At 43.7% G+C, this 70,509-nt stretch overlaps 5 protein-coding genes across 6 annotated transcripts; 2 read left to right on the top strand and 3 right to left on the bottom strand.

Annotated features, from left to right (window-relative positions):
* The first annotated feature begins 20,750 nt into the window (after positions 1-20,750).
* LOC109781219 (N-terminal acetyltransferase B complex catalytic subunit NAA20) lies at positions 20,751-23,374 on the top strand. Its single transcript, XM_020339818.4, has 6 exons — positions 20,751-21,014; positions 21,121-21,211; positions 21,721-21,853; positions 22,602-22,671; positions 22,902-22,962; positions 23,059-23,374. The coding sequence occupies exons 1-6, from the start codon at positions 20,937-20,939 to the stop codon at positions 23,148-23,150; spliced, it is 525 nt and encodes a 174-aa protein (XP_020195407.1). The 5' UTR covers positions 20,751-20,936; the 3' UTR covers positions 23,151-23,374.
* A 1,834-nt stretch (positions 23,375-25,208) lies between these two features.
* Positions 25,209-27,723, bottom strand: LOC109781220 (adenylosuccinate synthetase 2, chloroplastic). The gene is made up of 4 exons (XM_020339819.2): positions 27,473-27,723; positions 26,074-26,766; positions 25,675-25,986; positions 25,209-25,565 (listed from the first exon to the last, which is right to left on the bottom strand). The coding sequence occupies exons 1-4, from the start codon at positions 27,716-27,718 to the stop codon at positions 25,395-25,397; spliced, it is 1,422 nt and encodes a 473-aa protein (XP_020195408.1). The 5' UTR covers positions 27,719-27,723; the 3' UTR covers positions 25,209-25,394.
* Positions 27,724-32,540: 4,817 nt separating this feature from the next.
* LOC109781227 (adenylosuccinate synthetase 2, chloroplastic) lies at positions 32,541-34,935 on the bottom strand. Its single transcript, XM_020339827.4, has 4 exons — positions 34,550-34,935; positions 33,253-33,945; positions 32,852-33,163; positions 32,541-32,765 (listed from the first exon to the last, which is right to left on the bottom strand). Exons 1-4 carry the CDS (start codon positions 34,838-34,840, stop codon positions 32,595-32,597), a joined length of 1,467 nt encoding a protein of 488 aa, XP_020195416.1. The 5' UTR covers positions 34,841-34,935; the 3' UTR covers positions 32,541-32,594.
* Positions 34,936-35,936: 1,001 nt separating this feature from the next.
* On the bottom strand, positions 35,937-41,552 carry LOC109781226 (pescadillo homolog). The gene is made up of 14 exons (XM_020339826.4): positions 41,399-41,552; positions 41,213-41,298; positions 40,852-40,980; positions 39,936-40,055; positions 39,725-39,850; positions 39,263-39,347; positions 39,064-39,174; positions 38,842-38,935; positions 38,405-38,685; positions 38,194-38,301; positions 37,917-38,038; positions 37,286-37,487; positions 36,960-37,175; positions 35,937-36,219 (listed from the first exon to the last, which is right to left on the bottom strand). The coding sequence occupies exons 1-14, from the start codon at positions 41,420-41,422 to the stop codon at positions 36,124-36,126; spliced, it is 1,800 nt and encodes a 599-aa protein (XP_020195415.1). The 5' UTR covers positions 41,423-41,552; the 3' UTR covers positions 35,937-36,123.
* A 9,015-nt stretch (positions 41,553-50,567) lies between these two features.
* On the top strand, positions 50,568-54,231 carry LOC109781221 (uncharacterized). Of its 2 annotated transcripts, none has more exons than XM_020339821.4 (16): positions 50,568-50,874; positions 50,960-51,068; positions 51,176-51,240; positions 51,349-51,387; positions 51,496-51,592; positions 51,688-51,784; positions 51,895-51,961; positions 52,041-52,117; positions 52,314-52,392; positions 52,475-52,554; positions 52,647-52,731; positions 52,828-52,896; positions 52,984-53,051; positions 53,136-53,184; positions 53,360-53,818; positions 53,910-54,231. In XM_020339821.4, exons 1-15 carry the CDS (start codon positions 50,674-50,676, stop codon positions 53,741-53,743), a joined length of 1,566 nt encoding a protein of 521 aa, XP_020195410.1. In that variant the 5' UTR covers positions 50,568-50,673; the 3' UTR covers positions 53,744-53,818; positions 53,910-54,231. The 2 variants fall into 2 exon arrangements, with proteins under 2 accessions (XP_020195410.1, XP_020195409.1); XM_020339820.4 differs by having other exon boundaries at positions 50,569-50,874; positions 52,472-52,554.
* The last annotated feature ends 16,278 nt before the right edge of the window (positions 54,232-70,509 follow it).

Raw genomic sequence — 70,509 nt, 5'->3', positions numbered from 1 at the left:
GTCTTCAAACGATTTTCCTCGAGGGCTTCAACCAACTTCGGTGTGAAAATCAAGCACATCAGAAGTGACAATGGAACTGAGTTCAAGAATTCTGGTCTTGATGACTATCTTGATGAACTTGGTATTACTCATGAGTTATCTGCTCCTTACACTCCTCAGCAGAATGGCGTCGTGGAGCGCAAGAACAGAAATCTTGTTGAGATGGATCGCACTATGCTTGATGAGTACAAGACGCCTCGTCACTTTTGGATGTGAAAAGTGCATTCCTCAATGGTAAGCTTGAGGAAAAAGTATATGTTGCTCAACCCCCAGGTTTTGAAGATCCAAAGCATCCTGACAAAGTCTTTAGACTCAATAAGGCCCCTCGGGCATGGTATGATACTTTGAAGGAATTCCTCGTGAAGAAAGGCTTCAAACCCGGTTCACTTGACCCTACTCTTTTCACTAAATCTTATGATGGTGAATTGTTTGTGTGCCAAATATATGGTCTGACCGCAGGACCATGCCTCCTCCAGCTGCTCCTGTTGCTGGTACATAGCTACCATCAACATTCAATTTTGTCCAGCCGGCTGGAGGTAACACCCACCCCACTTCGGCCTTCTGTTGTACATGTTGTGGTGGCGCCAAAGCATCAACCTGAACCACCATCTTCCCTTTCTCCATGTTACCTTGGGGCCATTGGTGGATGCATAACAAGGAATTGATGTAGCCTTGTAAAAATCTACGTGATGCTTCCGTTGCGGGTGGGGACTTGCCATGCGTTATTTCATTCCGCACATACCACACACGCCACATGGTCATGAGGACAATCATACGTGTAGTATCAGATAGCGGCTCCAAAAGTGAGAACAACCATTCTGGGCCGGTGTGCGTGACGTCCTCCACCTTGGGTATTGGACAGTCACGCGCCATAGCACGCCACAACTCTTTCGCTAGGGGGCACCTGTGTTGGAAATACTGTAATATGTCATGTAACGTACGTGGTGGCCTTGAGCTTCACGTATAGGATTAGGAGAGTAGTTAGAGGATTCTTTTATCTTTCTATCCTTTCTTCTCTCTCTCTCTCTCTCTCTCGTGTAATCCTCCTCCACGGTTGGAGATCTCAACCGCACCATGTACTCCTATGAGACTAATCCTCTCGTCACAATCAATATATACCTCGCGGGCTCTCTGTATGAGAGTTGAGATGCTTTACCAATTCTAACATGGTATTCAGAGCCATCTTCTTCCTCCACATCTAGCTCTCCACCAGATCAAATCTAGCCAGCTCTCCACCAGATCAAACCTAGCCGCCATCAAAAAAACTTCCTCCAGATCAGAACCTAACACCATGTCTTCTTCCTCCAGTTCGGCTTCTTTCTCTGGCCTGAACAACACAATCTCTAAACCTCTTAGCCGCACCAACTACATCCTATGGCGTGCCCAGGCTCGCTCTCAGATTATGGGATCCGGTCTCTATGGGTATCTTGACCAAACAATTCCCGAACCTACCAAAACAATATCGTCCAAAAACTCTGAAGGAAAGGAACAGATCGTTCCAAATCCCGCCTACACCCCTTGGTTAATCCAAGACCAGCAGATCGTTGCCTACCTGCTGAGAAATCTCTCCAAAGAAATTCTAGTTCAGGTTGCCTCGATGGAGACATCGCATGCGATCTGGACATCCCTGGCAAACATGTTCGCAGCCCAATCTGCATCCCGTGTGAATAACCTCAGAATCTCTCTGACCAATGCCCACAAAGGTTCTCAATCTGCTGCTGCTTATTTTGGTCATATGAGATCTCTTTCGGATGAACTTGTAGCTGCAGGAAGGCCTATCGGAGAACCGGAGCTACTGTCCTTCATCGTCGCGGGGCTGGATATGGATTACCAGTCCATCATCTTAGCCCTGGATGCCCGCGTCGAGCCCGTGTCTGTTGATGAGATGTTCGCAATGGTGGCGAACTTTGACCAGTGGGTCGAACTTTTCCATGGCTCAGGTGCGGGCGGCTTCAAATCCTCGGCCAACATGGCTGCGAGGAATCGCGGCGGCGGCGGCAAAAACAACTACCGTGGCTCGCCCAAACCCACCAATGGTGGTGGTGGCGGGTATCGCGGTGGTGGTGGAGGCAACAACGGCGGCGGCGGCTACAACAACAACCCCAACTACAATAAAGGCGGCAATGGTGGTGGTCCTGTCTACCACAACAATGGTGGCCGCGGTCACCACTACAACAACAACGATCAAGAGCGCCCCTTCTACAACAACAACCAGGGGCGCCAAGGTGGCTACCGTGGTGGCTATGCCGGCGGCAACAACTTCCAAGGATATGATGAGTATGAGGGCAAATGTCAAATTTGTAAAAAGAGTAACCACATAGCAAAAGATTGTCTTTGGCGCTATGAAGAAAATTCGCAGAAGAAGAAAGTTGCAGCCGCCGCAGATGTGTCCTATGGTGTGGATACGAATTGGTATGCCGATACCGGCACCACTGAACACCTCACCCCCGACATGGACAGGTTGACCATGCAAGAGAAGTACCACGACCATGATCAAATCAACACCGCAGCAAACGGTCAAGGTATGATGATAACCCACGTTGGTCAATCTACTATTAAAACCCCTCATAGCAATATTCATCTCAATGATGTCCTACTTGTTCCACATGCATCAAAAAGTCTTGCTTATGTTCGTAAAATCACTCTTGATAATGGGGTCTTCATAGAGTTTCATCCGTTTTTCTTTTTGATCAAGGATCAGGCAACGCGGAAGGTTCTTTATCGCGGTAGATGCGTGGATGGTCTCTACCCATTGATTCCTACACTTTGCAAGTTCAATAAACAAGCCTTTGGAGCCATTAGAGTTTCTTTAGAAAGGTGGCATAATCGCTTAGGCCACCCGTCTTTTTCCATTGTTTATCAAATTCTTAGCAAGAATAAACTCCCATTTGTTGGTGAGCAAAATTGTGAAACTATTTGTGATTCATGCCAGCGTGCAAAACGTCATCAATTACCATATTCTATTTCTACTAGTGTGTCTGTTAAACCCTTGCAATTGATCTTTTCTGATGTGTGGGGTCCAGCACCCTCTTCCGTTGGTAGACACACTTATTATGTGAGCTTTATTGATGACTATAGTAAATACACGTGGATTTATCTCCTTAAGAAACGTTCCGATGTCTTTCAAGTTTTCCATAACTTTCAAGCTCTCGTCGAGAGAAAATTTGATTGTAAAATTATTGCCATGCAATCAGACTGGGGTGGTGAGTACGAGAAACTCAACTCGTTTTTACAAAAGATAGGCATCTCTCACCACATCTCTTGTCCACATGCTCACCAACAAAACGGTAGTGCTGAACGCAAGCATCGCCATATTGTTGAAGTAGGTCTTGCACTACTTGCTGCTCCCTCCATGCCACTAAAGTTTTGGGATGAAGCCTTCTTGACTGCTGTTCACCTCATTAATATCTTGCCCAGTCGTGTCATTAACAATGAAACACCTACAGAACGTCTTCTTCATCTCAAACCGGACTACGCTCCTCTTCGTGTCTTTGGTTGTGCGTGTTGGCCAAATCTCCGTCCATACAACAATCGGAAACTTATGTCTCGCTCCAAGCAATGTGTTTTTATTGGCTATAGCGCTCAACATAAAGGAGTTAAGTATCTCGATGTAGCTATTGGCCGAGTCTACATCTCTAGAGATGTTGTTTTCGATGAGACTCTATTCCCTTTTGAGAAACTTCACCCCAATGCCGGTGCCCTTCTTCGTCAAGAAATCCTTCTCTTGCCACCATCTCTTTCTGGCCTTGATGAGGGTGATAATAGTAGTTCTGACCTATTTGTGACTAATCATCATACCATGGCTAAGCCTACTGCTGCAGGAACAATTATTCCCGGTGAAAACAGAGTACAAATGCTGAAACAGGTGGTCATTTTATGTGCCCCCCTCCAGGAGACAACGCAACCCAAGGAGGATCCGCCTCGGGATCAACTCCGCTGCAGACGGCAGCGCACCTAGTCTTGGGATCCGCCTCTGGCGCTGATTCTGCCGGGCCCGCCTCTCGTGCCCCTGGTGCTGATTCAACTGGGCGCACGCCTCCACTTGACGACAGCGACGTCGTCTCACCGCGCCAATCCCCGGGTGACACGGGGCGCGCCTGCCACGGGCGGACGCGGTCGCCTGCCTCGCCTGGGCCCGCCTCTGCCACGGTCTCCCTGCGCGTTCTCCTGGTTGGGTCGCCCCGCCCGCCTCTGCCTCGGGATTAGGTGCGGCTGATCCTGGTGCCGAAGCTGTTGGAGGATCGGCATCAGCTGATGTGGCTGATCCTGCTGGATCTTCTGCACCAGGATCCCTCCATGGTTATTCCTGCAGAACCGCGCACACGTCTACAAAAGGGAGTTTCTGCCCGCATTAATTACAAAAACTTCTCCAAATATGGATTATCTTGCATGGCAGGTGAACCAAAAATCTAATGGATGCACTTGGTGATGATAGGTGGAAAACAGCCATGAATGATGAATTTGTGGCTTTACAGAGGAATAAAACTTGGCACTTGGTTCCTCCTCAACAAGGCAGAAACCTTATTGACTGCAAATGGGTATATCGCATTAAAAAAAGTCAGATGACACCATAGATCGTTACAAGGCCAGACTTGTGGCAGAAGGTTTCAAGCAAAGGTATGGGCTAGATTATGAGGACACCTTTAGTCCTGTCATTAAAGCTGCAACCATCCGTCTTGTGCTGTCAATTGCTATTTCTAGGGGGTGGAGCCTTAGACAGCTAGATGTGCAGAACGCGTTTCTGCATGGCGTTCTGGAAGAAGATGTGTATATGAAACAGCCTCATGGGTTTGAGGACAAAAACAAGCCGTTCCATATATGCAAACTTGATAAAGCGTTGTATGGTCTGAAGCAAGCCCCGAGAGCATGGTACTCAAGACTCAGTATGAAGCTTCAGGCACTTGGGTTTGCTCCTTCAAAATCTGACACCTCGCTATTTATCTTTACTAAGCCACAAGTATCCATGTTTGTTCTCATATACGTTGATGACATAATTGTTACTAGTTCCTCCAATGATGCAGTGACAAAGTCGCTTAAGAGTTTGGGTTCTGAGTTTGCTCTCAAGGATTTGGGAGATTTGCATTTCTTTTTGGGTATTGAGGTTCAGAAGAATGGTGATAGTCTTCATCTATCTCAAGCTAAATATGCAACTGAGTTGTTGAGCAGAATTGGCATGCAAAACTGTAAACCATCACCAACACCTTTATCCAGTTCGGAACCTTTATCTTTGACAACAGGAGAACTTCTAGACAGGGAGGATATCACTAGTTACAGAAGCATTGTTGGTGGTCTTCAGTACTTGACTCTCACATGACCTGATATTTCCTTTGCAGTTAACAAAGTTTGTCAATTTCTTCATGCACCAACCACCGTACATTGGACATCGGCTAAGAGAATTTTGAGGTATGTGAAGAATACAATGACTGTTGGTCTCACATTTAGAAAATCATCATCTACTCTTATAAGTGCATTTTCCGATGCGGATTGGGCTAGTTGCTTGGATGATAGGAGATCCACTGGTGGGTTTGCTATCTTCTATGGGCCTAATTTAATTTCTTGGTGTGCAAAGAAACAAGCAACTGTGTCTAGGTCAAGTACTGAAGCAGAGTATAAAGCATTAGCCAATGCCACAGCAGAATTCATTTGGGTTCAGTCTATGTTGAAGGAACTTGGCATTTCAGAAGTTCATCCTCCATGTATGTGGTGTGATAACCTTGGTGCAACATATTTATCTGCTAATCCAGTTTTCCATGCCAGGACTAAGCATATTGAGATAGATTTTCACTTTGTCAGAGAACGAGTTGCAAATAAACAGTTAGAGGTCAGATTTATTCCCTCCAAGGATCGGCTTGCAGATGGTTTTACAAAGGCGTTACCCACAAAAGGTTTTGAAGAATTTCGACGTAATCTCAACTTAGTGTCGTTGTGATTAAGGGGGGGTGTTGGAAATACTGTAATATGTCATGTAACGTACGTGGTAGCCTTGAGCTTCACGTATAGGATTAGGAGAGTAGTTAGAGGATTATTTTATCTTTCTATCCTTTCTTCTCTCTCTCTCTCGTGTAATCCTCCTCCACGGTTGGAGATCTCAACCGCACCATGTACTCCTACGAGACTAATCCTCTCGTCACAATCAATATATACCTCGCGGGCTCTCTGTATGAGAGTTGAGACGCTTTACCAATTCTAACAACATGCACATAGCATGGAAACCATCCTCTCATTCCATACCACAAAGGGGACACACATCAGAGAGTTCGAGGTGTCGAGAGAATTTATTTGCCCAAGTAGCGAGCGAGTTGGAAACCAGCCTCCATGCAAAGATCGTACCTTTGGGGGAGCAGGGCACCCCCATATTTTGTTTTTACTTAGTAGTTGGTTAGCGGTCTTGGGTGAAGTATTAGCTACAGATGCAGTTGCACAACGGTTTATAGATGTTTGGTTGTGATGCTCATATGTTAATTATGCCATGGATAGTCATAGTCATAAAAACCGCAATTTCATCAATACCCACCTCTAATTTGTTCACCACACCGTGCTATCTTTTAGAAAGAGACCACCAGTGAATCTATGGATCCCGGTCCATTATTCTTCTGTTTCTTTCATCCTCGATCAAACACTCTCTTTTACAATTATTTGCTTTTACTTTTCCGTTGCAATCAAATCTTTTATACACACTTGCATTTAATTATTGTAACTGGCATATCTAGTCAGACTAGCAGCCTGGCTAGTTTCATTTGGGACCAACAGATCAATCAATGATGGCACTATACTTGCCACTTAGCCTCTTCACGGTATCTTGTTCCCATCGAGAGATCCGTAAAATCGACTCTAGTATCCAAGCAGTTTGTAATTTATGTGTGTAGATACTGAGTTGATTGTATCGCAAATTTCTATTGGTTCGATAAATCTTAGGGTCATCCACTTGAAGAAAATTGTTGCTTACTACAAACCCTTACACTTGGGGCCCAGCACCTTCTTAGTTCAGAGGAAGCAGATGAATCCTATCATCACAACTGCACAAGCCACGTCACCTGTGTTTCTTTGCATTTCCCCCTTTAAAACATGTACAACAATTCACAAATATAACCTACAAGCAGTAATATGGATGATCATGCAATTTATATGCATACGTAAATATTATATTTTGGTCATAATTCATTGTGAGATCCACAGGACAACAAAATCACCATATGCAATATATCTATGAAAATCCTATCATGTACACGAATGTTTCTCCTGTTTCTCCACGTCACTAAAATTAATTCGTATGTGTGGCACCCCTTGCAATCGTTAAAAAAGACACAATTGCAACAACAACTATAGCAGATTCGACCGGGGGGGCTCCATAATAACTGCCAATATAAAGGCTAGAGTTGGGAAAACAATATCGTAAGCGCCCCAAACTCCAAAAATGAATGGAGTGCACTTCAAAAATTGGATCATGGCCCCCATATTTGGAGGTAGGGGTCAATTTTGGAGTGTGTCCTAAACCCAACTAATGTGGCACGAGTGACATTTCAGCCCTTTTGTCCTCCCCGCTTAATGATGATGTCGCATGTGCTAGTCCCACAAGCATCGGGGAACATGACCATTGACAGTGTATGTTGTATTTTCACCTTCCGGCACTTGTTCATGCCCCATTTTCTTGCCGCACGCCTATAAAAGGGAGTTGTTGATGCCCCACTCCCCCCTCTCAACATGTCCTCTTCTACTCCTAGATCGACCCACACACATTATTTTCTTGGACGCCATGCACCTCGCAGCCCCCTCGGGAGGAGGGCCACCACATGGCTCCATCGGCCTCCAACAGAGAACGAGCAGCGGGAGATGAATGAGCAGCGGGAGATGACCATCATCAAAGCCCTAGCCACAACAGCCACCATCAAGGTGTTGGGGAACGTAGTAATTCAAAAAAAAATCCTACGATCACGCAAGATCTACCTAGGAGAAACAAGCAACGAGCGGGGAGAGTGTGTCCACGTACCCTCGTAGACCGAAAGCGGAAGCGTTTAGTAACGCGGTTGATGTAGTCGAACGTCTTCACGATCCAACCGATCCAAGTACCGAACGTACGGCACCTCCGTGTTCAGCACACTTTCAGCACGATGACGTCCCTCGAGCTCTTGATCCAGTTGAGGACGAGGGAGAGTTTCGTCGGTACGACGGCGTGGCGAAGGTGATGATGACGTTACCGGGCAGGGCTTTGCCTAAGCACTACGACGATATGACCGAGGTGTTAAACTGTGGAGGGTGGCACCGCACACGGCTAAGAGATTGTCTGTTGTGCTTTGGGGTGCCCCCCCTCCCCGCCTCCGTATATAAAGGAGGGAGGGAGAGAGGCTGGCCCCCTAGGGGGGCGCCAAGTGTGGGGAGTCCTACTAGGACCCCCAAGTCCTAGTAGGATTCCCCTTTCCTGAGTAGGAGAGAGGGAAAGAGGGAAAGAGAGAGGGAGTAGGAAAGGGCAAGTGTGGGGCTAGCGCACGGTGGTTTCGAGTTCTTAAAGGGCAGCTTCGAAGGGCTCAAGGGATACGCAGTGGGCCGGATGACCAAGAGTCGTCCCGGCAAGCTCTACATCGACGACGCGGGCTGGGGCCCCGAGGCCGGCTCAATTGAGTACGGGTACCGGGTCCCCTTCGGCGGAATCCACGTCTTCATCGGCAAGATCGGCGAACCGGGCCCTGAGCTGGACAACTGCACCGACATCATCGAGACGGCTCAGCGTGCAAGACCCGCCCGAGTTCAACCTGCTGTGAAGCACGCCTTTGTTGGATGTATCCACGGGGCTGAGTGGGAAGGCTCTGTTTCTGGCCACGGCCGAGCCCGGCTACGTCTATCACTGCCACGTACGTACTCTATTAATCACCTACAACGTACAACTCGGAAAACAAAACTTGCCAAGACGTACACGTTGACGTTTTGTTGCTTTTACTCGTAGATTTTGGATCATGAGGACAATGCCATGATTCGCCCGCTAAAGCTGATCAGATAATTATCGCCTCGGTTTTGCTATTTTTCTAAGACAAATGAGAAATAGCCGCTTCTGCAGCAAAAGCGTAGTACAAATCTGACTTTAAGACACATACAGTAAACAGCCATCTTCAAGAGGGAGTTGTGTATGACAGATGAGCTCAACCTTGCAAAAATCTATTGCGGTGACAAAAAGTGGGAAAAAATCTTTTATTGCGTTATTTCCACTAGAGATAAAAAGATGATTATGTAGTTGTCTTTTTAAACCTAAGGGTGAAAACAAAAAATTCACAAGGGCACGCATCTGCAAAGCCCTCCCCGGCCACCTGATTGCATCGCGATCCACAAAGTAGTTGGATCCCGCACGAGGAAATATTAAGTTTTAATTGTTTGTTGTTGAAACTTACGATTTTGCATCTGGAACTTGTGATTTTCTCGCTCGCTCATACCAAGTTTCAGAGTTGAAAAAATAATCTTTTTCTTTGTTCAAAAATTGTGATTTTGTCGATTTCTCATAATAAGTTTCAAAGGTTGAAACTTAACGGAATTTTTTAAAACTTCTAAAGATGTATTTAAAATGAATCTTATTTGAAATTCCTCGTCAAAAGAAACACGCACATGAAAGCATAATGTAAATTGGACATTTCATTCAGAAATTATGAAAGATTGAAAATCAGAAGCCAAAAAGAAAAGGCACATGCGAGGGACTCGGTGCCCCCGCACGTCCATAGCATAAATCCACATCTAGATGAAGACAATATATCATCTGCTTCATGTCATCATACTTGATGCAATATTCTATTTTTACTTAATACTTTAAGATGCATGTTGGTTAGTGGTCTTGGGTGAAGTATTAGCTATACATGTAGTTGAATAATGGTTTATAGATGTTTGGTTGTGAGTTCTCATATGTTAATTATGCCACGAACAGTCATAAAAACCGCAATTTCATCGATAACCACCTCAAATTTGTTCACCACGCCATGCTATCTTTTAGAGAGAAACTAATGGTGAACCCATGGATCCCATTCCATTCTACTTCCTATTCCTTTCAACCTTGAACAAACGCTCTTTTACAATTCCTTGCTTTCACTTTTCTCTTGCAATCAAATCTTTTATACACACCTGCATTTAATTCTTGTAACTGGCAAATCTAGTGAGACTGACAACCTGACTAGTTTTGGGGGGCAACAGGTCAATCAATGATGGCACTATACTCACCACTCGGCCTCTTCACAATATCAAGTTCCCATTGAGATCCGTAAAATCAAATCGAGTATCCAAGCAGTTTTGTAATTGATGTGTGCAGATAATGATCATTGATTGTATCACAAATTCCTACTAGTTCGATAAATCTTAAGGTCATCCACTTGACGAAAATTGCTACTTACTACACCCTTGCACTTGGGGGGGCACCTTCTCATATCAGAGGAAGCAGACGACTCATATGATCACAATTGCACAAGCCACAACATCAGCCTATCTTTGCGTTCCCCCCTTAAAACATGTACAAATATACAAATATAACCTACAAGCAGTAATATGGATGATCATGCAATTTATAGGCATACGTAAATATTATATTTTGGTCATAATTCATTGTGAGATCCACAAGACAACAAAATCACCATCTACAAGATATCTATGAAAATCCTACCGTGTACACGAATGTTTCTCTCCTTTCCCCACGTCACTAAAATTACTTCGTATGTGTGCCACCCCTTGCATGTTGTAACAGCAACTCTAGCAGATTCGACGGGGGGGAGGGGAGGACTCTATAATAACTGTCAATATGAAGGCTAGAGTTGGGAGAAAAGTCTATCATAATCGCCCGAACCTCCGAAAATGAATGGAGTGCACTTCAAAAATTGGATCGTAGCCTCCATATTTGGAGGTAGGGGTCTGTTTTGGAGTGTGTCCTAAACCCAACTAATGTGGCATGAGTGACATTTCAGTCCTTTTTTCCTCCTCGCTCAATGATGATGTCGCATGCATGTACCAGTCCCACAAGCATCGGGGAAAATGTCCATTGACATCGTCTGTCGTATTTTCACCTTCCCGCACTTGTTCATTCCCCAATTTCCTGTTGCACGCCGATAAAAGGCGGCTGTTGATGCCCCACTCCTCCCCCTCGACCTCTCCTCTTCTATTCCTAGACCGATCCACACACATTATTTTCAAGGACACTGCTACCTCTTGAGCACTGCGTTGGTTTTCCCTTGAAGAGGAAAGGGTGATGCAGTAAAGTAGCATAAGTATTTCCCTCAGTTTTTGAGAACCAAGGTATCAATCCAGTAGGAGGCCACGCACGAGTCCCTCGCACCTACACAAACAAATAAAAACCTCGCAACCAACGCAATAAAGGGGTTGTCAATCCCTTCACCGTCACTTACGAAAAGTGAGATCTGATAGATATGATAAGATAATATTTTTGGTGTTTTTACAATAAAGATGCAAAGTAAAATAAAAGGCAATAAAAATAGCTAAGTGTTGGAAGATTAATATGATAGAAAATAGACCCGGGGGCCATAGGTTTCACTAGTGGCTTCTCTCAAGAGCATAAGTATTACGGTGGGTGAACAAATTACTGTTGAGCAATTGATAGAATTGAGCATAGTTATGAGAATATCTAGGTATGATCATGTATATAGGCATCACGTCCGCGACAAGTAGACCGACTCCTGCCTGCATCTACTACTATTACTCCACACATCGACCGCTATCCAGCATGCATCTAGAGTATTAAGTTCAAAAGAACAGAGTAACGCTTTAAGTAAGATGACATGATGTAGACAATACGTGCCTTGCTGCCCCTACTGTCACCGGGAAAGGACACCGCAAGATTGAACCCAAAGCTAAGCACTTCTTCCATTACAAGAAAGATCAATCTAGTAGGCCAAACCAAAATAATAATTCGAAGAGACTTGCAAAGATAACCAATCATACATAAAAGAATTCAGAGAAGATTCAAATATTGTTCATAGATAAACTTGATCATAAACCCACAATTCATCGGTCTCAACAAACACACCGCAAAAGAAGATTACATCGAATAGATCTCCATGAGAATCGTGGAGAACTTTGTATTGAGATCCAAAGAGAGAGAAGAAGCCATCTAGCTAATAACTATGGAACCGAAGGTCTGAGGTAAACTACTCACACATCATCGGAGAGGCTATGGTGTTGATGTAGAAGCCCTCCGTGACCAATGCCCCCTCCGGCAAGGCGCCGGAAAAGGCCCCAAGATGGGATGTCACGGGTACAGAAGGTTGCGGCGGTGGAATTAGGTTTTCTTGGATGCTTCTGTTGGTTTGGGGGTACGTAGGTATATATAGGAGGAAGAAGTACGTCGGTGGAGCAACATGGGCCCCACGAGGGTGGAGGGCGCGCCCAGGGGGGTAGCCACGCCCCCTACCTCGTGCCCTCCTGGTTGATGTCTTGACGTAGGGTCCAAGTCCTCTGGATCACGTTTGTTCCGAAAATCACGTTCCCGAAGGTTTCATTCCGTTGGACTCCGTTTGATATTCTTTTTCTGTGAAACTCTGAAATAGGCAAAAAAACAGCAATTTGGGCTGGGCCTTCGGTTAATAGGTTAGTCCCAAAAATAATATAAAAGTGTATAACAAAGCCCATTAATCATCCAAAACAGAATATAATATAGCATGAAGCAATCAAAAATTATAGATACGTTGGAGACGTATCAAGCATCCCCAAGCTTAATTCCTGCTCGTCCTCGAGTAGGTAAATGATAAAAACAGAATTTTTGATGTGGAATGCTACTTGGCATAATTTTTAATGTAACCCTCTTAATTGTGGTATGAATATTCAGATCCGAAAGATTCAAGATAAAAGTTTAATATTGACATAAATAATACTTCAAGCATACTAACTAAGCAATTGTGTCTTCTCAAAATAACATGGCCAAAGAAAGTTCATCCCTACAAAATCATATAGTTTAGTCATGTTCCATTTTCGTCACACAAGAATGCTTTCATCATGCACAACCCCGATGACAAGCCAAGCAATTGTTTCATACTTTAGTAATCTCAAACTTTTTCAACCTTCACGCAATACATGAGCGTGAACCACGGATATAGCACTATGGGTGGAATAGAATATAATGATGGGGGTTATGTGGAGAAGACAAAAAAGGAGAAAGTCTCACATCAACACGGCTAATCAACGGGCTATGGAGATGCCCATTGATGTTAATGCAAGGAGTAGGGATTGCCATGCAACGGATGCACTAGAGCTATAAATGCATGAAAGCTCAACAAAAGAAACTAAGTGGGTGTGCATCCAACTTGCTTGCTCACGAAGACCTAGGGCATTTGAGGAGGCCCATTGTTGGAATATACAAGCCAAGTTCTATAATGAAAAATTCCCACTAGTATATGAAAGTGACAAAACAAGAGACTCTCTATCATGAAAATCATGGTGCTACTTTGAAGCACAAGTGTGGAAAAAAGGATAGTAGCATTGTCCCTTTTTATTTTCTTTTTTTTGGGCTTTCCTTTTTTTGGCCTTTTTTTGGGACAATGCTCTAGAAAATGATGATCATCACACTTCTATTTATTTACAACTCAATGATTACAACTCGATACTAGAACAAAGTATGACTCTATATGAATGCCTCCGGCGGTATACCGGGATAGCAATGAATCAAGAGTGACATGTATGAAAAATTATGAACGGTGGCTTTGCCACAAATATGATGTCAACTACATGATCATGCAAAGCAATATGACAATGATGAATGTGTCATGATAAACGGAACGGTGGAAAGTTGCATGGCAATATATCTCGGAATGGCTATGGAAATGCCATAATAGGTAGGTATGGTGGCTGTTTTGAGGAAGATATAAGGAGGTTTATGTGTGAAAGAGCGTATCATATCACGGGGTTTGGATGCACCGGTGAAGTTTGCACCAACTCTCAATGTGAGAAAGGGCAATGCACGGTACCCAAGAGGCTAGCAATGATGGAAGGGTAAGAGTGCGTATAATCCATGGACTCAACATTAGTCATAAAGAACTCACATACTTATTGCAAAAATCTACAAGTCATCAAAAATCAAGCACTACGCGCATGCTCCTAGGGGGATAGATTGGTAGGAAAAGACCATCGCTCATCCCCGACCTCCACGCATAAGGAAGACAATCAAAGAACACCTCATGTTTCAAATTTGTTACATAACGTTTACCATACGTGCATGCTACGGGACTTGCAAACTTCAACACAAGTATTTCTCAATTCCACAACTATTCAACTAGCACAACTTTAATATCACTACCTCCATATCTCAAAACAATCATCAAGCATCAAACTTCTCTTAGTATTCAGCACACTCATAAGAAAGTTTTTACTAGTCTTGAATACTTAGCATATTAGGATTAATTTTCCTACTTAAGCAAATTACCATGCTGTTTAAGACTCTCAAAATAATATAAGTGAAGCATGAGAGAATAATAGTTTCTATAAAACAAAACCGCCGCCGTGCTCTAAAAGATATAAGTGAAGCACTAGAGCAAAACTATATAGCTCAAAAGATATAAGCGAAGCGCATAGAGTATTCTAATAAATTCCGAATCATATGTGTCTCTCTCAAAAGGTGTGTACAGCAAAGATGATTGTGGCAAACTAACAAATAAAGACTCAAATTATACAAGACGCTCCAAGCAAAGCGCATATCATGTGGTGAATAAAAATATAGCTCCAAGTAAAGTTACCGATGGAAGTAGACGAAAGAGGGGATGCCTTCCGGGGCATCCCCAAGCTTTGGCTTTTTGGTGTCCTTAGATTATCTTGGGGTGCCATGGGAATCCCCAAGATTAGGCTCTTGCCACTCCTTGTTCCATAATCCATCAATCTTTTACCCAAAACTTGAAAACTTCACAACACAAAACTTAACAGAAAATCTCGTGAGCTCCCTTAGCGAAAGAAAACAAAACACCACATCAAGGTACTGTAATGAACTCATTTTTTATTTATATTGGTGTTAAACCTACTGTATTCCAACTTCTCTATGGTTTATAAACTATTTTACTAGCCATAGATTCATCAAAATAAGCAAACAACACACGAAAAACAGAATCTGTCAAAAACAGAACAGTCTGTAGTAATCTGTAACTAACGCAAACTTCTGGAACTCCAAAAATTCAGCCAAAATAGGAAGAACTAGAAAATTTGTTTATTGATCAGCAGCAATTGGAATCAATATTTTATCACGTTCTGGTGATTTTTAACAATTGTTTTCGTCAACAGAAAGTTTCTGGAATTTTCAGCAAGATCAAATAACTATCATCCAAGAAGATCCTATAGGTTTAAACTTGGCACAAACACTAATTAAAACATAAAAACAAATCTAACCAGAGGCTAGATCAAAGATTTATTCTTAAACAGAAGCAAAAAGCAAAAAACTAAAAATAAAATTGGGTTGCCTCCCAACAAGCGCTATCGTTTAACGCCCCTAGCTAGGCATAAAAGCAAGGATAGATCTAGGTATTGCCATCTTCGGTAGGCAATCCATAAGTGGCTCTAATAATAGATTCATATGGTAGTTTAATTTTCTTTCTAGGAAAGTGTTCCATGCCTTTCTTTAACGGAAATTGGAATCTAATATTTCCTTCCTTCATATCAATAATTGCACCAATCGTTCTAAGGAAAGGTCTACCAAGAATAATAGGACATGGAGGATTGCAATCTATGTCAAGAACAATAAAATATACGGGCACATAGTTCCTATTTGCAATAATAAGAACATCATTAATTCTTCCCATAGGTTTCTTAATGGTGGAATCCGCAAGGTGCAAATTTAAAGAGCAATCATCAAAATCACGGAAACCTAGCAAATCGCACAAAGTTTTTGGAATCGTGGAAACACTAGCGCCCAAATCACACAAAGCATAGCATTCATGATATTTAATTTTAATTTTAATATAGGTTCCCACTCATCATAAAGTTTTCTAGGGATAGAAACTTCCAACTCAAGTTTTTCTGCATAAGATTGCATCAAGGCATCAACGATATATTTAGTAAAAGCTTTATTTTGACTATAAGCATGAGGAGAATTTAGCACGGATTGCAACAAGGAAATACAATCTATCAAAGAGCAATTATCATAATTAAATTCCTTGAAATCCAAAATAGTGGGTTCATTAATATTTAGAGTTTTGATCTCTTCAATCCCACTTTTACCAATTTTTGCATCAAGATCTAAAAACTCCGAATTTTTGGGACGCCTTCTATGTAAAGGTGGCTCATATTCAGTCCCATCATTATCAAGATTCATATTGGAAAACAAAGATTTAATAGGGGACACATCAATAACTTTTATATCTTCATCTTTATTTTCATAGAAATTAGAAGAACACGCTTTCACAAAGCAATCTTTCTTAGCCCGCATCCTAGCGGTTCTTTCTTTGCACTCATTAATGGAAATTCTCATGGCCTTGAGAGACTCATTGATATCATGCTTAGGTGGAATAGATCTAAGTTTCAAAGAATCAACATCAAGAGAAATTCTATCAACGTTCCTAGCCAATTCATCAACTTTAAGCAATTTTTCTTCAAGCAAAGCATTGAAATTCTTTTGTGAATTCATAAACTCCTTAACACTAGTCTCAAATTCAGAGGGCATCTTATTAAAATTTCCATAAGCATTGTTGTAGGAATTACCATAATTATTAGAGGAATTACTAGGATACGGCCTAGGATTAAAGTTTCCTCTATACGCGTTGTTACCAAAATTATTCCTACCAACAAAATTCACATCCATAGATTCATTATTATTCTCAATCAAAGTGGACAAAGGCATATCATTAGGATCAGAAGAAACACTCTTAATAGCAAATAATTTCATAAGTTCATCCATCTTTCCACTCAAAACATTAATTTCTTCTATCGCATGCACTTTTTTATTAGTAGATCTTTCAGTGTGCCATTGAGAATAATTAACCATAATATTATCTAGGAGTTTAGTAGCTTCTCCTAAAGTGATTTCCATAAAAGTGCCTCCCGCGGCCGAATCTAAAAGATTTCTAGAAGCAAAATTCAATCCGGCATAAAAATTTTGTATAATCATCCACAAGTTCAAACCATGCGTAGGGCAATTACGTATCATTAATTTCATCCTCTCCCAAGCTTGTGCAACATGCTCATGATCAAGTTGCTTAAAATTCATAATATCGTTTCTAAGAGAGATGATCTTATGGGGAGGAAAATACTTAGAGATAAAAGCATATTTGCACTTATTCCATGAATTAACTATTTTTGGGCAAAGACGAAAACCACGCTTTAGCATGATCTCTAAGCGAAAAAGGAAATAGTTTCAATTTAACAATATCATTGTCCACATCTTTCTTCTTTTGCATATCACATAAATCGACGAAGCTATTTAGATGGGTAGCGGCATCTTCGCTAGGAAGGCCGGCGAATTGATCTTTCATAACAAGATTCAACAAAGCAGCATTGATTTCACAAGATTCGGTATCGGTAAGAGGAGCAATCGGAGTGCTAAGAAAATCATTGTTGTTGGTATTGGTAAAGTCACACAATTTAGTATTGTCTTGAGCCATAGTGACAAGCAAGCAATCCAACACACGAGCAAACAAGAAGCAAGTGAAAAAGAGGCGAACGGAAAAGAGAGGGCGAATAAAACGGCAAGGGTGAAGTGGGGGAGAGGAAAACGAGAGGCAAATGGCAAATAATGTAATGCGGGAGATAAGAGTTTGTGATGGGTACTTGGTATGTTGACTTTTGCGTAGACTCCCCGGCAACGTCGCTAGAAATCCTTCTTGCTACCTTTTGAGCACTGCGTTGGTTTTCCCTTGAAGAGGAAAGGGTGATGCAGTAAAGTAGCGTAAGTATTTCCCTCAGTTTTTGAGAACCAAGGTATCAATCCAGTAGGAGGCCACGCACGAGTCCCTCGCACCTACACAAACAAATAAAAACCTCGCAACCAACGCAATAAAGGGGTTGTCAATCCCTTCACGGTCACTTACGAAAGTGAGATCTGATAGATATGATAAGATAATATTTTTGGTATTTTTATAATAAAGATGCAAAGCAAAATAAAAGGCAATAAAAATAGCTAAGTGTTGGAAGATTAATATGATGGAAAATAGACCTGGGGCCATAGGTTTCACTAGTGGCTTCTCTCAAGAGCATAAGTATTACGGTGGGTGAACAAATTACTGTTGAGCAATTGATAGATGGCATTGTTATGAGAATATCTAGGTATGATCATGTATATAGGCATCACGTCCGCGACAAGTAGACCGACTCCTGCCTGCATCTACTACTATTACTCCACACATCGACCGCTATCCAGCATGCATCTAGAGTATTAAGTTCAAAAGAACAGAGTAACGCTTCAAGTAAGATGACATGATGTAGAGGGATAAACTCATGCAATATGATATAAACCCCTTCTTGTTATCCTCGATGGCAACAATACAATACAATACGTGCCTTGCTGCCCCTACTGTCACTGGGAAAGGACACCGCAAGATTGAACCCAAAGCTAAGCACTTCTCCCATTGCAAGAAAGATCAATCTAGTAGGCCAAACCAAACTGATAATTCGAAGAGACTTGCAAAGATAACCAATCATACATAAAAGAATTCAGAGAAGATTCAAATATTGTTCATAGATAAACTTGATCATAAACCCACAATTCATCGGTCTCAACAAACACACTGCAAAAGAAGATTACATCGAATAGATCTCCACGAGAATCGTGGAGAACTTTGTATTGAGATCCAAAGAGAGAGAAGAAGCCATCTAGCTAATAACTATGGACCCGAAGGTCTGAGGTAAACTACTCACACATCATCGGAGAGGCTATGGTGTTGATGTAGAAGCCCTCCGTGATCAATGCCCCCTCTGGCAGGGCGCCAGAAAAGGCCCCAAGATGGGATCTCATGGGTACAGAAGGTTGCGGCGGTGGAATTAGGTTTTCGTGGATGCTTCTGTTGGTTTGGGGGGTACGTAGGTATATATAGGAGGAAGAAGTACGTCGGTGGAGCAACGTGGGCCCCACGAGGGTGGAGGGCGAGCCCAGGGGGGTAGGCGCCCTCCCCCTACCTCGTGCCCTCCTGGTTGATGTCTTGACGTAGGGTCCAAGTCCTCTGGATCACGTTTGTTCCAAAAATCACGTTCCCGAAGGTTTCATTCCGTTTGGACTCCGTTTGATATTCTTTTTCTGTGGAAGTCTGAAATAGGCAAAAAAAACAGCAATTTGGGCTGGGCCTCCGGTTAATAGGTTAGTCCCAAAAATAATATAAAAGTGTATAACAAAGCCCATTAATCATCCAAAACGGAATATAATATAGCATGAAGCAATCAAAAATTATAGATTCGTTGGAGACGTATCAGACACCATGCGCCTCGTTTCCCCCTCGGGAGGAGGGCCACCACATGGCTCCACCGGCCCCAAACAGAGAACGAGTAGCGGGAGATGGCCACCATCAAAGCCCTAGCCACAACTACCACCATCAATGGAGGAGGAGGATACCACCCATGAGCAAGATGCCTCTTAGGAGGGCCATGTCATCGATGACAAGATGGTCCGGATCACGTTCCCAGAGGAGGACAATGCTTGCTCATGGAATCCCACGAGTCGGACGCCAGGGATGATGCACGTCATCACATCAAAGTTATGACACGACCACGCCAACATCGCTCCCTCACTGCTTGGGAAGCTTGAGAAGCCTGCAACACCGACCACTTCGTTGTCCCGCCCCTTCGGCCTTAGTCTTTTGACAAGAACGTGGGTTGGACGGAGTGCTTAACCGTCGTGGCGGCATCTCGTGTGATGGACGACATGAGGGAGTACACCCCCACTCGATGAAGCCCCCCCCCCCACCAGCACCGATGCCGACAATGCATGGGCGACATGGGATGCATATGAACTTTCCTATTTTCGCATCGGTCCGCACTCCAGAGTCGTAGCTTGCATCGACAAGTCTTGCACCGGCTCATCCTGCCTTCTCTAAAATGCACTAATAAACGACTAACTTTTCCATCATATATGTCACTACTAAGTGACCGAACGGTTACCTTTTTGCCCTTATATAAGTGAACACTTCGTTCCAGAATACAAGGTGCATCAGTTTTCGTGCAAGTCAAACATATGTTTTTTTTTCGTGAATTGTCAAACACGTGTTTATTAGAATGAAATATCAATATTTACAATACAAATAAATAAAATATGAAAATAATTTTGGTAATGGATCTAATGATACAATGTGGTATAGATAATGGCACTTTTTTTAATTAAAACTTGATACAACGTGTACATGTTTGACTTTTGAAAACCCGAGTATTTGTGTTTGGTGTTAAACTGGACGAAGTTTGGCTTGAAAATATATGTCAGATAGAAGCAACTTTCAAGCAGAAAATTCACACAAAATAAATAACAACGTCGCCTTCCCTGGCTTAGAGTATATGCCAACTAGCCAAAACAGACTTATGACCGTGGTAGATATGATTTGAAAACAATCGAAACTACGCAGACCCAAATCCTCTAAAATAAGGAACTACTCATGCGATGAATTTCGAGTTATGGCAAAAAATGACAGATGTTTCACCCTTTCTACTATAATATAAGAACATTTTTTCAATCATATAAGAACATTCTTTTATAGTAGTATAGTGTCAAAAATAATCTTATGTTATGAGACGGAGGAAGTACGTATGAATCTCAATGTACACCAAACCCACGGGCCGCGGCAGCCTTCCAAGTTCCCTTTGCCCTCGTCGCAGATCCGAACCATCCTAGCCGTACATCGCAGGAACCTCCTTCCTGGTTCCAACTTCCAACCCGACCCGCACAAACGAATAGGAAATCCGGATAGAGCGCCGCCCCCGCCCCGCCAGATTCCGTTCCGCCGCCGCCGCCGGAAGCCGAGGACGGGAGGGAGACCATGACGACCATTCGCCGGTTCTGCTGCGACGATCTGCTCCGCTTCGCCTCCGTCAACCTCGACCACCTCACCGAGACCGTAAGCTATCCCCAAAAGATCTATCTTTTCTCCCTTGTCCCTGTTTCTCGACGATGCCGTCCGGCCGTCCCCTTCCCGGTCTGATACGTCGATTCGCTCGCCGCAGTTCAACATGTCCTTCTACATGACGTACCTGGCTCGCTGGCCCGACTACTTCCACACCGCCGTCAACCCCGGCGACCGCGTCATGGGATACAGTATGTCTCCAGCCCCCACACCATTGGTCGACTTGTGATTCTGCTTCTTTGTTTCTCAGATTAGCTGAAGCTGTAGTGTGTGAACCCCCTCGATTCAGCTCTTCAGAGTTGAACGGTAGGAATTTTCAGGGATAGTTTTTTTTTCTGTTTGTCTAATTGTGCACACAAGTAATGGTTCTGGAGGCACAAATTTAATCAGGTGAAATTTTGTAGAGTGTATGATATTGTTCTCCAATTTGGGCTTGTTCTGTGCCTCTCAGTGGTGAAAGTGCCACTTCTGGTTGTGTGAGATTTGAAGGGTGTTTACCAATGTTGCCAATTGTAGTTAGCTGATGGGTTTGAGCTTGAATGGAAAGAGAATGAACATCGTGATATTAGAGGGAGTATGCATTTTTTGTTGTGTTGAATAGACGAATACAATCCCTTAATGTTACGTTTGTTGCATTTCTGCCTTATCCACCTTCTCATAGATTAGGATCTTTATTTATTAAGTTGGGTATCGGCTGCAGTCATGGGAAAGGTTGAAGGACAAGGTGAATCTTGGCATGGACATGTTACGGCAGTGTCCGTTGCCTCAGAATTCCGCAGACAGAAATTAGCCAAGACGCTTATGCACTTGCTGGAGGAAATCAGTGATAAGATGTAAGTACCTAGTTTCCTTCTGACTGAATCACCACAATTACATTGTTGTCATACTCCCTCCGTCCCAAAATTCTTGTCTTAGATTTGTCTAAGTACGGATGTATCAAGTCACGTTTTAGTATTAGATACATCCGTATCTAGACAAATCTAAGACAAGAATTTTGGGACGGAGGGAGTATATTATAATGCTTTCTGTATCCCCCATTGAAAGCTTTCATCACCCTTCACAATTTTAGCTGCCAAAAAGCTTGTACTTCCTGATTCCAGCATCTCGTAACTTGATCTGTATAACCAACCTAGTTCTGGTTTGGAAGGTCTTCTGTGTGTCTTATGGATGGGCGGGGGTGGGCGGGAGGCGTGATGGCTGATCAGTTGGACAGTAACAATTATCAAGAAAATATGATCAGAAACACGTCTTGGCAGAATTTTGTAGAGTAGTAACCGTGCCGTGGTATTACAGTTCTGTGCTTGCTAGCTCCCCTGTACAGCTTCTCACCAGTTGCATTCTCAAGAGCAACTCTCCCAGGCACATTTCCTCCTACTAGGCACCACAACCTCTCACACATCATAGAATTGGATGATTGAATTAAACATATCAACTCTATTGATGCCATACTGCAGTTCACTCTTCTCTCTGCTAATGTACCATTAAAACAATACCAACATTTGGAATCCATAACTGCTGTAATCTGTTGAACCTTGTACTAGATGTTACTCCATATTACACTAAGGCTATTCTTCTGTTCAGGGATAAGGCCTATTTTGTGGATCTCTTTGTAAGGGCATCCAACATGCCGGCTATAAGGATGTATGAAAAGGTACACCTGCAAACTTCATGATCGATATCGTACTGCTGCTGTATAATACTGATAGCTGATTAGTTAATCCCCAGTTCTTGAAACCAGCAATTTCTTATGCCTCCAGTGAACAAAAATTCTTATAATGTTTGGCAACGAAACCAAGAAACTTGCAGCATAGCGTGTATATTTTAGTTCAAGACAAAAGTATCCTGCGCAAACGTATCTAATTATGCTCATTGTTCTCGTAGCTGGGCTATGTGGTTTATCGAAGGGTGCTTCGGTACTACTCAGGGGAAGAAGATGGCCTTGGTAAGTACTTGGAGTGCCATACTTATGTCGTCTCATACTCAGATTATTTGCTCCGGTGCTATTGCTCACATTTTTATTTTATTTGTATTTTCTTAGATATGAGAAAGGCATTATCACAAGATGTTGACAAGAAGTCCATCATACCACTCAAGAGACCAATTACACCGGACGAACTTGAATACGACTGATGCTAATTTCTAACTACCGCTCTTGCGTAGTTCTGTTCCCATTGATCTGCACTTCTATGGCAGCTCAACAAGTTATTGTCTCTAGTGTTATTGAATGAGTGATCGTGAATTTTATTTGCACATTCCTGTTAAGATTTGACGCAGTTTTCATGGTGGGCACTGATGAGCCAGCTGGTGCATGCTGAAGGAGAACACCAGTGATTTCTACTAGCTTGCTATTTTTATCCTTGCATGTCAATGTTCTTTTTTTTTGGAATTGGCATGTTAAAATTCGTTTGACCATGCCCATGGCGAAATTCTAACATCTGCAGCGTGGTCGAGTATTAGCTGCAGTTGTGCTACTTGGTCCAATCCACAACCCTGCGGACCAGCGTTACTTTGTGTCACAGCCTAGCTTCTGATAATGTACTGGAGTAGCTAAGCATGGCATTTCATCATGTTTAACTCAAATGAAATCAAAAAATACCAGAAAAGTTTAAAAACCTGAACTTTTTTAATCCAAGATGTCAAGGCTGAGATATCTGCAAACCAGTCCACATACCTCTTTCTTGACACTTGAGCATGTGTAGTTTGTTCTGATGTAAGTCTTGCTGACCACATTTGTACTCATCCTTGATTAATTAGTTTGTTGCATAGGATATCATCGACCCCACTGATGGTTTATATGCGGAAATCGATCTTGACTATTTCCTTGGAGGTTCCAGATGGCAATCTGGTGCCTTGGGAGGGTCGTTGCTTTAGTTTAAGGCTTCTTAGGCCATTTGTTAAACTTGGTCTTTAATACGATATAGTTTGCTTCTGTTGATACTTGCAATTGAGTGCTGAGTCATGTGACCCTTGCCTGTAATAACTATGCTACGGTTTTCTCTTTAGAGTTGTCGAAGGCTTTTGAGTCCTAGAGTTTGTGTTGTGATACATGTTGTTTCCAACACATAGCATTCATGATGCGTGTAAGTACATGTTGTGTAGGGATTCAGAGTCTAGGTTGTGTACTTGATAGAGGACTTTTGATACAGATGTGTGTCTCTTGTGTGTTGAGAGTTCAGGAATGTACCATGCTACACCAAGCATCGGAGTTCCGGCTGTGCCACATACAACGACTCAGGTGCTGAGAGGTCGGGAGTGTACCATGCTATGCCAAGCATCGGAGTTTCAGCTCGGTTACCTTGAGCAACGCATGCACTGAGAATTCGGGAGTGTACCTCGCTACGCCAGGCAACTGAGCTCCGGCTCAAGGCATTGATTTAGACTTCACTATGACATTGCCCGCTCGAGTCATATAACCTAGATCTTGGGTCGCAATCTTTGATATGCATTGCTAGCAGTTGATCAATACAGGATGAAGCGACTCATCGACATGCTCGGGGTTTCATCACGCAGCTCCTCTAGACTTGTGTGGGAACATTTTACACCCAGCTGATGGTTTGGTGCCTAACTTAGGAACACCAGTTCAGTGTTTTGGTCTCTCCGAGAGTATATGGCGCCCATGGACCAGTCGGTTATGACCGTGTGCCCGTGCGCGAATCTTGGCTTCCTGTATGATCTTCTTAGCTAGTATTGTATAGCTCAGATCTCGGGTCTCGACACTTTGTCATGACAAACCATTAACAAAAACAGGGAGTTATTTGATGTTTTTCCCCGAACGTCATATATCTATCTTATTGTACGACCAGGTCCTGGGTATGTTAACTTCTATTCTTGTCGGATTGTTGGGGCTGTACTTCATTAAGGATGCCAAAAACCTTGTCATCTACTACCATACTATCAAGTTTTACGAACTTCATGCACCGAATGGCTTTATTAGAAGTAGTAGTGTAACACACCAGATGCTTCTGAACTCATAGTAGTTACTCCACTGCTAGATGTCTGACGAATTTCTGTATGATGCTTGTTCGAGACTAGTTAACCACCATGGATCAAATTGCTACTTAAACAATGAGAGGTAGGACAAAAGTGTTGTGCATAGGTCGGCCGTGAAACATTGTACGCAAAGAAATTCCCATAGCCATCCCTACTCCCGGGCTCTAGACTGGTCCCATGGACCAACACAAGTAATACTATCACTCCTTTTAAAATAGTTCTCCCTCCGTACCAAAATATAAAGAAGACGTTTTTGCAGTTCAAATGGACTGTAAAAACGTCTTATATTAGGTACTGAGATAGTACCTTACAAACAAGTAGAGTAAAGAGCACATTGGGATCCTAAATGAGGATCTTATTTAAATAGATAACATGTTTCATGCCCTATTTGTATATCAGAGCATCACGCCCCGGTCCAACACCGATGTAATGGACTGGAATATTAACCAACTCCTCTATCCTCTCCACATATAGACGAGCGGTTTTTGGGAGATCATTATAGTCTTGTATCAAGGAAATGTCCTCCTCCCACCCAGGCATGGCCTCGTACTTGACCTAGAGCAGCAGAATCCACGAGTTTTATCATCAGCCCAAGCAAGACCGCATTATATTACACAAACGAAATATGACTCGGCGAAAACATGACAATTTTTTTTCTTGTTACCTTTATTTGCTCCAAAAGATCGAGGTCCGCTGGGAACGATTCGATCGTTTTGCCATCTTTGGTACAATAGGAAATGCCCAGTTTAATTTCCTTCAATCCGCTCAGTACGTCAAGTTTCGTCAGGTTTAGAGATGAAAAACCATTGATTTGGCAGCAGTATTTGAGCGCAACTATATCGAGCCAGCCACAACGCCTGGGCCGACCTGTCGTAGTCCCGAATTCCATTCCAGATGCACGGAGTAAATCACCGGTCTTGCCCAACAACTCTGTTGGGAATGGACCAGATCCAACCCTGGTTGTATAAGCTTTTACCTTTGCATAGAAATATGTTAGTTTTAGAGTGAAAGACGAATGGTCGATAAAGAAAATGTTAAGAAGTTTAGAGGCAACCGAGCCCACCACTCCAATGAGATCATGGATGCTTCCTGGAGCAATACCAAGGCCAGTACATATTCCTCCAGATGAAGGACTTGAGGAAGTAACAAATGGATATGTACCAAAGTCAATGTCTAACATAGTGGCTTGACCACCTTCAACCAATATTTTCTCCTTCTGCAAGATTGACTCATTCATGAAATGCACGGTATCAGTTATGTAAGGTCCCAGACGTTCAGCAAACCTTTTGTACTTATCAACCTCCTCTTTGAGGGTCTTGCTACTGTATTCAAATCCTTTGAAGCGCATAGCTGCATCTTTCATTAGGGTATTAAGTTTGGCACAAAAGGTGTCCATGTGTCGGAGATCAGAAACTCTGAGTCCATTCCTGATAAATTTGTTTGAATAACATGGCCCAATTCCCCTCTTTGTTGTTCCTATAAAGGAATTTCCGAGCTCCGCCTCCCTAAGTCCATCAAGAACTTGATGAAAATCAAACAAAAGATGGGCACGATCTGATACCAGAATTCTTCCTTCGCAGGAAACTCCATTAGACTCTAATTCATCAATTTCTTTAAAGAGCCCAGGAAGGTGAACTACTGTTCCATTACCAATCACACATTGTGTGTTCTCATTTAGGATCCCAGATGGAACAAGATGTAGTGAAAACTTCTTCCCCTCGGAATTATATACGGTATGTCCAGCATTAGCTCCACCCTAAGAAGTAATACAAAGCAATCCACATGTTAAGAAGGTGAAACTGGTATTATCAAATTGTAATGCGCAAAGTAAGCCCATGCAATATAACCAGATTAATAAACTAACTAACTACAATAGTGCAAAAGGAACAGTCGGTTAAGGGAACTATATGGTGTATACAACCAAGTTTCTGAAAGAAGTAATGCTGGAAACAAGACTGTTGTAAACAAATGGAACTTGTTGATAGTGCTTAACCGAACAATTCAACTACCCATGCATTCTTTTTATTAGAAAAAATGAAAATTACCTAAATGGATGCATGCAAAAAAAATCAAGTACTAAAACAATTAATGAAAGTACTCTCCAACACATGCGACTGTGATGGGAGTACGGGGCGGGTGGGAAACCATGGGGCTAACGGGTTCTCACGATCCACACGCACCATACACGCATAGGGGATGTGGCGATGCGTGCAGTGGAGGGGAGGGGAATTTTTCAGTTTCTTTTCATGTATCAACTTTCCACTATTCTTAAAAAATCTAAAGCTTCAAAAGTTCAAAATTTCGAATTACAAAGGTTGAAATTTTTTAAGTTGGATTTTTAAAAGTTTCTTGCATTAAGAAGAGATTTTGAAATTCTTCTTATTTAGTGTGATGATGGAAAGCTTTTGCCAGGAAATAAATCGAGCACCATCCAGACCAACAAACGAACGCGTGAGAGGGACCTGGCAGCGTGCGACGACGTCGAAGCGCCGCGCGAGGATGTCGACAAGCTTGCCTTTCCCCTCGTCCCCCCACTGCGTGCCAAGCACCCCCACCACCTGGCCAAGCGACTCGAGCCGCCGGCGCGCGGCCGCGGCCGCAGAGGACTCCTCCGCGGCGGAAGCAGACGGCAGCACCACGCGGCCTAAGCACGGTGGCGCTGGCGGCCGCTGCCCTGCGGCGGGGAAGAGGCAGGGGGCGGGGTCCATTGCGATCGATCGAGGCCCAGAGTGGAGTGGAAACCCCACGATCTGGACAGGGGTTTAAATAGCACGTAGGTGGGAATCGGCGACGAGAGAACGAGAGAAGTAGGAGAGCTTCAGACGTCTATGCTCCTCTTCGACAAACCACACGATCGAGTTGAGCACATGGATTTTAAAATACTCTCACGTGTTATGGTATAGGTTGATGATTTACCCACCCTAAGGTGAGGAATTTTAGCCATAGGGTTAGCTAGCTGTTTGTCTCATGTGCACAAAAGTAATGGTTCCTCGAGCCTGGAGGTGCAAATTCTTTTTCTTTTTTACCAGGTGAGTCTTTTTTTTTACCAGGCGAGTCTTTTTTTGGCGGAATACCAGGCGAGTCTTGCTAGAGTGTACGATATTGTTCTCCAAGTTGGCCGTGAAAATAATGGTGGTTGTCCTCGTGCTCTTCTCGCATCATGGCAACGTCCTACATGATCGGTTCTCCTCGATTTGGTCACCGACGTGTTCCGAAATTACTGTCGGAGATCCTGCCCGAGATATCTGGATCGGATAGAATTCAGTTGTGCATGCCATATCAGCCAACGAGGTTCCATGACGGTGTGACGCGAAGCTCTATTGTTTGTTGACACTATGGGACATGTCGGTTTCTCGATTTCTATGGTGTAGGCAACTGTAGAGAAGGTCATGGTGGCTGAGATAGGAGGATCGGTTAGACGGGTGGAGCCTTCGAGGCGATGGAGTCAGCCAGGTGTTTGGTAACTCCCAGGAGCAGCAGTGTCAAGTGGGGGCCGCAGCACTGGAGGAATTCATTTTTGGTGGTGTTCCTCGGGTGCCGAGCCGTGACTTTCAGGGTGAAAACCTAAGGTCTGACCTTCATTGGTTGTGCCTGACAATTGCCTTTCTGAAGAAATTGTCTTGAGAGCTCGGACTTCTCTAGGGTGAAAACCTAAGATCTTGGATTGGGCGACGATGGTGCTTGTGCACTGTTTCCTTCTTGGATGCGTTGCTGGAGACCTTTTATGTTTTTGGGTGTCGTATTTGGTGTGGTTTGTGTGCGGCTGCTGAGAGAAATCGATCGATGTGCGGGACCTTTGTTTTATTTATTTCTTTTCTATTGTTTTCTTTGGTTGTGTGCATCCTGGATGTCTTTGCAACATCTTGTAGATGCAGAGACCGAATGTAATTGGTATGTGCACGATATTAACATATTCTCTTTTCAAAAAACTGAGAGAGTGTGAGAATGCCTTTTTACGGATGCAATCCTTTAATATTATTTTGTTCTATTTCTTCCTTGTCCACCTTCTTCAAGTGGTGTCGAATAGATGAATACAATCATGTTTGTGATGTCGAGTAGAGAGATATGCCTTTAAAAGCATCACTAGTGTGTAGAGCCAACACTAGTGTGATGTCGAATAGAGAGGTATGCCTTTAAGAGCATCACTAGTATATAGAGCCAACACTGCATGGGTCCCATGTTTTTGCCTCGAGTCTTGGCCAAAAAAGTTTGCAATGTGTGTGACTCCAATTAGCCTCTAAGGTGGACCCCACTATAAATTAAAAGAATCGGTGTGGATACTTCTATTTTCTTACAAGTGGGGCCATTTAGGACCCGGTCAGAGTGGAGGGGAAGAAAATAATATATATTTCAATGCAATATAGAAACATCGTGACTGAACTTATCTTATTATGCTCATTGCTCCCATGGACTGGCTATGTGGTTTATCGAAGGGTCTAAGGGGAAGAAGATGGCCTTGGTAAGTACTCCCTCCGTCCAATAATATAAAATCATTTTTCAAATTACGTTAGCTTGAAAAACGATCTTATATTATGGGATGAAGGGAGTACTTTGGAGTGTCATACTTATGTCGTCTCATACACAGATTATTTGCTCAGATGATACTGCTCACTTTTCTGTTTGTTTTTCCTTATATATGAAAGAGGCATTATCACAAGATGTTGACAAGTCCATCATACCACTCAAGAGGCCAATTACACCGGACGAACTTGAATATGACTGATGCTGAATTGTAACTACCACACTCTTGCGTAGTTGTGTTCCCATCGATCTGCACGGCTCCGATGGCAATTCGACAAGCTATTGTCTCTTAGTGGTTTATAATGAGTGGTTGTGATTTTCCTATTTCCGCATTTGACGCGGTTTATAAGCTGGGCACTGATGTGTGTGGAACGGACTGATGAACCAACTAGTGCGTCTTGAAGTGGAAAGCAAATGTTTTTTAGCTTGCTGATTTTCTTTTAGGCCAGAAGCTCGAGACAAGCCCGACTTAGCTCATGACATGTTCTTGATATTGATTAAGTTGGACGGAGTCAGAGACTACCACTCGTCCACTCCCCATGTTAAGCTGGTACTTGTTGTTCCACGATGAGTTGTTCCGCCAGGCGAGGTAGCATGTGAATATTCTGTACCCATTGAGCAAAGATCTGTTGTAATTTTATTGGCGTTATCCGAAAACATATCTTGTGGACGGCCCAAATGGTTGATCTGTCCCACCATGATTGATAGTGATATAGCCACTCTCATTTCAATGCGGCACACTGGTACCATCATTCTAATCTTCTAGCGTTTGTGCTAAATACCATCAGTAGGTAGCTAAGATCCTAGAGGACGGTCCAGATGTAGAAGAGTGATGCCCCAGGAGTGGATTCCCCATAAGCAGGGGGTGGCCATCTGAAGGCACATCACGACCTACATGCGACATCGCCGAGACCCAGGAAGGTAACATGGTTGGAACTCAAAGTATCGGGAATTGTTGAGACCATAGATTGCTTTGCATAAAGGACAAATAAGAGAAGAAGTCATGTCTTTGCTAGGTGGGGTGTGGAATGGTCGTATCCTCCTCATTAGGACATGGGGGAGGTACAGAACCTCCCTCGAGAGGGTTGTTTTCCTGGAACTATATCATTAACCCAACCTGAGGACAGGTTTGGAAGAAACCAAATGTTAGAGCTCAACGGCCTGCTAAGCAAGTTCCCTCCTTTTTTGTTAATAGATACCCCCCCCCCCCATTACTTGAAATGAAATGGAATGAAGGGGAATTCATATCTTATAGAGGACTAGATCGATGCTTTAATGTGAGGCGGGTATCTGCTAGCTTTCTTGCCTTATCACAAGCTATTGAGAGCGGATCTAAGGGGATCAATTTTCCCAGGCATAGTTTTACCAAGGATCCAGAAAGGGATTTCACCCATCATGCTTTGCCCGATAAGAATGTCTTGGGTTGGTATGCAAATAGGACACCAATAGCGGGAGATAAGAGATTCATATGAGAAAACATGAGTAAGAGGCCTTGTAGGAGGGCGGCAATGGTTGCGGTAATCGGTTGTTCTTTGGTGTATCAGTGGGATTGCCTCACTTTGTTTGTTGTTGTGAAGTCGGAGCTACAGTGACGAGTTCCGATGGTGGGGAACATATGGTTTTTTTCAGTGGTCTCACGATGCCAACCTTGCATAGTTCTTCATTATTCTTCCTCGGAATCGAAGTTGTGTTGTCCTTGTCGCGGGAGGTTGGGCTTTTGGCATGGATCTTCATGTGGCTCTGCATGTCATCTTTGAAGTGGGCTAGGGCGAGGTTGTCTGCGACAAAGTCGGTGTCACCTGCTCAGGTAGAAGGGACGGTGATGATGCATATTCGAGGAGAGGTGATGATGATTACATCAATGTGCTATCTCGACAAGCTCTCTGTGCAGAGGGGTGTTTGGGGTATCTTGTGTGTGTCGCTCAACGCATTGTGATGGTTTTTGCCTGGTTTTTCTTTAATTAACTGCGCAAATCTCTTCTGCTTAATTAATGGATGAGGAGGTCTTTTAACTCCGTTTCGAAGGAAAAAAAATCTATGTGGATTATCGAAGGGTGCTTTGGTACTACCCATGGGAAGAAGATATGGCCTAGGCAGGTACTTGGAGTGCCAATACTTTTGTCGTCTCATACTCAGATTATTTGCTCGGATGCTATTGCTCACTTCTTTTATTTTCTTATTAGATATGATAAAGACGGTATCACAAGATGTTGACAAGAAGTCCATCGTCATAGCACTCAAGAGAACAATTACACCGGGGCCGGGCGAACTTGAAAACGACTGATGCTAATTTCTAACCACCACTCTTGCGTAGCTGTGTTCCCATCGATCTGCACGGCTTCTACGGCAGTTCGACAAGCTATTGTCTATTTGTCTCTAGTGCCGTTTGATGAGTGGCTGTGATTCTATCTACACATTCCTGATGAGATTTGGCGCGGTTTTCAAACTGGGCGCTAATGTGTTTGTTACGGAATGATGAACCAATTGGTTCGTCCTGAAGTTAGATTGTCGGATGCGCTATTCTTTTTAACATATGTAGCGTTGGTTGATACAAATTGCAGTACTTGCAGTTGGTTGAAGCCCCAACTCTGCAGAGATAGCTTCGTATTTTTATTTCCCACATATTTCAGCATAGAAAAGAAGAAATTGAAACCATTCGACGTATTTGATACCCCAAAGCCCAAAGCTCATTTCCCCCCTTTCCAAGAGGGCATCCGAGCATCTTCGACATATGCGAGAACCCCGTGGAGAGATTTTCAATCTCGAATCTGCATCTGGCTCCCGGTAGGGTATTCATCCATTTTGATCAGATATAACAAAACAAACACAGCACAGCACAGTTCAGCAACCCAGACTGATCATTAGTCTTCGTGGCCCCAGCGTACAACATTGGGTTGTGCCTCCATCGTACAACGTTGCAGCTGAGCTTCATTGAGGATGTCTGAATCCTAACTCCAGTCAGCAAATGGCTTCATGAGAAGCAGTAAAGAACGCAAATGGATCGAATCATTGCCCAAATGTGGATCTTGTATAAATAATAATTGACATGTCTGACAAAATCCCCTATTTGTATATAAGGGCGTCCCGCCCGGGTCCGACACCGATGTAATGGACAGGGATACCAACCAGCTCCTCTATCCTCTCCACGTACAGACGAGCGGTCTCCGGGAGATCATCGTAGTCCCGCACCGAGGAAATGTCCTCCTCCCACCCAGGCAGGGCCTCGTACTTGACCTACACCAGCACAGACCACCGTCAAGCCAAGCAAATCACACGAACGTAATACAAGCATCACAGGATGTTCTTCATTTCTTTGTTACCTTCGTTTGCTCCAGAAGATCGAGGTCTGCCGGGAACGAGTCGATCGCTTTGCCATCTTCGGTGCAGTAGGAAGTGCCCAGCTTGATCTCCTTCAGCCCGGTCAGCACGTCGAGTTTCGTCAGGTTCAGGGATGAGAAGCCGTTGATCTGGCAGCAGTATCTGAGCGCGACTATATCGAGCCAGCCACAACGCCTGGGCCGACCTGTTGTGGTCCCGAACTCCATTCCCGATGCACGGAGCAAATCACCGGTCTTGCCCAACAGCTCCGTTGGGAATGGGCCAGATCCAACCCTGGTTGTATAAGCTTTTACCTGCACGGAGAAATATGTCAGATTTTGGAGCGGAAGACTGAGTGGCTGACGAAGAGAATGTTAAGCGGTTCAGAGGTAACTGAGCCCACCACTCCGATGATATCGCCGAGGGTTCTTGGAGCAATGCCGAGGCCAGTACAGATCCCCCCAGCTGAAGGACTTGAGGAGGTAACAAATGGATATGTACCAAAGTCAATGTCTAACATGGTAGCCTGACCACCTTCAACCAATATTTTCTTCTTCTGCAAGATCGACTCATTCATGAAATGCACAGTATCAGTTATGTAAGGTCCCAGACGTTCGGCAAACCGTTCGTACTTCTCGACCTCCTCTTTGAGGGTCTTGCTGCTATATTCAAATCCTTTGAACCGCGTAGCTGCATCTTTCAGCAGGGTGTTAAGCTTGGCACCGAAGGTGTCCATATGCCGCAGATCACTGACCCTGAGCCCGTTCCTGATGACTTTGTTCGAATAGCATGGCCCGATCCCCCTCTTTGTCGTTCCTATGAAGGAATTCCCGAGCTCTACCTCTCGGAGTCCATCAACAACTTGATGAAAATCAAACAGAAGATGGGCGCGATCTGACACCAGAATTCTCCCTTTGCATGAAACTCCGTTGGACTCCAGCCCATCGATTTCTTTGAAGAACCCGGGGAGGTGAACCACTGCCCCGTTACCAATCACACACTGCGTGTTCTCGTTGAGGATCCCCGATGGAACGAGGTGCAGTGAGAACTTCTTCCCCTCGGAATTGTATATGGTATGCCCAGCATTGGCTCCACCCTAAGAAGTAATACAAAACACCCTACACGTTAGAAAGAAGATAAAACAGGCATAATCAAATTTTATTGCACAAAGCAAGTCCAGGCAATACAACCAAATTAAGCTAACTGACTACAATCGTAACAGTTAATCAAATTTTATGCAGTTAAAACAGCTAACCAAATTAAGCTAACAGTTAAGCAAGTCCAGGCAATACAACCAAATTAATCAAATTTTATTGCACAAAGCAAGTCCAGGCAATACAACCAGTCTATTCTGGATCATTGCAGCTCACCTCGTACAATATTTCAGGTGAACTAGGTGGTGCATACAACCAAGTTTCTGAAAGAAGTGTGACCATATCCCTATTTTAACCCTCAACAAGTTAGGATGTCAGAAACAAGACCATTATAAAACAACGGAACTCGTCAATATTGTGAGAATTTACAACATTTTTTAACAAGTCGAAGTTGTATGGTCCGTTTCTGGTTGCACGATCGCCGGACAAACAAAGGCATTGAGCAATTTGAGCTGTGGAGCAATTGATCGAACACCGTCCGGGCTAGACAAGCGAAGGCATTATTCAGCAGCAAAGAGCGCGAGAGAAAGAAAGAGAGTGGGAGACCTGGCAGCGGGCGACGACGTCGAAGCGCTGGGCGAGGATGTCGACGAGCTTGCCCTTGCCCTCGTCCCCCCACTGGGTGCCGAGCACGCCGGCCACCTGGCTGAGCGACTCGAGCCGGCCCCGCGCGGCCGCGGCGGCAGAGGACTCCTCCGCGACGGCGGAGACGGAGGCGGCCCTGAGCACCACCACCCGACGTAACCGTAAGCGCGGCGCCGGCGGGCGCGGCCGCGGCCGCGCGGCGGGGAGGAGGTACGCCGCGGGGTCCAGGGACAGGAAGGCGGAGACGGGCATGGCGCGGACGGAGGGAAAAGACGGGGCAAGTTGAATGCGATGGCTGTGGAAGCGCCGTTATCCCCTCGGCTCAATCCAAAAATTAGTAGTCTGAATTGTCACAAGTTTTAAAAAATAGTCTGAATTATCTCAATTCAAGTTTCAAAAAAAAGGGAGAATATCATATACAGAAACCAACATTCGGTGAAAACCACGAGAAAAATATGTTTAAAAGTTTCAAAAAAATCTGAAAAAAATAAGAGATGTTAAGAGGATGATGTTTTATTGTCACATAAAATTTTCAAGGTTAAACACATTACGATATGTGAGCTATAAAAAAAGACAAAATCAGTGATGAATAGTGCCGAACAGTAATGTCACCATTCAAGGGCTGAATTTGTCTTTTTCATAGCTCACATCTCGCAATGTGTTTCAAATTGAAATTTTGCATGGCAATAAAACATCACTCTCTTGACATCCCGTATTTTTTTAGATTTTTCCAAAACTTTAAAATATGGTTTCCATGAAATTTTCATTGAATATTAGTTTCCGTATGATATATCCCCTACAAATAAATCGATGGTGAAATAAAATTAATTTTAGATTATTTATATCTACATTAAGTATTGCCAACAGTCTCTTAACATTTAGCACCAAAATTAATTTTAGATTATTTATATCTACATTAAATATTGCCAACAGTCTCTTAACATTTAGAGGATCCGGTTCCCACCCACACATATTTGGGCAATTTTGGTCCCTCCCTCCGTTCCATATTACTTGTCACCAATTTAGTATTCTCTCCGTCCCAAAATAAGTCTTTCAATATTAGTACAACTTTGTATTAAAGTCAGTACAAAGTTAAGACACTTATTTTGGGACGGAGAAAGTACAAAGTAACAGCAAAAAGTAATATGGAACGGAGGGAGCATGAGGCTGTCATAGGGTTTTATTTGAAATCCAAATCCTAACATATTTTTAAGTGAATTGGCAGAATAACATTGCTTTCACACCAGGGGAACAAAGGACCCTAAGGAACATCAGGTTACGAAAGCCGAGAAATGGAGCCCGCCAGGGGACGCTTCTCAGTCCAATCTCGCTGAAGAATGTACACAGATAAACAAATTCAGATTTGGTCACGATCAACTAGGTGAGCACAATGATCGCAGATCAAAATTTTCCATTCAGGTATCTTGGTACATCCAGTCAATGCAAAACAACATAAATACCACAAAGGCGGATACTCATCACTCGTAAAAGTGTATCATCGATACGGATACTACAACATAATATGCCGTCGCGCATCAGCGACGTTTAGCTTTAGCAGAAGCACTGGACTCGGCCGCCTTCTTCCTTTGCTTGAGCAGCTCCACTTTGCTCTTCTTCCTATCATTGCTAATCTGCAAGAGCGCGAACAGTACCGGATCAGTTATACACCTCAAAAATGCCATCATCCGGAATGGCAGGTATTAGCATCGATGCAACTTAAGCGCCATTTGTATCAGAAAAGTAATGATCCAGCTGGGCATTTGCATGCGTCGACAATTTTGTGGCACTAGAAACATGACCAAGAATCACCAAAGAAAAAATGTGCAAAAGAACTCGCTAAATCATGGTGGGCTGGGTCACCCCATACGCCCATGGTAAAAAAAGCTACTCCCTCCGTCCCATAATATAAGAGCGTTTTTGACACAAAACGCTCTTATATTATGGGACGGAGGGAGTACTCTATAAGATGAAACGGACAAGGTGGCCAAGTATTTATATATACGTATCCAACAATGAACCTACACTAATGCACGGGTAGAGAAATAGCAAACATAAGCCTATGGGTAAAAAGAATCTACGGGGCAGATAAAGATGCTGCACAAATAGGTGTTGGTGTATCTTGAACAAACGACCAAAGTGGTGTGGTCTCATCAGCCATCAACTTCAATCCACTGGCTAATATTAATAATCCACTGTATCGCTATGAAGACTCAATTAAACCCACAGAACCAGCCATTAAATTTTTGAATAAAGTTTGACAAAGGGAACAAATGAGATCTCGTTCAAAAAGACTAAATTGTAAACAAGCAGAACAATACAATACTGTAATTAAAGAGTAGTAGCTATAGTGCCATGGTACAAGGAGATGTACCTGCATTGCTTCAATAAGGCCTCTCTTCCTCCTGGAAACGACAGACTTGGCAATGTCATCAGCATCCTTCTCAGCTTGGTCAATAGCTGCCTGGGCCTCATCTTCGTCAGCAACATCGGCTGCGCTATCAGCCTTCTTATTTGACAAATTAGAGAAAGTAGTTCCCTCAATTTCCATCTTCAGCTCCTCGTGGTATTTCTTCTCTTGCATCTCCAACTTTGAAATAGAAGGGGGATGGCGACATTACACGAAGTGCATGAATGTGCAAATAAATAAATAAGACAGAAGTACAAGAGACTTGTATACTGAAAAGGGAAGGAGCTCACCTCCTTCTTCTTTTTAGCAAATTCATTATGCTCAGATTTTGCCTCTACTATCGAATTGCCCAGATCTTCATCGCCTAAACCTGGCAGAGGCATAACTTGGTTTTGACCAGCAGATTTATATCCCTCCAAGGTCACTGCATAGTCAGGTATATGACCCTCTTTATCGTTGTCCACAAAAGGAGATATATGTGGTGGAGGCACCCTAAGATCAAAAATAATAATATCAGCATCATCACTGCTGCATGAGTTAAGCTACTTGAAAACAAGTTTTGCATAGCACACTTAATAGGCAGTAGACAAAAGCTATCAGCTCAGTTATAAGCGTAAAGAATACTAAAGAAGGAAGGCAGACAATATCATCATTGTTTAATGGTGTTTAAACACAATTTGATGAATTTGATGTGGAACAAGCATTCAGCTAAGCTAACAAGTACGGTGTCAATATTACATTACACAAATCACAATTTTAATGATGCTACACACAACCATCAATTAGTTGAGTTAGTTTTAAAGGGTCTTTAAACAGATAACACACAGTCCTAATTCGTTACTTTAGCAACAGGAATGTGCATACTTAAGTGATGTCATGTGTATCAGCATATACATATGATACATAACCTGGGAGACATACCTTCCAACGATATAGTCATCTGTGGGAATTACTTTGAGAATGTTTACACAATCGAAAATCCATTGTGGTTGAACATAATGCCTGGAGAGGAAAACATGGCTCTGGGTTGGCCTGTCAACAATCTGCAAAACAACATGACGATACTTAATAGTCAGCAGATAAACTACAATGAGAGGGCATGTGTGCAGTGGAATGAAGTGGGATGGTATCTTGTGTAGAGGAAATCTAGACCAATCTTGATACCCCTGGTAAAAGCTCATGGGCAAGCAAAATCTACCTGATGGGTGATATCTTGATCTGTTTCATCAAATGGAGATCCTTCTCCTTCCCACGAAACAGTTCCTCCAAATGCCGGAATTATAAACAAGAGAGACTCCCTAGGAACCTGAGAATGAAGAGGAAGATAATAAAAGGATATACGATATTGAAGCCAATGCAATTAATTCAAAAACAATAGCTTTGCAGTAATAATAAATTCACTTTAATACCTCACGACTTAAGTAGAACTTAAGATCTTTGAATAAAGTCCTGCACTCTTTAACGCTTTCCTCTTCTGTATCATCAGCAGTTGATTCTTCTACAAGATGCATTAACGCACCAGGTTCATTAGCAGGTAGCTGATGTTGAAGCTGTGCCAATCTGAGCTCAGACTCGTCAGTTTTTGAGCTCTCTTTATTATTTTCAGTCTCTTTGTCTTCAATAAGCCCATTAGACTCTGGATTTCCCGGCAGTCTTCCAGAAGACATATACCGGGACAGCGCATAGAGCTCTGGTACGAACATCAGTGAGAATGTCAAACAAAGAAGAGTCAAGAGAAATGTAGCAAAAAGAATCCTAAAACAAACATGGTACATAGTATGAGCACGAGCACATAAAGGAAACAAACATGCTAGCTAGCATGACTATAACAAGCACCAGTACTTACCAGCAGCCAAAGCTTCTAGACGAGGATCCAGAATAGGCGGATAGTTCACATTTATTGAATGGTAAAGCTTGAAGTTCACAAATCCTAGAAGAGTCTGCAGGCAGGACAGGATTTGGTAAAGCTTGCAGTTATGTCTATCCACTAAACTTATTTAAATGGATGTGATACTGCTGAGTAAGCAGGAATGCACGATAACTGAAGAGTATCCACAATCTCGCCTACCTCGTAGAATTCCAAAAAGGTAAGCATCACATTGAAGTCGACATCATCAGTTAAAACTTGCTGAAGAGCATGTGGAGTAAGCCAAGTGATCTTTTGCCCTTGAACTTCAGCCTTCAAAACGTAGTAAAATTATAAACATCGACTATAAATGACTAAATGTGCGCAAAGATATGCGGATACACAACTGCACAAAACCTACCTGGTAGTATATGCCCTTGACAGATATGAATGTCTTCCGCAGGGAATTAGTTCGAGAAATATATGCTTGCCATTCATGGCTTAACCTACAATGTGCAAGAATGTATATTAGTAGTGCAAAATAAATCTCTGAAAGAAGCAAGCACCAATTTGCCTTTGCATTTGCATGACAATATTCTGACATTCAACACAGGTGGTGCACAAACTAACAAGGTGAGAATATGGATTTTAGCAAAATCCAGGTATTTCATGGCTGCTGGAAAAACTGTTACAACTTTCACATCCTCAAATTCTTACGGTCCCAACAAAACAGATCAGACACAGAGGTGCATTGTAGTTGCTAGAAAGGTGAGGAAGGTCAAACTATGATAACAGAATCTCTGGGAGCAGGAACCTAAACACCGTGTGTGGGTTATGTGTGTGAGGTTCTGAGAGAGGATTCACTAATCCAGAAGAGGGATACCTGCGGCAGTTATGGATTCGCTGTACTTGCACACGTTCGCCTTCAATAGCAGGTAAAGCCGCAAATAAATGCACCATCGTTAGGCAATCATCCAAGTCTCTGAGAGCATCAACAAAAGATGGATATCTGTACAAAAACAAAAACAAAGACACGCATGTGAGAGACCAGTCTGGATAAAGACCAAAAGAATCAACTTGAACTCACTCATTACCTTTCAATGATAAGTCTATCAAGTTTGTAAGTCGGTGGTCGGTTCAACAATCTGTCAGCCAGATCCCTGTTTTTCTTAGCCATAGCCTTTTTAACTTTCTTTCTGTGAACCTTGATTTCTCTGATAAGATGAAATAACAATCCAATTAGGAAATCATAAACTATTAACGAGCAATTAGTCATTGTACCGTAAAATATAACCCAGCAACATCATTGTCATATACTCGCGATTTATTTACTCCAAGCAAAAAAAAAACAGTGCAGTTAGATACCATAAGTCAATATTGTCAATCATACAAACAGATAAGCCAGGATTTTCATGAGCAGCGATCAAGCAACCACAGATTGCTAGTCTGCATTACAGTTATCAAAATGTCACTAGCGACATACTAAATACAGAGGGTGCAAATTGAATAGGTAGTGGCGCATTGATTGACTACACTAAGTTTGTTTTGACTTCCTTTTTCGCTGATGGACACTAGCACTCTAGTGATGAAACTATAGCTTCCCACTTAAGGTCACTATTTCCTCTGCCGCATGCTCCATTCAACGACGAGCTGGCAGTTACCAGGAGCAAATAAATCACACAACTAAGAAATAACTCATTCAGAAAGCTTTGAGATGCTTCCATCCTGGTCACCTCAATACAAAAAAATCAAGAGTCCCTGCCAGTAGGGCCGTATAGATCAGACCATCCATGGTCGCATTTAAGGAATGTGAATCGACAAAACACAGGGTAAATGGCATCTATTTAAAATGGAACATAAAATTGCAACCAAATTCAATTCCCGAGACACTAAATTACCCCCTGATGATACAGAACGAAGTGCAGCTAAGCAGCAAAGGGAGAGCAAGAAATCCCTTTTACAGTTATATCAACCATGCGGCAGACTTTGGCAAGGAAGCTAGCCAAGTACCTGAACTTCTCAATCAAAGGGTCATGGGCAAGGAAGGCGATGTCCTTCATGTGGTAGTAGGTCTTGTGGTTCCCCTCCACCTTCTTCTTGGGCTCCCGGGGAAACACTCCCTTGAGAATGCATAGTTTCCTGCAGCAATTTGTGAAGAAGAAGAAAAGTTAACCCAAAACCACAGTGACTTCCCATGTAAAATCTACTGTGCCATCCTAATTTCGCGGCACGCGAGCCGGACAGAACACGTTGAATTGGATTAACATCGGCGCCGCCGAAGATTTGGCCGAATTTACTCGCGACGACCGCTCATGAATCAGCGGTCGTCTCATCGGCGGTGAGTGTCAGTGACGGGGAGCGAGAGGGAGACCTGAAGACGGCGAGGCTGATCTGCAGGTACTTGACCGCCTTGGTCCTGGTGATGTACTTGGCGGCGTTCCCCTCCTTCTTCTTGCCCTGAGCACAGCAGAAGAAGCAGCGGGTGAGGGACTCTGCCGGCGGCGCGGAGAAGAAGGGCCTCGGGAGAAAGGGAGGGGAGGGGAGACGGGAGGGTTACCGCGGGGCGGTAGTGCTTCGGCATGGCGGCGGCGGCGGGGGGCGGCGGGAGCGGTCGCCCTTCGGGGAAGGGTGGAGGAAAACGAGAGAGGGGGGATGGGTTTTAGGGTTTTGGGTTATATGGCTGGACCGCTGGAGCGGAGTGCGGTCGGTTCGGTCGTGTCTGCTCCGACGCAGATATTTTCTTCCCCTAGCTTTGCTTTGGCTTGGCTCTCTTAAATAAAAACCCCACTACTTTCACTTTTTTTCGCATCTGTTTATTGGCCGTGTGAGCCAAAATGCCCCCGTTTCTTCTTGGATTGCTTATCACTTGTGTCACATGGTGAAACGCCTCTGCTAACTTATGTCAAAACCCTGTTTCTGACACATGATGAAAATGGCAATTGACACGATGTAGCTGGCTTTTATGTTTTTGAAAGGCTGCATTCAAAGCTGAGCAGATTCGTTGTTGCCATTATGTGTGAATATCATCCAAGGTTCTTCGAATTGGAGAAAACTGTGCATACGGATTGTTTCCATTCATCAATCTTAAAGTGCGGAAGGCATTTTAGGAGTAGCTTGATATCGTTGGGTCAAAATGGAGCTTGGATATGTTTCAAGTGGCAAACCTTGTGTTTCTAGTTCTTATGTGACCTGTATTTTTTCTAGTGGCTAATGAATGGAAGCAAGCTTCGAGGCAAACTTAAATGGTTGGCTTGATATACGAGCAGGAACTCTATTAAGTAAATTGTCATGTACTCACGACACATGAAAACAAGCAAATCGGTTATAACGTGTTGGGTTGTTTCTTTGTCATTAAATAAATGAATCATGACAAGGAACATATCTCACTTTTATGGTCAACAAGTCAAGGAGAGGAGAAGAAATACCCCTTGGTTTCAAAGTATTCAAAATTCACCCACAAAAATGGGTTCGATTTTCACCAAGACAAACTGAAGGATCAAAGATGTCGACAGCGCCTAGAGTCAAGTGCGGAAATATAAGTAATCTAGAAATGCCTTGGCTCCCTTCCACTAGGGGTAGCTCTTGGGGTGAGCTCCAAACCCTCACAAACGATCCCGGGGCACAACCACACGACTTGGAAGCTCCCGGGAGACCAAACCGTCTAGGGTTCCCCCACAAACCCAAGAGTAATAAGACTTGCAATGATCTCGCGAGGAATCGATGAAATCAAGCTTGGGTTGGATGAAGAGTATAGATCAGGTGTTCCTCTTTCTCTCTCTAAAATATGGAATGGATTGTGTGGTTGCAGAGGGAGGAATCGAAGGTGTAAGGTTTTGGATAAAATGGTTTGAGCAGTCGTGAGTTCGTCACCTTCCAAAGGTGGAAGAAAAGGTGTTATACAGCCAACCCTAAAATTTGCTTGTTATGGCCTTCTCAATAAAGCCAAATGTTCCGACCAAGTTGGATGTTCTGACATGTCAGATGTCCTGACATATGCTCCGAGGCAATCTCCGAGGCTATCCAGTAGCTACTGGACATAAGTCGGATATTACCTCAGAGTGCCCAGACCTCCGACTGGGCGGATACTAAGTTGGACATCCCGACCCAATGCCTGACCCTGCAACAGGGGCAAAACATGTGGATTCTTTAGGTACTCTTTCTAATATAAATTGTGGGGGGTATTTGACTACATTGTACAAATATTCCACATGAGATCCAAAGCACGTCCCGTCTTAATATCACGGCATACCTACAACTCAAAACGAGGAATCGTCGTTGAGAAAATGACATATTGTCTTTCTTTATCCTTTTTGCTTAGGGGGTTGCCGACCAACGAAATGTTTCACTCTCATAAAAGTGTAAACTAAAAGCATGCTCGAAACAGAGTTAGTCAACTAATTGTTATTGCCATTAACACAAAAAACCACGTAGGGGCAAATGTCCTTTCATAATCTTTTTTAAGAGTTCGACCACAACCTATATATAAGGAAATGTGTTAATATGTACAATATCAAGGATGCGAATACATACTGTGCAAAAATATATTGCATTATGATCAAATGAAACTAATTAGGTGTGGCACATTATGATGTATTTTATGTAGACTTGTTCTGATTTGGAGAAGTTTGATGTGGGATAGCGGCAGAACTTCAAGTACTTTACTAGCACAATGCTCGTGCGTTGCAACGGGAGAAACATATTCATAGCCTCACAGCGGGAGGGACAATTGTCTCGCTTTAAACGGATGCTACCTCTTGAGCACTGCGTTGGTTTTCCCTTGAAGAGGAAAGGGTGATGCAGTAAAGTAGCGTAAGTATTTCCCTCAGTTTTTGAGAACCAAGGTATCAATCCAGTAGGAGGCCACGCACAAGTCCCTCGTACCTACACAAAAAATAAAAACCTCGCAACCAACGCAATAAAGGGGTTGTCAATCCCTTCACGATCACTCACGAAAGTGAGATCTGATAGATATGATAAGATAATATTTTTGGTATTTTTATAATAAAGATGCAAAGTAAAATAAAAGGCAATAAAAATAGCTAAGTGTTGGAAGATTAATATGATGGAAAATAGACCCGGGGGCCATAGGTTTCACTAGTGGCTTCTCTCAAGAGCATAAGTATTACGGTGGGTGAACAAATTACTGTTGAGCAATTGATAGAATTGAACATAGTTATGAGAATATCTAGGTATGATCATGTATATAGGCATCGCGTCCGAGACAAGTAGACCGACTCCTGCCTGCATCTACTACTATTACTCCACACATCGACCACTATCCAGCATGCATCTAGAGTATTAAGTTCAAAAGAACAGAGTAACGCTTTAAGTAAGATAACATGATGTAGAGGGATAAACTCAAGCAATATGAAATAAACCCCATCTTGTTATCCTCGATGGCAACAATACAATACGTGCCTTGCTGCCCCTGCTGTCACTGGGAAAGGACACCGTAATATTGAACCCAAAGCTAAGCACTTCTCCCATTGCAAGAAAGATTAATCTAGTAGGCCAAACCAAACTGATAATTCGAAAAGACTTGCAAAGATAACCAATCATACATAAAAGAATTCAGAGAAGATTCAAATATTGTTCATAGATAAACTTGATCATAAACCCACAATTCATCGGTCTCAACAAACACACCGCAAAAAGAAGATTACATCGAATAGATCTCCACGAGAATCGTGGAGAACTTTGTATTGAGATCCAAAGAGAGAGAAGAAGCCATCTAGCTAATAACTATGGACCCAAAGGTCTGAGGTAAACTATTCACAAATCATCGGAGGGGCTATGGTGTTGATGTAGAAGCCCTCCGTGATCAATGCCCCCTCCGGCAGGACGCCGAAAAATGCCCCAAGATGGGATCTCACGGGTACAGAAGGTTGCGGCGGTGGAATTAGGTTTTCGTGGATGCCTCTGTTGGTTTGGGGGTACGTAGGTATATACAGGAGGAAGAAGTATGTCGGTGGAGCAACATGGACCCCACGAGGATGGAGGGCGCGCCCAGGGGGTAGGCGCGCCCCCCTGCCTCGTGCTCTCCTGGTTGATTTCTTGACGTAGACTTCAAGTCCTCTGGATCACGTTTGTTCCGAAAATCACGTTCCCGAAGGTTTCATTCCGTTTGGACTCCGTTTGATATTCTTTTTCTGCGAAATTCTGAAATAGGCAAAAAACGGCAATTTGGGTTGGGCCTCCGGTTAATAGGTTAGTCCCAAAAAATAATATAAAAGTGTACAATAAAGCTCATTAATCATCCAAGACAGAATATAATATAGCATGGAACAATAAAAAATTATAGATACGTTGGAGACGTATCAACGGACACCCGCACAAACCCCCTCCTATCAGCACCCCTAGTCAATGACTTAATCTCCTTTGTCATCACAAAACCTCTTGAATCACAACATAGTAGTTAAACTGTGTCGCCATGTTGTCGCGCCTCGTCAAATCCATCAACCATGTCGTCGCGGGTTCACTATGCTTTAGCCTGGCCTCTGGAGCAGCCAACTGGATCTAGTAAGAAATTTTTGTTGTTTCGAGGCTAAATTGTTTGATTTCTTTCGTAGCCTGCACATCATCATATAGTATTTAATGGATTTTTACATATTTGTGGAGAACAGTTATACCAGAGGGGAAAATCAATTGTCTTGGAATTTTTAAATATCCTTTCAAATAAAATAAAGTTCCAGGCTCCCTAGATCCACGAAGCCAAATTGCCTCACTTAGTGATTGATCTGGTATTACACATTTGAGGGTGTTTATCAGGCCAAAGATTTCCCCTTTATTCATGCAAAATAACTCTTGTCAGACTATGCATGTACATCACATATCTTTATATCTGGTTAACGAAAAACATACTAAATATGACACCATCAAATCCGTTAGTCTCGTAATATTTTCATGAGTGAAACTATTAAGTCACTTCTCACATGTATTTCAATGAGTTCCTCGCTGGAAACAAAACAATACAATACTCGCAATTGGGTCTAACTCTTAGAGAACAAAGCACAAGCTCTTTCATAAGAGTAGAGCACAAACAAAAGCATTTATTATTTCAAACAATGAAAACCAGTCACCTCCATCAATAAAAAAACAGATGATCTCTCAAGAGGATTTTACACTAAATAAGAGATAGAGAAAAGGAGGTAAAGCCTGGTTTCGAAGTCGAAGTAGTGCTTCACAAGACTAGCTTGAGACTGGGCAAGATATGTTTAATTATGCACAACTCTATAGTCATTATACATCACAATATCGGTGAATGGAATAAATGGTGGCTGGAAAAAATAGAGGCCAAATACCTACTGTGGAAGCAAAAGATATGCTTCAGGAGAAACACAAGTCACAAGAAATCTGCTCGTTGCTAGTAGTAGGTGGATGTAATGTTGCCGAGGATGAGCAACACGTAGCCGGGGGCAGTGGTGGCAGGGGGCTGCTGCAGCAAGAAATGGAGGAGGCATGAGAGGCACCAATGGAAGCGGTGAACCCCTCCATGATGGTGTCTAGATTGGATCTGGTGGTTTTGGACTCTGCGGCGGCTGGAATTGATTTTCGTCGACTCCCCTAGGGTTTCTGGAATATTTGGGTACCAGGCGCGCCCTGGTGGGTTGTGCTCCCCTCGGAGCACCCCAGGTGCTTCTCCTGCCCACTGGATGTCTTCTGGTCCAAAAAATCCACAAAAAGTTTCGCTGCATTTGGGCTCCGTTTGGTATTGATTTCCTGCGATGTAAAAACATGCAGAAAATAGCAACTGACACTTGGCACTATGTGAATAGGTTAGTATCAAAAAATGATATGAAATGACTATAAAATGATTTTGAAACATCCAAGAATGATAATATAACAATATGGAACAATCAAAAATTATACATACGTTGGAGACGTATTACTTCACACCCGGCGAAACCGAGATGCTAAATGTTCTCTTTTCACGTGCATGCAGGGTTTTGCACATATAACCCTCACTACCTTAAATGCATATTATTTTTTTCTTCCGTTGCAACGCACGAGCATATGTGCTACTATATTCCAATCCGCCAATGATAGGTTATGGTGTAGATAAATTTTAAACTACTGCCGCTCGCCATAGCTCTGTCACCTCAAGACAACCATGCATTTATTTCCTCTAGTCCATCATAGTGCTTATATTCAATAAATATGTTACAACATTGAAAAAGGCTTTCTGATTGAATTGAAACGTACACTTCTATAGTGGGGCAACGGAAATCCAAATAAAATAAGTTATTCAGGCTCCACCGGTCTTTGCTATGAGTATCTTTAAATTTTCGGCCTTTCTTTGTCAGGATTTATCCCAAATTATTTGGAACTTTTGGTGGGAGGATGAAAAGAATAAGATAAAAACACATTGACTGGCATGGGACAAACTGAGCAGATCAAAAGATGAGGGAGGTATGGTTTTTCGTGACCTTAGTCTATTTAATCAGGCTCTTCTACTTAAACAAGCTTGGTGGCTATTGATATTTTCGAAGTCGATTTTGTGCAAAACTGATGAAGGCCAGATATTACCCCAAGGCCACTTTGACACAGTTTTTCTGCAGTCAACTTCGGTGACTTGGCAAGGTATTATGCATGGTTTGGATCTCCTTAAAAAGGGGAGGTATTTGGAGAGTTTTTTATGGCTCCAGTATAAAATATTTAGAGAGGTAATTGGTGAACTAGGATTTTTGGAGTAAAATTTTCAGGAAAAACGAATAATACCATGATCAAATAGGTGTCAGAATTATTTGTGAGCGGATCAAGGAGATGGGATGTGAATTTAACCAATCACTGTTTTACCCCCCATTATGCAGATGAGGTTCTAAAGGCGAGTATTCAGTCCTATGGCGAGGGTGATTTTATTGCTTGGCACTATGAAAAGAAGGGATTGTTCTCTGTAAAAAACGCGTATGGTTTGGCACTTATGCTCAAGGAGAGGAAGGAGGGAGGTGGAAAATTTAGTGGAGGCACCTATGGGGGGAGGAAGATATGGAATGTCATTTGGAGGGCCAATGTCCCTCAGGAAATTAGAATTTTTCCTTGGTGTGCAGCGTCCAACAGCATGGCGGTACAGGTTAATAGAATAAAAGATCATCAGGCGACTCCAGCAAGATGCTCTATTTGTGGACTGGAGGATGAAAGTATGTTTCATGCTTTGGTGTCTTGTCCCAAGGCGAGAGCTTTGCGTATGGAGTTGAGAGGATTGTGGAATATTTTGAGGGAAGAGGCTTTCAAGTGCTCGGGGCCTGATTGGCTGCTTTTCTTGTTGGATCAGTTAACCCATCTAGTACATGAGCAAATCTTATTCATGTTCCGGAGAGCTTGTCACCTATGAAATGATTTTATTTTTGCTAAGGGGAAAGAGTCTGTTTCAAACGCAGCTAGCTTTGTGGACAACTGTTGGAAGACGTTCTCGTCCTGCCATTCCAATGCCGAGGTCGTCCCTGACATCAAAGGAAAGGGAGTTCGAGATGGTTTAAAATCTGTTAATGTTCCTCCGAGTAGTCATGAGGTATGGCAGTTTCCACCCTTTGATCATATTGAAATTAACATGGATGCCAGTTTTGGGGATAGCAATTGTACTGTGAATGTGGATTGTTGCCAGAGATTCGGCGGCGCGAAGTCATTGTCTCCTTGTGGGATTATATTTGGTTTTGTGTACCAGCATTGATGAAGCGGAGTGTCGGGCGTATCTCACAGGTATGTATATTTGGTATCATTCTTCATAAGCCTGTTATTTTGGAAACGAACATCATTAAGGGTGTCGGGCGGAGTGTCGGGCGTATCTCACAGGTATGTATATTTGTGGCCTCCTTCCTTACACATGATAATCTTGATAGGTCTGCTCTCCTGGGTCTGGAGAAGGAATGTGTAGCCATCATTAAGCTTCTACCAAATTGTAAGCCCACAAAGATTAATAAACAAGCCAATGTAGTGGCTCACCAAATAGCGAAGTATAATTTTGATAATAGGTCTGATGGTTTTCTCTATAATAGTTTTTCGCCCTGCGTGGCAAATGCCGTAAGGAATGGCCGTATTCAACTACTTTAACTTTAAATATATGGGTGGGTTTTCAAAAATAACAATTTTTGACAACTATACAAGAACCACACATCATAAATCATACTCATTTCAGTTTACTATGTTAATCCAATAATCCATATATAATTTATAAAACTAGATATCATTGAAACACATGGCAAACAAATGTCGCAACACTATGTCAGGTACCATCCGTCACTGGCAAAGGACAAATACATACCTAAATATTCAAACGAAGAAATTTAGATTTCCCCAAAGTAGCTAGTCCATCCTACCACACGGCTGAGGACGTCCTCCGTCATCTTCCTCGCGGTCGCCTCCAACACCATCCTATCACCGAGCTTCCCCCATGAGTTTATGCAATTCGTCGCCAAACCACACAAGGAAGCCAGTGCAGAGTCGGGCCAGGCTGTCATCCAAATCACCGCACCGCCTCTAAACCTCAAATATCTATCTGTTCACCCTTCCGTGAGAACACACGACATTTATAACCAGGAGAAAATTTAAAATTGAATAGAAGATGAGACCTAAAAACAAAAGCGGGCGACCCTACGCGTCCGCCGGCGGAAATTGAAAAAGGACCCGCCACCTTCCTGACCATTGGATGGATACATTAATGACCATCCGATCTACGAACGTAAGCAGCCACCCTTTGCAACAAGAGTGGTGTTTCTGCAACAATCTGCTTGTTGCAATCACCCGAGTCTGTATCTTTTATTTTTTGCAACAAAGATCTTATTGCAAAATTTTTTCGCAACAGAGATCTTGTTGCAGAAATTTTAAAAATCACCGTGCTTGTTTTTTTAATTTTCTGCAACAGAGATCTCGCTTCAGAATTTTTTCGCAACGAAGGTCTTGTTACATAATTTTAAAGATCACACGACACGAGTCTGTACTTTTTTTTTAAGATCCGCCGCCTCGCGAGCCACTGGATTAAACGCGGGGTGGTTGTTAGATTGAGCTGTCAGCTTTGCAACAAGCATGATGTTGAATTCAAATGTTTGCAACAGAGTTCATGTTGTAGAACTTTTGCAACAGAGGTATAGTTGCAGAAGTTGTTCTCCAACGGAGCTAATGTTGTGGAATTTTTTATCGCTACGGAAGAAAGTTTTGCAACATCACTCTGTTGCAGAAATCTTTCTCGCAACAGGGAGAATGTTTCAAAAGAGCCCGGCAACGACATCTACAACGGGTCGGGTTGCAAAAATGCTTCTAAAACACGCGTCAAGTTGCAGGAAAGCACAAGTAACGGAAGTAGGCTCCCGACCACCTGATCAAATAACAGATCTAACGGCCAGGGAGGTGGTCGACGTGAGCAGATACATCCGCCGGTTGAACACAAGCGTTTTCCAAAACAAAAACACCCATGACAGCATTTAGATGAAATTTTTGACAAAGTTTTTTTTCTGAGACATAATTTTTTGACAAAGTGATACACCTCTTTGTAGCTGGCCCGAGACTCCAAGCCCAGCCCAGCCTCGGCCCACCTTGACTAGCCACATGTTCACACATTCGCCCGGTCCCACCTGTCAAAGACACGAAACCCCACGCGCCAAGTAAGCCGAGAGGATTTCACCACCGCCGCCATCTTTCGCGGCCTCGTCTTTTTCCCGCGGCGCCACTACGAAAAAGCTCTTCCCGCCGGCGCCCCCTCCCCTTCCCCCCTCCCCCCGCGCGGAGCAAAACTCCTCCCATAAACCTCGTCCGCTCGCCCACCCGCCAATCCTCCTTCCCACCACCCCAATTCGCGCCCGAAGTCTCCTCTCCTCGCTCCCTCCGCCCCCCGTCTCCCCGATGGCGATGCGGCCGCCGTCCTTCTTCGGCGGGCTCCGGGCGCGGGAGCTCAGCGGCGGCAGGGGCTCCGCCCGCGCCTCCGCGGCGCGGCTGCCCTACCTCTCCGACCTCTCCTCCGACCCCGGCGACCGCGGCTGCGGCGTCATCTCCGTCGAGCACTCCGGCGACGCCGCCATCCCTTTCGCCGTCTCCTTCTGCAAGGTCCGTCTTCTTCCCTCGTTTTAGTTAGATTCGACGAGGCCGGCGGCGACGGCGCGCTGATCCGTCCCCTCCTTCCTCCCTCCAGGTCCCGCAGATCTCTCGCCTTCTGGCGGTCGCCGACGAGGACGGGTATGTTGCCATCTACGACACCCGCCGCCGCCTCCCCTCCAGATCCTCGTCCATAGAGAAGTCAGGTTAGCTTCGGTCCCCCCTTGTGATCTACGTAGTAGCAGCGTGCCAGCTGCCTGGCTGGTATTTTCTGCTAAAATTGGTCCCAATCTGAAATCTTGCTCCTTTGTAGCTGAAACGAGGCTGTCCGATTGGGTTGCTCACAACAATGCCATCTTTGACGTGTGCTGGATCAAGGTAGCCACATTTACCTGCAATATGCAACAGCTGCTTTCTCTGTTTCTCAGCAGTGCATTTTTGTGTGTCTCTGGCAAAGTTAACCGCTGAATCATGTCATTTATATAGGAGGGATCCCAATTACTGACTGCATCAGGCGACCAAACCGTGAGTACAACATGATCAATCAATTCATTTAATTTCTCACAACACCAACTATCATTTGTCTGATTTTTTGTGTGCATAATCTCACTGTAATTGCGTGTACTGTATCAGGTAAAGATATGGAGCGTGGAGAATAAGAAATGCCTTGGTGTGCTGTCAGGGCACACTGGAAGTGTGAAGTCACTGTCATGCCATTCTTCAAATCCTGGTCAGTTGCATATCTTGAACTTGGTAAACTTAGCTTGGGACATGTCTGCATAGGTTTGTGAACTTGAATTCAAGTATGTTATTGTCTATATGCAGATCTTATTGTTTCTGGTTCAAGGGATGGTTCTTTTGCACTCTGGGATCTAAGATGTGACCCCAAAACCCCAAATGGCCATGGTGAAGCATGCCTCATGTATGTTATCTAATGGCTACTGCAATCTAAATGCTCCTTTTAACCACAATCATCAAATATCCGTAGCAATATAGCATCTTTCACTGAATTCAGCTGTTTTTACATGTTAGGTCTTCTGCTGTTGTCAAAGAAGCGCACAGTCCCACGCGAAGGAATCGGACAAGGTCTCGAGCAAAGGTATTGAATCTAGTCAGGATCCTCTTGCTGGTGAATTTACACTCCCTTGGGTTCATTTGCTGATATTGGTCATCTTTAGGGAGCTTCGACGAGCATCACATCAGTCCTTTATCTGAAAGATGATATCTCCATTGCTACTTCTGGTGCTGCAGACAAGTAAGGCATTAGCTCATCCAATTTATTCTGCATTTACTACCAAAGTTCATATAGTTTTATATGGCTGATCATGCATGCCAGTGGTATGTTTCAATTATAAATGCACCATTTTAAACACAATGCACCTCCTTTGTAGTTTGATTTTATTTAACTCTTAAAATGTATGCATCTTGTACTTACAATAAATGTATGCCAGTGTTGTGAAATTTTGGGATACACGGAACCTTAAAGCGCCCATCTCCAACAAAACCTCTCAATCAACAGCACAACCTTCGGTAAGCAAGCAGCTTGCAAATTGCAACAGAATGCATTTGTAAATCAGTTTCAAGGCTAACAGGGAATCCTTTCATTCAGAAGGAGGGGGTGACACATGGGATCTCTTGCTTGTCTCAAGACTCATATGGTGCGTATATTGCTGCGTCATGCATGGATCACAGGTGAGAATAATATTTGACCACTACACAGAACTGCAAAAAACTGATGTCACTGGAGGGAATTGCTTCTGACTTCATAAGCTTTCCACTTTCAGGATCTATCTGTATAGTACTCTCCACATGGACAAGGGTCCAATAAAGACTTACACTGGCAGCAAAATTGAGTCTTTCTTTGTCAAGGTGAGTGGCCAACTGGTTTAGCCTTCTCTTCCAGCTGCATATTCTTAGTTTCTTTCATGTGTGTTATTTAACACCTGCTTTGGTGCTTGAATGCAGTCTGCTATTAGTCCTGATGGGACTCATATTTTAGGCGGTTCGAGCAATGGCAATGTTTACTTGTGGCAGGTATTTGCTGCATTCCTATTACCTTTTCTTTTACATTTCATACACTGTATTCATGTTAAATTGCTAATTCCTTTTTCACTTTTGTAGGTGGATCAGCCTGAAAATGGGCCTATAGTTCTGAAAGGCCATGAGGGTGAAGTCACTTCAGTTGACTGGTATGATCTATCCAGAATGGTTACTTCTTATTGTCTTACTGTTACCATAGTGCTCATGTTGCAATGCCAATTTCGCAATTTCAGGTGCTCTTTGGAGGTTGGAAAGATAGTATCATCATCTGATGATTCCACGGTGAGTCTTGTTAAAAGTTTACAAGTTTCATCTTAATGTTGCCTTGTCAAAAACTACAATATGGACTCACTCATGACTCGTCTCACTATGATTAGGAGCATCCATAATATCTGTTGGCATCTAGAATTCAGTTAGAAACTTTAAACTGCTGCTGACACTTTGTTCTGTACATCAGGTTCGTGTATGGAACACCAAGAAAATAGACTGCACCAACATTAGTTCCCCAACAGTCATCCGTAAGAGGGTAACTGCTCCAAACATGGACTGCCCAAGATCGGCTAGCCATGAGCGAGCGACTAGTTCAAGAGATGTAGCAGCCTGCACCAGTGCTGGCAGTGAATTGCCAACCGGTTCACACTCACCCCTCCGGCCCAGAGTACTGGAGTTTGGCACGCCTGAGTCTGCGAAAAAGCGAGCCTTTTCGGTATTTCGGGAGGAGGCCTTGGATACTAGGAACAGCCCAGGAGCTCAAATGAGCAGTCCCTCTTCAGTCCTGAACCCACCGCCTTCGCTGAAAAGGAAAACTATCCGGGACTACTTTGGCAGCAGCACATCTTGAAGTCAAAACTTTCTGACAAGTAAGATAGTATCATGGATTCTTCTGAGCTGCCCTGAGGAGCTTTCTTAACTTATGGTGAGAATCTTGTTTTTATGCTAGAACTTGCTCTGCTGATAATTGACAGCTCGGCATGCTAACTCATTGCTCTCATTTTTCTCCTACGCAGGCCAAGCTTGTTCAGAGGTGACGGGACCTGCAACTTTTGGAAAATCCCTGTCTTGCTGATCTGGTCATATGCTGATGATTGATCTGATGAAGTGCCGTTGTACATGATATATATATTGTTAAAACCATCTGCCTTTTCTCTTTGTGTTATTTCCTCATCGAGCTTGTTAGGTTGTGACTTGAGGAAATCTTGTTATTAGTAACAACAAGGAGATCTCTGTGAGATTTCCCTAGTGCTTTGTTAGTAATTAAAGATTGATCTAGCAAAACTTCATGATGTTGACAATTATCTCTTGGAACATGAGAGTAAAGGAATTTGGACTTGTGGTTGGTTCCTGGCTATAACGCCTTCCATGAGTTCTGTGCTGTGCATAGCAATGGCATATCTTGTGTTGGTCAGCTTATAAAATGATCCAAGGGCCATGGTCAATAATGGAGATTATTTTGGCATGGCCGGAATTATTAAGAAATGTTTTTTTACTTGTTTGAATTAAATGCATGAAATTTGCAATCTTTCAATGCCTCTGGAGCTTGCAAAAGGACATATCGGTCTGGGCTTATGATCAATAGTTGAAACTCGATGGACACTTTGACCTGCCCTTACCATCAACATGGTTTGTGCAAAATATGTCAGAAATTAGAGGGAGTACTTCACTGCTAATAGCTACTCCCTCTGTCCAGAAATACTTGTCCGAGGAATGGATGTATCTAGATGTATTTTAGTTCTAGATACATCCATTTGTATCCATTTCTACGACAACTATTTCCGGACGGAGGGAGTACTAGCTTAATGCCCATATTTTTCTTGCGGATCACAATCATATTGTTTGAACATAGGCCTGATTTGTTAATGCATCCATGCCTGGTCATGCTCTGACCTAGCCCAAGCCGCACCTATGGGCACTACATTTTTGGTGTACACACAGTTTGTTCATGCTTCCAGTCAAATGCTCATGTCACATCAACATCCCTCGTATTACTACCTAATAACCAAAAGTTCATACTTCATTTATATGTAAACATATCTAGTTTAGAAAACATAGTTGCAAGAAACCTCTAGCTATATTCCTTTAGCAAGAGCATGTCATATACATTGTGCTGTTTAAAGACACTCCTAATCACGACGAAGTCTGAAAAATACTACAACACAATCCAATCTGAATAAAGAACGCACACCAGCAAGAAATCTGCTGCGCCCTAAAGGGATCAAAAGCTGTTTCATGCGTAACACAAGTTTTCTATGAGGGCGGCATCACAACATGATTTAGCATAGCGATTTTGAATTTTGGACCCCGGTTGGAGGGGAATCGAGGGAAATAATGAGGGTATACAACGACACGTAGGAGGTTGGGGATCGTGAACCTGATGCGCTCCGTGGTAGCTGGCTTGATGCCTTGTGCTCGTGTTTATATAACCATTTTCTCACTTGGAATATTATTAGGGGAAGAGACATCCCATAGAGCCATACAAACTCGAAGTTTCGAGTGAGTTTGAGGGATCTCAAAAGGCTAGAACAATGCCGAGAGAAAGGGAGCTTTGAGGTGTCTTTATCTTTGACTTGAACCAGTAGTCAAGCACTCATCTCGTCAAAAGAAGGGGATTCTCTAGGCGGCCTTCTCTTTGATCCACTCCACTAATCAAGATGCTTTTCTCGTTGCTTCTCCTAACATAAGAGTAGGTCATGCTCCACAATGCAACAAGATTTATTTAAGAAACATCTATATGTCAACTTTGTAGATACCCTCTAATTTCACACCGTAAATACTTATCTAAGATACCCGAATATGAATTTTGGACCTTAGGCTACACCGAGCCCTTTTCCTTTTCTTTGAAAAACCACCCCTTATATTAATTAAGAAAATATCATACTGTCGTTCATTACATAATTTGTCAAGCGGGAGGGAACACTCCTATCTTTGGGCGGGTTGTGATAAGGTGACCAATGGAAAATGCAAGGTCAACTGGGAACTCGTCTGCAAGCCGAAGATCTTTGGTGGTTTGCGCATCCTCAACCTTGAGAAGTTTGCCACTGCCCTTCGGCTACGTTGGCTTTGGTATGAATGGGCTGACCCCCCCCCCCCCCCCCCCCCCCCAATACTTCAGCTGGGATGGGAACTCTGTGCAATGACGATGATAGAGACCTTTTGCGGGAGCCACCAGGGTTAGTATTGGAGATGAATGTAAGGCAAAGTTCTGGGAATCATCTTGGCTCGACGGCATGAGACTTAAAGATATTGCTCCAAAGATATTTTGACCTCTCAAGAAAGAAATCTTGTTCGGTCCAAAAAGCTCGCCTCAACAATTATTGGGTTAGTGAGATTGATACCCACCATGGAGCATATTTAGGAGTTTGCCTTGCTTTGGGAGAAGCTACCCTTTGTTACTCTCAGCAATGATATTTTTTTAGGAAAAGGAGGAAGACCCCCGGCCTCAGCATCTCTGGGCGATGCATGCAACCACTTTATTAATTATTCACAAAGACCTTACAAAGTAATACATCAGTACGTCTGAAGCCACCATCTTGGCAACATCTGTCGCTACTCCTATTCACTTGATGAAGGGGTGCCGATAGTCCGAGTCGAATACCAAACATACCTCGGAGCATAGCCTAACATCTAAAACCGGAGGACCCAACTGATGGTGTCCAGGACTAGGGGGTACTCACCACATCGTCTCCCGACCAGCTGGATCGGGCCGAGGACCCCCATGGCGGTTCACTCATGGGCCACTTCGGGCAGCCCATGCCACACACGAGGAAGATTCCACAAGACTTGGTGATCAAGACAAGGACTCCTCTCCACCAACATATTTGACTAGGACTCTTGTTATCCTAGGCCTCTGGTACATTATATAAGCCAGGGCTAGGCTAGTCGATGGATCATTATGACATTATTCATCATACCCATAGGTTTTAGACCATAACTTATGATCTCGAGGTAGATCAACTCTGTACTTGATACTCCATCAATATAAACAAGAGCAGGACGTAGGGTTTTACCTCCATCAAGAGGGGCCGAACCTGGGTAAAACATCGTCTCCTTCGTTCCTGTTACCATTGATCCGAGAATCCCCGAGATCTGCCGGTTTTGACACCGATAATGATGCTTTCATTGAGAGTTCCGCTGTGAGACCGACAAAGGATCAATGGCTCGTCTGCAGATCAACTGCGACGTCGGCATCTTCGTCACCAGCTCGACTGGTCACCTTGGTTCGGCCGAGGACTGTGCTCCACGTCAGATCATCATGTTCGGACGAGGGCCTTTATCAACATCAACTCCGATCTCTATCAAGATCATGGAGGAATCATCCATGAAGCTCGGGGGCTCAACGTCAACATTGCCCTCGAGCCACCGTGTTGTTTTTCTAGACAACGAATTTGTATCCACCGTCACCGCTTCCTCGAGCATCTCTTTGACGATTGCTTCGGTGGAATTGTGCGGAATTGAGTCTACAACAGCTCTGTAAAATTTCGTCGCGTTTCGATGGAGGAATCTCCGGCGATCTCAGATATACCGGAGCCCTGTCGAATCTGGACAAGTTTAGGGCGAGAACTCCAGCGTCCAGCTCAGACATCGTTTGGAAGATCCAACCGTTGATCAGCTGCGGAATTCCTATAACTACCACCCCTCAAAATTTCAGCTCGATCCGACCGTCCAAACTCCGGGAAGCCTCCGATGAGGGCAACGATTTTCAGATCTATTTTCTGCGCGAATATGAATCCGACCCGAGTTCATGCTTCTTCATGATGGGATATTGGACAACCTTTTTGAATTAATTTCTTTCTAGGGTATTGTGCATTGTTTCTTAAACACGTGCCCATAAAATTTTAAGCCTTCTCTGAGGTATTCTTCACCATTACGCTGGTGTCAAACCAGTCCGGCAACATTGCTCCACGGCTGCCGACCTGCGCTAGACACGTCGTCGCCTTGTTGAGCCGAGCTCAACTTCTTCGGATCATCATCTCGGCGAGCCAAACAAGAGTTCGACATCGTGAAGGATAAATCATCACCAACATCGCCACCCCACGGATTACACGAAGCGGGCACACAGGCATCAACGCATGGTCACTTCATCAAGCCGACATTGATCGCGTCACAAGTTATGACCAGCGTCGGCATGGCCGAGCCGTAGCTTCTTCAAACCGACGTCTGCCACGCTGAACCGCTTCAACACCTCAGCTGGCACGGCGGCTGCAACGTCACCTTACCGACCTGCTCCGTCACCTCACCTGGACCGGGGGCTTCGCCATCTCTTCATCAACCTACTCCGGAGACTTCGGTACCACCAGCCGACCAACTCCGTCACGTTAGCTGGACCGGGGGCTTTGCCTCGGCGAGCCAACCTTTGCCAGCATCGCCTTGCCGTCGCTTCATCGCCCATCAGGCAATTGGTGTGCGGATCGAGTCCCAATTTTGGGAGTAACCTTTCTTCAGATTGCTACAACAGATAAACCAGGTGCTATTAATCCTAGTAATTTTTTTGCTTGGGTTTATTTTTCCCGAAGAATTAGTACTCTGGTTTGTTCCATCATATGTAAACAGGTCTGTCAAATGATGGTCGCATCAACGATGGTTGCGTGATGGTTCGGTCAGTTTCCCGTCCGCAGTTCGGCGAACGCCTCATCGGGGGCTCAGACCGTCCTGTGAATACAGGCTTTGTCACGCCGGCGCCCCGCACCGACATTGGCTTCGACGCCAGGCCACGTCTCTTTAAAAAAATTATTTTGCGTAAATTAATTATGCAAGTTTTTTAAATATATTTCTATTATCATTTTTTGGACTGCACTATATTACATGTGAGATAATAAACTTCGATTGCGTCACGCTGTCACTTTGGCAAACCGACGTCGTCGTCCCAATTGGCGTAAATCGGCTCGCGTGATCACCTTCTTGGTCGAATTGCCATACCGACATGTTCGGTTGCCTCGGGGACTTCGACATCGCTGAGAGAGCTCTACCTCATCGAGTGTTCGGCACACGGGCCATATTTCTTTTATTACTCACTTTGCATAGATTATTTATTATGCTGCATTTTTTAATTTATTATTACTACTATTATCTCCGGCTTGCACTATTTTCTCTGCACAGGTAAATGATCCGGGTTGGGCAGCGCTGTCACCTCGGCGTACCAACGTACCACGTCACATTGGCTGGACCGGGGGCTTCGTCATCACTTCATTAACCCACGCCGGGAACTTCGGCGTCATATTGCCGGCCTGCTCCGCCGCCTTGGACGGACTGGGGGTTCCACCTCGCCACATTGGCCGTTGAAAGAACATGTGGTGCCCCCATGTTTGGTTTTGGTAATTGACGACAATCTCTATGGACTAATGGTTGCCTTGAGTTATATTTGAAGGTTTTGTCCATAGGCTTTTCTTGGAGTACATGTGTTGGTTTCAAGGAGAGTTTGTGTTGACCAAGGTGCTATTAAGGAATTATCCAAAGATTGGTCATGTGAGAGTTGAGCTTATTGCAAGCATGTCTTGAAGAAGAAGATTGTGTGATCATTCATGTTTACCTTCAAGACATCATCCAAATGAAGAGAGTTGGAAAGATTCTAGGTTGATCAAGACTAAGTCAAGAGTGAATCAAGTTGATCAACTCACAAAGCGTAGAAGATGTACCGAGAGGGATCAAGTGATCCCATGGTATTGTAAGCATTGTCCATTGTGCTTTGTGTACTAACCCATGGTCTATGTGAGAGTTCTATGTGGGGTTAGGTACGTGTTCATGGGCTTGCGTCAAGAGGAAGATATCACTCAACCCATGGAGAGGATGACATCAAGTGGTGATCGTCATCAAGATTGCCGTGTGCAAGTTCAAGTGGAGCATCACGAAGAGATCAAGTGCTTGAAGCTTGCCATCCATTGTGGTGACAATGGACTTGTGAAGATGTGCCGAAGAGTGGCTCACCCATAGTGGACTATGGGGGAGTAATCATATAGTCTTCATCGAGCCAACACAATCAAGAAAGGTGGTCCAACTTGAGGGAGTCAAGATCGTCATCATCTAGCTCAAGTGGACCATGTGCAAGGCAAAGGTTTGCCCTTGATAGGTTTTCTATTTTACCGGTCTCATGGTGGTAGTTGGGAGACCGGGTTATAGGATCGATAGCCGTACTATCAAGGGGGGCTCTCAAGTGAGTAGCTTGATCGTATCGTTCGTCGAGAGCTCAAAGCATTGCATCCTTGCATCATGTTTCTTGGTTCTTGTTTGGTTCTCTTTGTGAGTCTTAGAGCTTATGGTCATCTTGATGACAAGCTTGAGTTCATCGAAAACGGAGTTTGCATGCGTCTTCTATGATGTTTTCGATGTTGGAGGTTTTACCGGTCTTATCCGAGGAAGGGTTCTCACCATTTTCTTTTGGGCCTTTTCTCATTTGCTTCTTATTGGTATTTCTATCAAGATTGTGTTAGCCCTTGTCTCTAGCTTTCCAACAAACTTGGTTTCGTCGAATTCAGAGTCCGTTTGCAGAAGTTGTGTCAGTTTTGGTGTTCTGAAAAGGCTGCAGCGGTACTACCGCGGACAGGAGCGGATGTAATTTTTTACTACCGCTCTTGGGAGCGGTACTACCGCTTGGAGCAGTACTACCGCGGCTACTTCCGTGGCTACTTCCGCTCGGGACCAAAATCTCGTCACAAGTCCAGCGGTGGTAGGCACGGATGTAATTTTTTAGTACCGCTCGCAAGCAGTAGTACCGCTACCCTTAGCAGTAGTACCGCTACCCCTAGCGGTAGTACCGTGAGGTCAAGCGGTACTACCGCTCCGACGGTTCTTCTGGCTTTTTTGCCTCCTCGCTGTTGTGTTTCAAAGGGCTACTACCGCCCTAGCGGTAGTACCGCTCCTTGGAGCGGTAGTACCGCTCGGTGCGGGCTGTGACCATAACGGTTGGATTTTTCCCCACCTATAAAAGGGGGTCTTCTTCCCCAATGAACCTTATCCTTTGAGCTCGTGTTCTTCCCCCATTGTTGACCTTCTTCGAGCTTGCTAACTCTCAATCCCTCCATGGATTCTTGCTAGTTTTTGAGGGAAAAGAGAGAGGAGATCTAGATCCACATTTCCACCAATCACTTTCTCCTCTATGTGAGGGGAACCCCTTGGATCTAGATCTTGGAGTTCTTGGTGTTCTCCTTCTTGTTCTTCCTCTCATTTTCCTCCCTAGCATTAGTTGCTTCGGTGGGATTTGAGAGAGAAGGACTTGGGCACTCCGTGTGCCCTTGCCATTGCATTTGGTGCATCGGTTTGAGTTCTCCACGGTGATACGTGGAAGTTACAAGTTGAGAAGCTTATTACTCTTGGGTGCTTGGTACCCTTGAGCTTGTTCCTCTTGGGTGCTTGGGCGCCCTAGACGGTTGGTGGTGTTCGGAGCTCAATCATTATGGTGTAAAGCTCCGGGCAAGCGTCGGGGTCTCCAATTAGGTTGTAGAGATCGCCCCGAGCAATTTGACGGGTTCCGGTGACCGCCCCCAAGGGTTGCCAAAGTGTACCGGTTCGGTGACCGCCCCCAAGGGTTGCCATTTGTACGGGTTCGATGACCGCCCTCAAGGGTCCCTTAGTGGAATCACGGCATCTTGCATTGTGCGAGGGCGTGAGGAGATTACGGTGGCCCTAGTGGCTTCTTGGGGAGCATTGGGCCTCCACACCGCTCCAAACGGAGATTAGCATCCGCAAGGGTGTGAACTTCGGGATACATCGTCGTCTCCGCGTGCCTCGGTTATCTCTTACCCGAGCCCTTTACTTATGCACTTTACTTTGTGATAGCCATATTGTTTCTTGTCATATATCTTGCTATCACCTAAGTAGTTTTTCTTGCTTAGCATAAGTTGTTGGTGCACATAGGTGAGCCTAGTTGTTGTAGGTTTTGTGCTTGACAAATTAACCGCTAGGTTTATTCCGCATTTGTTCAAGCCTCAACCGTAATTATTTTAAAGCGCCTATTCACCCCCCTCTAGGCGACATCCACGATCTTTCAGCCGTGCTATGTCGCCACTTCGGAGTGTCGAGTTCTTCGCTCTGTCACCTCGGGACCGGCTTGGGGGCTGGGACCTCGTCCCGCCGTAAGCTCGGGTCGAGCATCGACACCGAGCACATTACCAGCTAAGTCGCTTCCATGCTCAGTTTTTTTAAATCTTATTCGGTTCGACCAAACATTATTTGTGTTAAAAACTTAGTTCGTCAACAAACGTTGTTTGTTAAAAACACTTCCTTTACCCAAGTTAACTAGGGGCTCTTAAATTTGTACGAGCCGTTCTATAATAATTGTTTTCTTCCTAGCCGTTGCAAAGTCTTTTTCTGTCACTCCTTTTTCGACGCGAGTGTGTGGTTAATAGCCGGGGAGCCTAGTTTCTCTCTCAAAGCCGCTCGAGTTTAGTTCGCTAAACTGGCCTAACAAGAAGTACTCCGCCTTCGGGATAGGAGGTTGCAGCCATAGGCTGACCCGCTTAAAGTCTTGAGATCGGATGTGTCATATTAATGCGCGGCAGAAGCACACAAATTTTAAGACCAATTTTCGGATTGGCACCAAATTACTTGATTTAGTTTGGACGTTAAGCTTTTACATAAGTTTTTTGGCTTTTCGAGCTTATGGCACTTTTTTAGTGAAGGAAATATGCCCTACAGGCAATAATAAAGTTGTTATTTATATTTCCTTATATCATGATAAATGTTTATTGTTCATGCTAAAATTGTATTAACCGGAAACTTAGTACATGTGTGGATACATAGACAAACAGAGTGTCACTAGTATGCCTCTACTTGACTAGCTCGTTGAATCAAAGATGGTTAAGTTTCCTAGCCATAGACATGAGTTGTCATTTGATTAATGGGATCACATCATTAGAGAATGATGTGATTGACTTGACCCATTCCGTTAGCTTAGCATTTGATCATTTAGTATATTGCTATTGCTTTCTTCATGACTTATACATGTTCCTATGACTATGAGATTATGCAACTCCCGAATACCGGAGGAACACTTTGTGTGCTACCAAACGTCACAACGTAACTGGGTGATTATAAAGGTGCTCTACAGGTGTCTCCGATGGTACTTGTTGAGTTGGCATAGATCAAGATTAGGATTTGTCACTCCGATTGTCGGAGAGGTATCTCTGGGCCCTCTCGGTAATGCACATCACTATAAGCCTTGCAAGCAATGTAACTAATGAGTTAGTTGCGGGATGATGCATTACGGAACGAGGAAATAGACTTGTCAGTAACGAGATTGAACTAGGTAATGAGATACCGATGATCGAATCTCGGGCAAGTAACATACCAATGACAAAGGGAACAACGTATGTTGTTATGCGGTTTGACCGATAAAGATCTTCGTAGAATATGTAGGAGCCAATATGAGCATCCTGGTTCCGCTGTTGGTTATTGACCGGAGATGAGTCTCGGTCATGTCTACATAGTTCTCGAACCTGTAGGGTCCGCACGCTTAACGTTCGGTGACGATCGGTATTATGAGTTTATGTGTTTTGATGTACCGAAGGTTGTTCAGAGTCCCGGATGAGATCAGGGACATGACGAGGAGTCTTGAAATGTTCGAGACGTAAAGATTGATATATTGGAAGGCTATATTCGGACATCGGAAAGACTCTGAGTGGTTCGGGTATTTATCGGAGTACCGGAGAGTTACGGGAATTCGCCGGGGAGTATATGGGCCTTATTGGGCTTTAGGGGGGAGAGAGAGGGGCTGCCTAGGGCAGGCCACGCCCCCCCAAGGCCTAGTCCGAATTGGACCGGGGGAGGGGCGGCGCCCCCTCCTTCCTTCTCTTCTCTCTTCCCCTTCCTTCTCTCCTACTCCTACTACTTGGAAAGGGGCGAATCCTACTCCCGGTGGGAGTAGGACTCCCCAGGGCGCGCCATAGTAGAGGGCCGGCCCTCCCCCTCCTCCACTCCTTTATATACGGGGGAGGGGGGCACCCCATAGACACACAAGTTGATCATTGATCTCTTAGCCGTGTGCGGTGCCCCCCTCCACCATAATCCACCTCGGTCATATCGTCGTAGTGCTTAGGTGAAGCCCTGTGCCGGTAGCTTCATCATCACCGTCATCACGCCGTCGTGCTGACGAAGCTCTCCCTCGAAGCTCTACTGGATCGTGAGTTCGTGGGACGTCACTGAGCTGAACGTGTGCAGATCGCGGAGGTACCGTATGTTCGGTACTAGGATCGGTCGATTGTGAAGACGTACGACTACATCAACCGCGTTGTCATAACGCTTCCTCTTTCGGTCTACGAGGGTACGTGGACAACACTCTCCCCTCTCGTTGCTATGCATCACCATGATCTTGCGTGTGCGTACGATTTTTTTGAAATTACTACGTTCCCCAACATTTAGCTATTTGTATGTTTTTCTTTCAGGAAGCGGGACATCCTCATGACCGAGGTACCCTGCATCCTATTTCAACTCGGGAGATTTTTTCCGACCTACAGCTCGACATCTTTCCCGCCGCACTACACCTCGGTGTTGACAAAATACATGCCACATCGAGACTAGTTCCCGAGTAGTGCAATGCCAGACACCTTTAAAGCATTGGCAATATTAATGGGGGGCTGAAACTACAGCCGAACCCACCAAACCAAGGTACCCCATGGAGTCCTCGGCAAAGCGTTCTCGGATATTGCTTTATATGCATCGGTTTCGAATTGTGTCTTCAGTCAATAGTTGGATTGCCTGGCTCCTGTGCTTGCCTCCTACGTTCCGCTTTGTTCAGCTAGGAGTGCAAAGGGAGAACCACTGCGATTGTGCTTCCGGTTCAACTGGTCAAGTGCCTCAGTGGAGAAAGCCGAAAACTGACTGTCACAATAAGCGTAAACTGGTCAGCGATCTGATGACTATGTTAAACTCTAGATCGATGGAGGTCACCCCGTGTTAAATGACGGGCCGTTCATAACATTGGCCGAAGTGTTCATGGCTTGACCTCGACTATCGCCGAACACTAAACGGGGGCTAGTAACATGCCTCCCAACTTTAAGCTCCTATGACTAAGTGAAAGTTATAAAGCCCGCATATCTGATTGCCTTGTTTCTGCTAACACAACCACCTTCGGGCACCGAGACATCGGCTAAGGGTTGTCTTGTTATTGCGGAATCACCCTGCGTAGTATCTACAAAGGGGTAGAAGCCGACGATGGGCCACTGTCAAATGATAAACGTCGCAACGGAGTCAAAATAAACATATATCATCAGAGTTTGTATTCATTACACAAGCGTTGCCTTTCGTAATTATTGTTATAAAGCCGTAATATGCATCAATTTGACTCAATATTTTGGCCAAGCTAGGTTGCCTGGCTCCTGTGCTTACCCCTATGTTCTCGTTCATTCGGCTAGGTGGTAAAGGGAGCACCTCTATGATTGTTACTACCGGGTCATCCAAGTTAGTACCTCAGACTGGGTGAAGCCGAAAGCTAGTCATCTTAAAGAAATAATTGGTCGGCACGATGGAAGTGAAAATTCTGGTTCATCATGGACCATAGAGTTTGGAAACTTTCCCCTAACTAAATCCTCAAAATTTTCCTCCCACATTGATCGGAGATGAGGTTTCATGATCATGGTCAGCATGAGAACCCAAATAAAGGAACCGATAGCGGAACTATATTCTTTGGAAGATGTTTCTTCATATAACATATCTCTCCGCATACCTTTGTTTATAAAACCGTATGGTTGGATTGCCTCGTTTGCCACAAATCTTTTCCCTCAAGGCTTTAAAAAGTGGGACAAACACTCCCTGGCTACTGGCCGGGGAGGTTGAAGCCGATGTCGGTCAACAAAGTTTTATACAATGCGGATCCGAGCATTAATGATGTAAAAAAAATATGTGGCACACATCGGTCCGGCGCATTCTCATAGGCCGCCGCCGCCGCCTTCATCCTATCCATCTTCAGAGCTGTACTGGCGCATCGACCTTGCCAGGTCTAGCTGCTGTCGATGCCACCACAACGCCAGACAACACCATCATCCTGCGCTCGTCCATCATGACGCGTCCACCGCCTGTCGATGTGCCAGATGCCACGCCGCTCCTCCTTCGCAAACACAACCTGCACCCACTGGTCCCATCCACCCGCCTGTAGTTCCTCTAACCGAGCACCCGAACACCCGAGGCGACACCTCCAAGAAGGGCACGACACATGCAGTGCCGCCACCGCCCAATCTGAGAAGATTTTGGGTCTTCACCCAGGCATGGGGTCGGGGTGGAGGGCAAGCAGCGCCTACAAGGAGGAGAACGGCGACCTTGGTCATTGCCACCGTCGGGATGAGCGAGTCATCCAGAGTTTCCTCTGGTCCGATGTCACCTCTACAAGCCCCCGCGAACGCACCGAGCCCGGCGACCGGGATCACAAGCCACCAAGGCGGCGGGAGAGAGCCTGCAGCTAGGAGGAGATTCACCGACAACTCACTGCCCTCGCGGTTAAGATGTCGTTGATCCATCACTCGCGAGTGCCGCTGCTACCTCTTGAGCATGTGTTGGTTTTCCCTTGAAGAGGAAAGGGTGATGCAGCAAAGTAGCGTGACTATTTCCCTCAGTTTTTGAGAACCAAGGTATGAATCCAGTAGGAGACCACACGCAAGTCCCTCGTACCTACACAAACAAATAAGAACCTTGCAACCAACGCGATAAAGGGGTTGTCAATCCCTTCACGACCACTTGCAAAAGTGAGATCTGATAGAGATGATAATATTTTTGGTATTTTTATGATAAAGATTGAAAGTAAAGATTGCAAAGTAAAAGTAGATTGGAAACTTATATGATGGAAAATAGACCCGGGGGCCATAGGTTTCACTAGTGGCTTCTCTCAAGATAGCATAAGTATTATAGTGGGTGAACAAATTATTGTCGAGCAATTGATAGAAAAGTGCATAATTATGAGAATATCTAGGCATGATCATGTATATAGGCATCACGTCCATGACAAGTAGACCGACTCCTGCCTGCATCTACTACTATTACTCCACACATCGACCGCTATCCAGCATGCATCTAGAGTATTAAGTTCATAAGAACAGACTAACGCATTAGGCAAATGACATGATGTAGAGGGATAAACTCAAGCAATATGATATAAACCCCATCTTTTTATCCTCGATGGCAACAATACAATGCGTGTCGTTTCCCCTACTTTCACTGGGATCGAGCAACGCAAGATTGAACCCAAAGCTAAGCACTTCCCCCATTGCAAGAAAGATCAATCTAGTAGGCCAAACCAAACTGATAATTCGAAGAGACTTGCAAAGATAACCAATCATACATAAAAGAATTCAGAGAAGATTCAAATATTGTTCATAGATAATCTTGATCATAAACCCACAATTCATCGGATCTCGACAAACACACCGCAAAAAGAGTTACATCGAATAGATCTCCAAGAAGATCAAGGAGAACTTTGTATTGAGATCCAAAGAGAGAGAAGAAGCCATCTAGCTAATAACTATGGACCCGAAGGTCTGTGGTAAACTACTCACACATCATCGGAGAGGCTATGGTGTTGATGTAGAAGCCCTCCGTGATTGATTCCCCCTCCGGCGGAGCGCTGGAAAAGGCCCCAAGATGGGATCTCACGGGTACAGAAGGTTGCGGTGGTGGAAATAGGGTTTCATGGTGCTCCTGGATATTTTCGGGGTACATGGGTATATATAGGAGGAAGAAGTAGGTCGGTGGAGCTATGAGGGGCCCACGAGGGTGGGGGGCGCGCCTCCCTGCCTCGTGGCCTCCTCGGTTGTTTCTTGACGTCCACTCCAAGTCCTCTGGATCACGTTTGTTCCAAAAATCACGCTCCCGAAGGTTTCATTCGGTTTGGACTCCGTTTGATATTCGTTTTCTGCGAAACACTGAAATAGGCAAAAAAACAACAACAATTTGCACTCAGCCTTGGGTTAATAGGTTAGTCCCAAAAATAATATAAAAGTGTATAAATAAAGCCCATTAATAATCCAAAATGGATAATATAATAGCATGGAACAATAAAAAATTATAGATACGTTGGAGACGTATCAAGCATCCCCAAGCTTAACTCATGCTCGTTCTCGAGTAGGTAAATGATAAAAACATAATTTTTTATGTGGAATGCTACCTAGCATATTTCTTAATGTAATTTTCTTTATTGTGGCATGAATATTCAGATCCGAAAGATTCAAGATAAAAGTTTAATATTGACATAAAAATAATAATACCTCAAGCATACTAACCAAGCAATTATGTCTTCTCAAAATAACATAGCCAAAGAAAGCTCATCCCTACAAAATCATATAGTTTGGCCATGCTTCATTTTCGTCACACAAGATGCTCTCATCTTGCACAACCCCGACGACAAGCCAAGCAATTGTTTCATACTTTAGTAATCTCAAAAAAAATTCAACTTTCACGCAATACAGGAGCGTGAGCCATGGATATATCACTATGGGTGGAATAGAATATGATGATGGGGGTTGTGTGGAGAAGACAAAAAAGAGAAAGTCTCACATTGACGCGGCTAATCAACGGGCTAGGGAGATGCCCATCAACTGATGTCAATGCAAGGAGTAGGGATTGCCATGCAACGGATGCACTAGAGCTATAAATGTATGAACGCTCAACAAAGAAAACTAAGTGGGTGTGCATCCAACTTGCTTGCTCACGAAGACCTAGGGCATTTGAGGAAGCCCATTGTTGGAATATACAAGCCAAGTTCTATAATGAAAAATTCCCACTAGTATATGAAAGTGACAAAACAAGAGACTCTCTATCATAAAGATCATGGTGCTACTTTGAAGCACAAGTGTGGAAAAAGGATAGTAGCATTGTCCCTTTTTATTTCTCCCCTTTTTTCTCTCTTTTTTTGGGCCTTCCTTTTTTGGCCTTTCTCTTTTTTTTTTTACTTTTTTTATTTGGGACAATGCTCTATTAATGATGATCATCACACTTCTATTTATTTACAACTCGATGATTACAACTCGATACTAGAACAAAATATGACTCTATATGAATGCCTCCGGCGGTGTACCGGGATGGGCAATGAATCAAGAGTGACATGTATGAAATAATATGCATGGTGGCTTTGCCACAAATACGATGTCAACTACATGATCATGCAAGGCAATATGACAATGATGAAGCGTGTCATAATAAACGGAACGGTGAAAAGTTGCATGGCAATATATCTCGGAATGGCTATGGAAATACCATAATAGGTAGGTATGATGGCTGTTTTGAGGAAGATACAAGGAGGTTTATGTGTGATAGAGTGTATCGTATCATGGGGTTTGGATGCACCGGCGAAATTTGCACCAACTCTCAAGGTGAGAAAGGGCAATGCACGGTACCAAAGAGGCTAGCAATGATGGAAGGTTGAGAGTGCGTATAATCCATGGACTCAACATTAGTCATAAAGAACTCGCATACTTATTGCAAAAATCTACAAGTCATCAAAAACCAAGCACTACGCGCATGCTCCTAGGGGGATAGATTGGTAGGAAAAGACCATCGCTCGTCCCCGACCGCCACTCATAAGGATGACAATCAAAGAACACCTCATGTTTCAAATTTGTTACACAACATTTACCATACGTGCATGCTACGGGACTTGCAACCTTCAACACAAGTATTTCTCAAATTCACAACTACTCAACTAGCACAACTTTAATATTATTATCTCCATATCTCAAAACAATCATCAAGTATCAAACTTCTCTTAGTATTCAATGCACTTATATGAAAGTTTTTATTATATCCATCTTGGATGCCTATCATATTAGGACTAATTTTATAGCCAAAGCAAATTATCATGATGTTCTAAAGGACTCTCAAAATAATATAAATGAAGCATGAGAGATGAATAATTTCTATAAAATAAAACCACCACCGTGCTCTAAAAGATATAAGTGAAGCACTAGAGCAAAATTGTTTAGCTCAAAAGATATAAGTGAAGCACATAGAGTATTGTAATAAATTCCGATTAATGTGTGTCTCTCCCAAAAGGTGTGTACAACAAGGATGATTGTGGTGAACTAAAAAGCAAATACTCAAATCATACAAGACGCTCCAAGCAAAACACATATCATGTGGTGAATAAAAATATAGCTCCAACTAAAGTTACCGATGGACGAAGACGAAAGAGGGGATGCCTCCCGGGCATCCCCAAGCTTAGGATTTTTGGTTGTCCTTGGAATTTACCTTGGGTTGCCTTGGGCATCCCCAATCTTAGGCTCTTGCCACTCCTTGTTCCATAATCCATCAAATCTTTACCCAAAACTTGAAAACTTCACAACACAAAACTTAACAGAAAATCTCGTGAGCTCCGTTAGCGAAAGAAAACAAAACACCACTTCAAGGTACTGTAATAAAATCATTATTTATTTATATTGGTGCTAAACATACTGTATTCCAACTTCTCTATGGTTCATAACCTCCGATACTAGCCATAGATTCATCAAAATAAGCAAACAACACACGAAAAACAGAATCTGTCAAAAACAGAACAGTCTGTAGTAATCTGTATCAAACCCATACTTCTGGAACACCAAAAATTCTAAAATAAATTTTTGAACGTGAGTAATTTATATATTAATCATCTGCAAAAAGAATCAACTAAATATCGTTCTCCAGTAAAAAGTTGTAGCTAATCAC

The sequence above is a fragment of the Aegilops tauschii genome, chromosome 4 (genome assembly GCF_002575655.3).
Source record: "Aegilops tauschii subsp. strangulata cultivar AL8/78 chromosome 4, Aet v6.0, whole genome shotgun sequence".
Classification (NCBI taxonomy): Eukaryota; Viridiplantae; Streptophyta; class Magnoliopsida; order Poales; family Poaceae; genus Aegilops; species Aegilops tauschii.
Note: the sequence above shows the minus strand (reverse complement) of the source record. Positions and strands in the feature narration are given on the sequence as shown.

What these genes read in the sequence shown, in the direction of transcription:
- LOC109781226 (XM_020339826.4), bottom strand. Translation starts at nt 41,422, where the DNA reads ATGCCGAAGCACTACCGCCCCGCG. An exon ending in CCTTTGATTGAGAAGTTCAG is followed by an intron (nt 40,056 to 40,851) that starts GTACTTGGCTAG and finishes TCATCTTATCAG; the next exon opens with AGAAATCAAGGTTCACAGAA. An exon ending in GATGACTATATCGTTGGAAG is followed by an intron (nt 37,488 to 37,916) that starts GTATGTCTCCCA and finishes TTTTGATCTTAG; the next exon opens with GGTGCCTCCACCACATATAT.
- LOC109781220 (XM_020339819.2), bottom strand. Translation starts at nt 27,718, where the DNA reads ATGGACCCCGCCCCCTGCCTCTTCCCCGCCGCAGGGCAGCGGCCGCCA. An exon ending in TCCATGATCTCATTGGAGTG is followed by an intron (nt 25,987 to 26,073) that starts GTGGGCTCGGTT and finishes TTCTATGCAAAG; the next exon opens with GTAAAAGCTTATACAACCAG. An exon ending in ATCTTTTGGAGCAAATAAAG is followed by an intron (nt 25,566 to 25,674) that starts GTAACAAGAAAA and finishes CTGCTGCTCTAG; the next exon opens with GTCAAGTACGAGGCCATGCC.
- LOC109781221 (XM_020339820.4), top strand. Translation starts at nt 50,674, where the DNA reads ATGGCGATGCGGCCGCCGTCCTTCTTCGGCGGGCTCCGGGCGCGGGAG. An exon ending in ACTTCTGGTGCTGCAGACAA is followed by an intron (nt 52,118 to 52,313) that starts GTAAGGCATTAG and finishes AATGTATGCCAG; the next exon opens with TGTTGTGAAATTTTGGGATA. An exon ending in AATCAACAGCACAACCTTCG is followed by an intron (nt 52,393 to 52,471) that starts GTAAGCAAGCAG and finishes CCTTTCATTCAG; the next exon opens with AAGGAGGGGGTGACACATGG.
- LOC109781219 (XM_020339818.4), top strand. Translation starts at nt 20,937, where the DNA reads ATGACGACCATTCGCCGGTTCTGCTGCGACGATCTGCTCCGCTTCGCC. An exon ending in GAGGAAATCAGTGATAAGAT is followed by an intron (nt 21,854 to 22,601) that starts GTAAGTACCTAG and finishes TCTTCTGTTCAG; the next exon opens with GGATAAGGCCTATTTTGTGG. An exon ending in AGGGGAAGAAGATGGCCTTG is followed by an intron (nt 22,963 to 23,058) that starts GTAAGTACTTGG and finishes GTATTTTCTTAG; the next exon opens with ATATGAGAAAGGCATTATCA.
- LOC109781227 (XM_020339827.4), bottom strand. Translation starts at nt 34,840, where the DNA reads ATGCCCGTCTCCGCCTTCCTGTCCCTGGACCCCGCGGCGTACCTCCTC. An exon ending in TCGGCGATATCATCGGAGTG is followed by an intron (nt 33,164 to 33,252) that starts GTGGGCTCAGTT and finishes TTCTCCGTGCAG; the next exon opens with GTAAAAGCTTATACAACCAG. An exon ending in ATCTTCTGGAGCAAACGAAG is followed by an intron (nt 32,766 to 32,851) that starts GTAACAAAGAAA and finishes GTGCTGGTGTAG; the next exon opens with GTCAAGTACGAGGCCCTGCC.